This window comes from Taurulus bubalis (genome assembly GCF_910589615.1).
Source record: "Taurulus bubalis genome assembly, chromosome: 15".
NCBI classification, from domain to species: Eukaryota; Metazoa; Chordata; class Actinopteri; order Perciformes; family Cottidae; genus Taurulus; species Taurulus bubalis.
The window spans coordinates 5,787,195-5,859,283 of NC_136603.1; the positions used below are offsets into that span (position 1 = coordinate 5,787,195).

The following is a 72,089-nucleotide window of genomic DNA, read 5'->3' on the forward strand; positions in this document are numbered from 1 at the left end:
TAATTGGTTCGTATAGACAGAAACATTAGTTGGCAACATTTTTGACTCAATTCATCTCAAGTTCCAGCTTCCCCAATGGGAACATTTGCTATTCTTCTTCTATTGTAGTGTATATCTTTGGGTTTAGGGGCATATAGAGACCTCTCCCTGGGAAACTTTACTCTGCATTTTTTTTAAAGACTAATTTAAACCGGAAATGAATGGATAATGACATCAATAATTAGCTGCAGCCCTGATTACATCGTTGAACATGTTTAGTTTGTGTCTCCCAACCAATACAGGATAGTTAAGGTTCTCATTCATACATTGTGTGTTTCTTCCAAACTGTTCCTTTAACTGGGACCATTGTGCGTCACCTTGGAATACCTTCTAAATCATCATTTGGATTCACAATGTCACGATTGCAAGATTGATGAGAATATTTATTTCTCATCTCTTCTAATCTTCCACCCTTCCCCCGAGGGTTTTCTGGCAGAAGAGCTGTTAACATGCTGAGGTCGAGTCTCCTGATTTTTTCTTCTTATTCTCCAAGACGACCTGCTGCTCCCCACAGACGCCACGTTAACTGGTTTAGTCGATACCTCACAGCAACATGCTGGGTTTTCTCCTCTCTTTTAAGGTTGCCACTTACCAGCCCGCTCGAAAAGAAAAGCAGTTGTTTTTCTCTAATGGTGACTCACATCATCGTTTTGACCATCATTTGTACCCGTTATGATAACGTTTCACACAAACTCCACTGTATTGCCGAGATCTGGGGACCCAGACACACAGTCTCAGACATTGCGGTTTGTAAACAGGATCCAATCCGGTCATTTAAAACTAATTCTTTGCCAGAGAAAACAAAGGGCAAAAGTAAATATTAATTATTATCTCAACTCTCTTTTGTAAACACAGACTTCCTGCTTCAACTTTCTCTACTTTTTCCTTGTGCATTGAGGGTTTATTATGCACATTTCAGGTGAGCACAGTTTGGGTTTCACCTTGAAATATAGATGCTTTAGACAACGTGGGTGAACTGGGAGTTCAGATCATCCTGTGTGCCGGCTTGACCCGCTTGAGTTCCTGCTTTGTTGGACTCCTGCTGCCTTCTACCCACGACTCAAGTCATATTTGTAACCACGCTCAGAGCTAGGATCTTGGGATGGGAATCTCAGTCACTCCACCAGGCCGTAAAAAAAACTATTTGATCGATTGCCACGACATTTGGTTCAGACGCGTCCTCCCGAGGAAGAACTCTTATAGCTTTGACGACCCTCCCACTTTTCATTTAACGACTTAATTTATACTTTGGAAAGATGGACAACGCTACAAATTAAAAGGTGCTAAATTTGAAATTGAGAGCATGTGTAGGATTGAGGGATTGCCTCCACACATTCGAGCAGGCGGCTAGAAGCCAACGATGCTCACAGTTCAAACAGTTCAGGTTTGCTTGCTCCTATATTAATGCTCTACATTTCTCATTTAGCACCATCATCTCAAGCAAGTATTAACTGTATGCAAGTTTAATTTTTGTATTTTACTATATGGAAACCAAAAAGTTCATCTGGAAAACACACACATTTATTTCCGTAAAGTTTTGTCCAAGTCAGATGGATATGAAAAGAGGATTTACATATTTTTAAGTAAACAGGCAAATTTCCCAGCGTGATAACCCAATGGTCGACACTTCCTCGTGGATCTGATTCCACTCGTAACCACAGACGGTTGCTGCCTCTTGATATCATTTTCATTTGGAGGGATACACTGTGATACAGTGTCTCGCACGGCTCCGGCAGCAGACAGTGAAATATGTGCACATTTCCAGAGGGCTGTGTGAACGTGACTCACTCGGTCTACATGTTCGCATACAAGAAGCCAATTTTCCTCTGAACACCAAACACTGGACTGTTGAGGAATGCAGAAAATGAGAACCGCTGGATATAATAAGAAAACAGAGATAAACCTTAATGAAGGTGGTAATTCACGGTGGTTATATCTAATGATTCATTTATATTTTCATTAAAAAACAATTACATGAGAAGTGATTACATATGCATGGCTCTCCTGTTTCATAAATAAAATAAATAATGTAGCTTGAAATAATTAATGGCACCGGAGACTAAACAGGCTTTGTGATGGCCTAGATTGATTAAAGGCTGCCGTCTCTTATTATGATGTCGTCTTATACCTGCGGTATACAATAGATGAGGGGTTGTGTATATGAGTCGGCAGGAATAGGACCAGCATGCACTGGGGGAGGGGGGGATTTATTTTGACCAGAGCAGGAGAGGCAGCCACAGGCAGGATTTCTTTTGTTCTTTTGTTTGCTTGCTTTGTTTTTTTAACGCTAAATAAATAATAAGAAACACTTTCCTCACATGGACAATGCACTCTCTTGCCTGCGTAAACCAACGGTGCGTCAGCGACCCTTTGATTTCAGTTTTAATTTTGCGTAGAGTTTAAGACCCTGCCTTTAAGCTTATGTGCCTTTTGGCTCCAGCTTCATATTTAAAGAGCCGACATGAGAGCGGGGTTAATCTTCTCATCGAACTCCCTGCAAGAAAGCAAATATGCATATATCTCAAAATGTTTGACTATATCTTTCAAGAAAGAGGTTCGACTGTTATTATTTCGTTTTCTTGCTATCAACAAATCCTATAGAAAAGACGTGACGCCCAACAATGCGTCGGTCTGACTTCCTGTCTGTGGCTCTCAGCTCCAAGCCCATTGGTTCCTTCTGAAGATGGAGGTCTTTAACACAAATATATAGTTTTTAAAACCGGATTAATACACATGTGTGTGTGTGGCAGCAGGATGCTGTATATGAGAGATTGAGTCAAAATAAACTGCGTGTTCATAGCTATGAAGCAACAAGTCCCCCAGTGTGACAGTGTGGCTCATTTATGTGTTTTTAATCATTTTTGAACAACAATGGAGCTCTGAAGTGCAGAAGAAGAAGATACATCAGGCTTTTATACACACAATGCGTGCTCATTGTTGATTAATACGCTCAAAGACTAAAGGCTGTGTCCTAAAAATCCAATGCCCAAACATCGTTGGCAACCAAAATATGAAAACAGCAACTTTCTCGATTAACAGTGAGTTGCTGTAAAGCTCTTATCTTGCTCATCATTTTTCTGTTGCTTCACTGCGTGATACTCTGAGATCATATTTAGTTTTCCGCTGGCAGAATGTTCTCTTTCACTTCTCTCAGACATTTCTAATAGCTAAATAAATAAATACTCCGACAACCGCATCAAGGTTGATTACAACGATGTGGCCTTGATTATCTCGAGCATTAATGGTGTTAATGTTGGAACTGCAGGTCTGACTTCAGCTTATGAATCTGTTTGTGGAAAAAGGGTTTCTGGAGGGTTTTTATCACTCTCTGAACAAAACCTACTTCATCCCTGCATCGTCGACGGGCCCGATGTTGGGTTACAGTTGGACTTGAATGAACTTCATTGTTGGAATGAATGCATGTGATTCCAGATAAGCGCCCCACACGCCCCACACGCCCCCCCTCCTCTCCAGGGACGAACGTGCTTCTTCTGGTGTCGCTGAAGCTCAGCTCCAGCTGATTACGACAGAGTTGTTATGACAGGGAGGGCACGGCTGTAGTTGGCATCAGACGGGCAGCTGGTGGGTCACCCCCTCCATCTCGACCCTTGTCAGCTTTACTCGCCAGGGGCTGAATGAAGCCAGCCATTATACCAGGCGTGAGTCATCCTGGAGTTCGGTCTTTCCTCGGAAAACCCTCCACCGCCCGCTTGCTTCGTGCCCGGCGTCAGCTCGAGCCCAGAGTGCCTTTGGTTGTGCATCTGTTGTTTAACTGATTGCTTCATCATGAGGAGCGATGATGACGATGTGAATGTTGCTCCCCCTGTGTTACGGTGACATCGACAGCACTGGGTTTCGGTCCAGAGGAGTTTGAGGTTTCTGGCACAACCTAACATATTTGCAAGGTACACGGAGAAATGGAGCTTGTCTTAACAGGTCAGAACGGCAGCGAGGAACTGAAACCTAGCAAGAAGTATTTAAAGGAGGGCCATGACATTCTAGTCCCATGAGGATGACTACTACTCACTTTGGTGATTTTCACACTTTTCCCCAAGCGTGATTTCCACTTTAGTTCAAACTCCAGCTCCTGACCGGATCCCTCTAAAGCTGAATTCCTGTCAGCCTCAGCTATACTGTGAGAATAATGCAAATTGAGTTTGCCTGAGCACCAGCTTTATTTTAAGTCACTGAACAAATCGTGGGTGTGGGTGGTGATTCAGAGGTCTGGAGCCAGGCGACCGCGGAGCCTCCCTTCAGGGCAAACGTCACTTTCCTGGTCGAGAAAAGCACCGTTCTACTCGTCCATCAGTTGTGTTGTGTGACTGCTCGCATGACTGGAGACCAGAAGAAAGCAAAGAGAGTGAAGTGTCTGTGTGTGTCTGTATGTGTGTGTGTGTGTGTGTGTGTGTGATGGGGTGGATAGGGGTGTGAGTGTAATGCCATTGTTCGTGACCAGACTGCCAACAATGAAAGCAGCCCAATGAATTTCCTAATAAAAGCCCAGAATGACAGTTTAACATGATCTCTCTTTGCAGTCAAAAGAACGATACGTTTTTTTGCTTGTTCGCTCCTCCCTTCGCTCGGACGATGCACGACTTCATTTGGAGCTCGGCATTCCTCACATTCCTGCTCACTTCATCCCCGCAGCCCTTCCACCTCGGTATGTTTGTATTATCAAGTAAAAGAGTAAGTGGTGGCTGCAGCACAGAATCACACAAGGCATTTGCACTCCAGAAGAAGACAACAAAACCTTAGAATATTTATAGATATATATATATATATATATATTTAAGCAAATGTTTCCTCTGACTGACAGGGCCAGAGGTGTTTGCGGCCCAAATGTTTTAACATGCAGTTTACTGCCCCCGGACAGGAAGGAGAGTAGTCAACGAAAACAGTGTGTCTTATAAATAATAGAAAGAAGACCGCATTTTAATATTCTGTGTCTGTGGGTTTTCCTCAGATCAAACTGTTGGACCGCAGGCAGTATAGACTTCAGGCCATCAGGAGTTCTGGCTGCAGACTCCTGACAGCTCCGACTGTCAGAAAAGACTGAAATAGTACCAATAAATCAAGCTCAGCTGGGATGTGATGCATCGTCTCACTGACGCTGGCAGATCACACAGGGTTTGTGTTTTTGGTTTGTTGGAATGCTAATGCTAGTTAGTATTTCAGAGCCCATTCTGCACGGCAACCTCTGCGCACTGAAACTACAGTGCTGCAGATAAGTCAACTCATCGATTGGTTGATTGAACACAAAAGACAAACATGATCAGGTCACAGCTTCTCAAAAGTGACCCTATTGACTCATTTCTAACCTAAAATGTTCCAGCAACTATTGAGCTACAGAAACTGAACTAAGGGACTATCAGTCCCGTATCTCAGGGCTGTTTCCATTCCCGTCGCATCTGAAGACCCACAGGCAAATTACACAGATGATGGAATAAAAATTGCAGCTTTCACTGGCGAGGAAACAACGACGCAGTCGTCCCGTTGTTCTTTGTTTTTGCTGTTGCGTGGCTGATGTTTTGAATATGGGTGTCATGTTAAAAGGTAGACAGGAACAGGAGAGTGAAACCTCCAGAGCACCCGTCTGCACAGCTGATTTATTCATACTTCAGATTGCAGCTGCAGTGAAAAGAACATTTTTGATTTGTTTCCCTCACTTTGTTGCCGCTCTCGCTCCGCTGCTTATGCTCTCTCTCCTTTTAAGCTTGTTTTTTAATGTCAATAAACATAAAGGGGCCGCGTCCGTGCCTTGTTTAAATATTTGTTCTAGTAGCACCCATGGCTGCTCACTGTGTGAGTGAAGCTGTACCAGCTTTTATTTTCCAATGTTTCAATAGTGAGCACAGGCGTGCACTCAGCAGCGTCGTTCCCGAACACTTTAAGGCCTCCGCGGTGTTGACTCAGTGTGAGACTCTCGCATCTGGGCTTCTCTCATTTATCTGATGCATTCACAAGCTAATCCAAGGCCTGTGAGCGCGTTGGGGCCGGGCGCCTCGTCGGGCTGATAAATCCTCCCTCGCCGGAGACGGCACCCGCCGACTCTGCGTGTTTCTAAATGAGGCAGTGACATCTGTTCCTGATGTGGTTGGAAAGCTGATAATGAGAGTTTGCTCGTTTGCATTTCTAAATCTTAAATGCTCTAACTGAAAAAAGTAAAAAAAAAATCTCTGACTGTTGCAGCAGGTCACCTTAATTACGTACCTTTTGTATTTTTTTAATCTGCTCCTTTTTTATCATAAAAAAATAAATACCATGCGGTTTAGAAAATAGAGCTTAGCATAGCTGTGGTTTACAAAAGTAACTCGTGCCTCTCTCTCTCTCTCTCTCTCACTCTCCCTCTGCTAGTTGTGTAATATTAGATGTGAAATATTCTGCAGCTGTGCTTTATGTTGTTGTCACAACAGTATGGAAAATGCTGTTTAAAGAAGTCTTCTTGGAAACAAACACGGTTCTATTTATACCGTTTCTCACCTGAATACTTCTGAATTATTTGAACCCACTTTCTTTTAGCGCTCGTCACCATTACTAGCTTCGGCCTCTGGCAAATGAGCCTGCATTTACAACATTGATGAAACAGTAGCAGCTAGTGAGAGCAACACATGAGCAGATCGGCAATTTTTGATTGACAGGTCGCCGCCAGATGGCGTTAACCCGGTGAATCGTACGTGACCAGACTGCATATCGTGGTCAAATTATAGTCCAAATAGCTTATCAGTCTTTTATTGACCTTGTGACTGGAGCGACGGTGGGAAGGTATATTGAGACTGTGCAGTGCAGTGCTTATGTTCTTCTATTCACTGTGATGAAGTCAGTGACCTACTGCACCATGAGCCGCTGGTCATTACAGACCAAGGAAAGCTGCAGCAGCAAAACCCACCATTACATTGCATGAACTGAGCAAGGTTGTTTATGAATAAACCTTTTCATTTGTAAAAGGAGGACTTTGTTATTTCCTCTTTAAAATGTTGCACTGTCTCTCAAACTGATACAATAGTTCATATTATTCTGTCCTCCCCGTGGCAAAGTGCATGCAGAACTAAAGTGAAAGCTCACTTGAGTGCAGTTTGAATACACGTGAATATTTCTGGAGCATTTTATTAATTCTCTCAGGAGAAAATAGGGAGCATGTAAAAAAAAAGAAAAAGACATTCACTGTCCTCCACCTGAACTGCTTCAGAAACATTCAGGATTGAATGTTTTTGTTTTGAATACTGAGGAGGGAGATTGTCCTTTTATTCTTTACGTTTTGTCACTTCCTGTGTGGAGGTAATGTCCTGCCGGTGTCCGTACAACATGAACTGTGATGTCTTTTTCGGCGTCGGGTCTTGAGCATCCTTCTGCACTGTGAGTGAGCGGGTGAGAACAATGCGTTGGAGGCGGTGCTGTGAGGGAAACGGGGCAGGCAGGGAGAGTCTAGAGATCTGGCTGCCTCTCATCACAAAGGCATTTCCTCCTCAGCCACTTCCTGCTCAGGAGCAGCCATCCTTAAACTCACAGCAGAGACTCGGCCTGCACGGAGGGGGTCGTTCGGGCGTCAGGATGCTTTTTATTGCTGCAGTGTAAACGTTGATGTGTCTCTGACCTTGTACAGTGACCAGCTTTATAGCCCGGGCCTCATTAATGGTCCTCCTCGGCACTCGTTTCCCCCGATACAGATACACACAGAATATATGGTCCTTTTAATGTAAGCAACGGCATAAAGTGAACATGATGAGTAAGGAGGACTGCAGCTCCCGTTTGAAGTTACAATCCGTGATCCAAGACGCCATCAAAACAGGAACCTGAGTTCAGATTCTGTTTTTTACTCCTCTTCAGATCTGTAAAGCATACAAACTAAAAGACACATTTAATAACCAAGGCCAGAGGGAGGACACATAACTCCTAAAGGTTCGGCCCGTCGTCTCAGAAGAAAGCGAGCTCTCGCTGTGCCTGATCAGCTGATCAGAGACGCTTTGTGTTTTCCCTGTGAGTCTCTAATAAAAAACACTTGGCAACAGGCTTTTCCATGGGGGACATCCACCCCACAGGAAGTGTACTGCTGAATAAAAGGAGTGGGGATGGTTGACAGCTTCATAGAGCACTTCCTCCATGGGGACCGTGAAGGAAAGGCTGAGACGGGCTGATCTCCCACGGTCGCCGCTGTGAATCGTAGTGTAGAAATCGGCTTGCTGTGCCTCAGCGCCGCCGCCGCTCCCGATGCCCGCCGGCAGTGACCACCTCACTGCCCAGACAGGAAGAAGAGAGCAGAGGGGTTGGAGGAAGGCAGACGGGATTATGGTTTCATATTCATGGCTTTGGCTTGCGTGGGGAGAGTCCCGTCAGTCTGGGGCACAACAGAGCTCCTCCTCCTCTTCCTGCGGAGGACAGTTTGAAGGACAGAGCAGCAGGCGGCCGGAGGCCCTCGAGCTTCAGCGCTACTCTGCAGAGAAGGGCAGCGCACAACAGATAGGACCAAATTATCTCCTCACAGCCTGCACCGCGTTTACTGGACAATCTGGAGCCTGGTGAAAGTTCAGTGTAAATAATTTAGGGTTTTATAGCAGTTTCCTCCAACTGGGTTTCAAGTCAGATCGCAAAGAGTAGCTAAAGAGTTGTCATTGGACTATTCGCTTCTTGGATCGTGGAAATATAAAGAGTTGTTATATTTACTTTGAGCTGAAGAAACTAAATCATTTAAAATCATCGGTAGCACTTTATAATAAGTACACACTATTTAGCATTAGTAAAGCATGAATAAACACTGCATTCATCATTTATAAAGCATTATTCCAACATGAACACTCATTAGTAACTCATTAGTATGCAATTCATAAACTCAGTTATAAATGTTTCATTCTTGGTTTTCATACTTTATAAATGATGGATTCCCTATTTGTAGATGAAGTATTAAGGAAATATAGATGATTTATAAGATCATTTGTGTGAATTTTGTTGTGAATTTTTTAACACAAGTCTCAGTTACCTTCTCAACAGAAAAGGGAAATAGACACAACGCAAAGTGATAAAGAACATTAATATGATGGTGATGGGGGGTGATCCATAGTTTGTTAAAATATGTATGTTGCACATACATATTATTGCTCGCTAGCTTGCTAGCCTGCTAGCTCGCCAGACTTCACATTGTGATGATGTCACACACTTACAAATCCCTTTTCTAGGCTCATATTGGACACATTGCCAGTAGTAGAGTGGTGGCGCATATCTGGCTCTCTTAACACAACAGTGTCCTGTGTGATGTTAACGTTAGCATTTAACGTCAATCAATATGATTGCTACTCCAGATGAAGGCCAGTAAAGAATATATGTTAATTATAGATATATGTGATGGCTAGTTATCTATGTAAATCAATATGGTGGCTAGTTATGACGTCCCTAAAGTAGCTTTGCCTCGAAAGGCCACTAAAGTCCTCCAAGAAGAGTAATTAGGGTAAGACTTGTCGTTCTGAAAGTTAATTTGCACAATTCAAAAGCAATATTTATGTTTTATTATTCCATTCTATGTCTTAGTTTTAGTTTGAATGTACACCTCTTAATTAAAATCAGCCTACTCAATTAATCGATAAAAAACATGTCTGATTGTCACACTAACATCTTCATAAACTAAACTACTGCTGGGCCCCAACATTGATCAGTGAATATCTGCATTTCATCCGTCTGCAGCATTTCTTTTCTGCATGAGTTTAGCGAAGCCAGTGACCTCAGAGAGTCCCATCAAGCTGTGCGGCCTCCATGATCTGCACACACAAACCAATATAACAGATAAGAGAATGCAGATGGAATTCATGCAACGATTCCTAATTACTTTTTCAGCCTCCCAATGTGAGGTTCCACCCAAACATCCTCAAAGGCTCACGCGCGTACATTAGCAATGTCAACAATTAGATCTTGTTTCCACGCTGTTGCGGTTCTGAAGAAAGCACCGGCATAAGAGCCAAGGACTTTCCATCTTAATGCAAACCCCTGATGGGACACTTGAAATAGCGTTAGCTGTTAACACCACGCGTAATGGAAGTCTGTGTGAAAGGCCGAGTAGTTAAACTCTGCAGAAATGTTATTAGAGAAGTCTGGAGGGAGGGTTTTCTGACATGCCGTTAGCAGAGAAGCTGGCTGAGCCGCGATATGGCCTCTCCAAGCGCCTTATTACCAGGCAACATGTGGTGATTTGCATGACAGAGTTCTCTTGTTGTTCTTTCTCAGATTTGCATGCCAACAGCCCCCACCCACCATTGTTCTGTGGTGGGAGTTAAACAGTGCAGTATGTTCAGGGTGAGGTTTGGATAGCTGCTGCTGCTGCAGACCACCCAGTGTTTACCTCTAACCTGACCTCACCCCCCCTTCCTTCTCTCTCTCACACCTCCCCCCGCTTCAAAGCGATGAGATCCAGACGTCATGCCGCTGAGGAGGCAGAGCATGCTAACATTTGGATGGAATTAGTGACTGAATTCCCCCCCTAGGATCTGACCGGCGTGGATTGTTGAATGCAACATTGATATGTTTGGATCAAAGCTGCAGATATCAGATCACACCGCCGGATCAAACTATCAGTTCCTTTTATGGGGGCGTGTGCAGTTCAAAGGGCTTTGCGGGAGACTGGAAACCTTTTTTTTTTAGGACAGTAGAAATATATACAACAGTCCAAATAAAACAATACAAAAAAATATTCAAAAGCCAAGAATAAAACACACAAAAATCAAATATGAGCCATAAAACATTCAAAGCAAAAACCCGGCTAAATGGTAGGTTTTACATTTATTTATAAAGCTGTCAACACTGAGTCGTTCCAACGGCAGAAAAGCTCAAATCTGTAGCATCAAATGTTTTGTGCGTTCTGCACTTTGGAACAACTCAAGGCCTCATGTAGTGGACGGAGAGGCCGGTCTTATTACGTGTATACACAACACGGACAGGCAACCAGTACAAAAGAGTTGCAATCTATAATAGTATATTTAATCCACATCCAAGTGTGACGTTATTGAGGAATAACCTGCCTCCGTGAAGTAATAATTGGTTGATTGATTAATAGGTTCAGGATTTTTTTAAGCAAAGACCAAATTTAGTTTGAAAACCCTATTTAAATTGCACTTCATCTAAATTATGTTGACATTATCCTGTTTGATTATCCTGTTAAATTATCGGCTGATATCATTCTAAATGAACATCTTACATTATTTGACCTCCCTCTCATTGCAGTCATCAATCGCCTTTTGAGACGTTTTCTTCTTTATTTCAGCGACAGCCCGACCCTAAGGGGACACGCCATTAATTCACGCTGTTCAAATTGACAGACTTCCTTTTGTGGATCTCTGAAAACAGGACTTCAATATAGGACACTTAGGTTCCACCCAAACATCGTCCAAGACTGAGACATGCTAATTACCCAAGCTTATGCGTGCATGCTCATTTATGTTCGGGTGGTCTCCATCACGTGTACGCTGGTCATTGTCACCGTTATCTGAAGTAAGAAGCGTTGGCTGAATCTGATGTTTCACACTTATGAGTCCACTGTTCAGAATAAAGATGTCTTCTCGTTGCATCCAGTCTAATGAGGCTGCACATGTGTTGACGCAGCGGGCTGTGATGCAGCTGTAAGGTTTATGTGGAGTCACATAATGCAAAGTAGCTGACACTGCAGGTTTTATGCATCAAAATAATAATCCAGCATACGTGAATGAGCTATTAACGGATTTTAAAGCACAGCAGAATACTTCCTCCGAAGGCCTGCATGTCAGTGGGAAGCTGCGACACGGTTCTTGTTTTGCTGCTGAACACAAATTCTTAAAAGCAGAACACACAAGCAGAGCAGCAGCTTGATGGCTTGTTTGTATCTCAGCCGGCTTCTGTGTAGTTCGAGCTAACTATGCTGTGACTGCAACACAAAACCTTTTATCTTTTAGATGTTGGAACAACATGTTTTTTTGTTCCCCCAATAAAATATATCATGCATCAAGCTGGCCCCTAAAAGGCGAAGTTATACTTTCTGCGTGACGTAAATGTCATCATCAGAGGGTGCACGCGAAAGGCCTTGTACATCATCAATTTGTTGTGTCTAGACTTGTCCACGTGGGAAGCGTCCACAAAGCGATCAATAAACAGAACGCCTCCGCGATGTCTGCAGCTGTCCGTTTGGGAGTGTGACTGATCTTAACTGTCATTGACGAGTCGGTTGAATCAATGACTTTTAAGCTGGAGAACAGCATCTTTCTCAGTGTCACCTAACTACAAAAGTTACTGTAAAGAAGGAGGAATATTCGGCCTGAACTGGCAACGCTGAATCTCTCAATGCAACTCTGTTCTCCTCACACGCGCAGGAGCCAAATGTCACGGCAGGCCATCCCACAGACCAGCATCACCGCCCCTAGAAAGAAGAAGAAGAAGAGATCAAATCACAATACAAAAGGATATTTCCACAGGAAACACACAGGTGGAACTAAACGAATGAATGATGATTGAATTCTAATGATCTGCTTCCTGGTGTTGTTCACGCTGGCTCGCTGTCACCGCACTCATTTAAATACAACAGAGCCATTGTTCTTGTGATTATCACCGTAGCACCTGTGCTTCCCCTAAATATGACGAGTCGACATTTCTGCTTTGATAAAGGCCCATTGGCCTCCCACTCGATACCCGGAGCTTTTTGAGGACGCAGCAAATGATGAACTAGACCAATTACATTAGTGTAACATGAACTGGCAAAAATAAATCCCAACAACCGTGGATTAACCTTCTAAACGTTAACTTTATGTTTCCGGCCGAGTCAAGACAGGAAACGCTCCAGTGAAAGATGCTCATATACGTTGTGATAATAATGTTGTTTTTTACAGATGTTCCAGTGTACAGTCTCGTGCTGTCCATGTGTGTCAGCAGTAAACTCTCATCAGCATCGTCCTCTCTGTCGTCCCCGAGCTGACACTTATGAATTATGGATTGATGTAAAAAGCCTTGTGTCTCTCAAACCACCGTGTGCCACTGACCCACATCTGCGGTTTGCAGCCCTTTATTATTTTTGTATTTCATTTGTCGCATTTACATTGTTAAACAGTTTTTTCTTTTTTACTTTTTTATTCTCTTTATTTAAAAGGGACCATGTACAGTTCAAACATAAATGTCACCATTTGATGCACTGTACCAGATTATAATTTGCATCTGTAGTCCCTTGACAGGTCATAACAAACACAACACAATAGCAAACAGTACAGGATGAAAGACACAACACAACATTGTATGTGGTGAGAAGAATACACAAGATGCATTTGTGTATAATGCCATTTAAAAGTAGAATTTCCACCTTAAACTGGGAGAGAGTAGAAGAGCAGGCACAATGTTAGGGATGACACAAAAACCACTAACATGAAGGATTGAAGTGAGTGTTCATCTTCCCCCTTTTTAATCCTCTTCAGGGTTTAATTTCTCCCTCTGCAATCTCTAGAAAATGCTTCATATCTGTGTGCGCGAACTGAAAAACTAAATTATGCTGATGTTTCTACGAGCAGACTTACTGTGGGACCCATTTCATTACGATAGCATCTCGAGCAGCTAAACATTTTCACATCACTTTGTGAGGCCGAGTTGCAGTATCGACTTTCATTTAATATCTTCTGTACGAGTATAAACTGCTCCGCTAAGGAGGAATGCGCCGCAGACAGTTAAGAGAAGGGAGTCACTATTACAAATATGTCCTTTAAATAAACCGTGACTACTTAGTTTCCTGCTCGTGAGAGATGCTTTTTCTTCTTCAATAACTCATTGAATAAAATGGTGTATAAAAAGGTGAACAAAATGCCCTAAACTGAGAACATATAATGTAGTTTGATTTCTTATTCCAGTTTTTCTCTTGGAGTAATCCAAGTCCTTTTAGTATCAGTATTATATATTATTCCTATAATGGAATTCATTCAAGACGCTGAAATATGAATTTCCCCTCAATATCAGTGTGTTAATGATCATAGAAATCATGTATCAGTCAGAGATAAATTGCTATAAATAAATAATCTGACATATGAACATTTTTCAGACGTCTGCGTTTAGGAGTGAGCCGGCTGAAAGAATCTGTGATTCTCCGTCGATTGATTTTCTAACCCTCCGGTCGGTCTGCTTCTGCACACGGAGAATCAAACCCCCGGGAGGAGGCTGGAGGTTCAAAGTTATTGAGAAGACTTTAATCATGCCCATATTTATGCACATCCACTTTGTGCTGGCGTTTACTGCTTAGTTTATGTTGATTTGTAGCGCCCTGAAAGCTCATAAGCAGAAAACAAAAACAAAACCTCTGAATTATAAGTGGATTGAAAATCTCCGTTACTGCGTGATGAGCATGGTCAACAGGACGAACATCAGAAGACGAGAGTCTGAATGTTTCACACGGAATACTGTGAATCTGAAACGATAAATAAACATGCAAAGAAAGTTTTATTTTCTTCATTTATGTTACGTAATCCAATATGTTCTGTGTCTTTCAGAGATCATGAGAGGCTGTTGACGAAACTTGGCCACTACCAAAGTTATCAATACGTTAGAGTAGCCTGAACACGCCGGTTGGTGCGCAGCTCCAAACATGGCCGCCCATCGAATCAGAGCCACCACCACCAACGTCTCTCTCCCACGCTGCAAGTCCGAGGGGACGCTCATCGACCTCAGTGATGTGGTGTCGGAAGCCAGTCTCAATGATGTCAAAGGTCAGCTGATCAAACTGGAAAGTGCTAACGGGAAGTTGTAGTTTTAGTAGCAATCAAACTGGGGGATGCATCAAATAGAAGTTGATTATTTTAAATGATTGTATGATGTGTTAAATGTCTAAAACAAATGTTTAAAGAATTTCAGTCAAAGTAGTTGCATTGACTGTTTTTACTGTAGCTGGCTGGCAGGGACAAACGGGGAAAATACTCTACCTTCTGTCTTTGTTTGGGTTTGTTGAAGAGACATTGAGCCACGTCGGGTTAGAGAGGTGAAACTGGACAGTAAGTCGATTCTACTTGGTTCTATCTGTCTCTTCAAGAAACAGCAGCAGCGGATGAATTAGTGAGCAGACTTTCAGTTTCTCCCCCCCCTGAAACAGATTAAGCTCATGTCTGTGCTCTACTTAGTTGAAGCATCTGGTAGTGACAGTCCATCGCTGCGTGGGATAGCCTGTGCTTTTAAAAGATGCATAATGTTGACGTCCTTGCAAGCGGGTGCAGTTCTTTTGTTCTTCTTCTTATAACTGTTTTGCACACATAGGCCTTCGAAATATATATTAAACCCTCTTGTCCAGGATTTGAAAAGTAAAAATAGACACGGTGGTAGTATGCCGATACGTCCCTTCATCCCATGGATCAGATCCAGGGACACTAAAATAAACCAACTAAATGCAACCACACCCGCAACTCACACATTGCTACTCATATAAAACTCTTGACATTGTTTTGTTTGTTTCCAGTGCCTTCTCCCAGTGCCTTACGACTGGATGCTACTGCCTCCTTCGGCGCTGCCAGGGAAGTCGTTGCCATTAAGGACTACTGCCCATCCAGCTTTACCACCCTGAAGTTCTCCAAAGGGGACCGCCTCTATGTTCTGGACTCGTCAGGAGGAGAGTGGTGGTACGCCCACAACAACACAGAAATGGGTTACATCCCTGCAGCGTATGTGGAGCCCATCAACTTCAGAGACTCGTCCTTCAGCGACAGCGGGATGATTGACACTGTGGGAGACTCTCACGAAGAGGCAGCCAAAGAAATGGACCTTCTGGGAGAGTGGTCGGGGGTGATTCTGAAACCAACCATCCTCCAAAATGGAAATCCTTTTGCAACAACCCATACCTCTACAAACCCTTTCCTAAACAGGGGTCCTCAGAGCTCACTTGATCAGAACAGTAATGAGAAATCAGTTGACCTCCTTCTGTTTGACACGCTCACGACATCAGTGCCCAACTCCACCAGCAGCACCGCCGTCAATGGTTTTGGCATTGGTGTTTTTAACCCTCTTAGTCCCACAGTAGGGGTGGGGCAAACGTTGCGCAGGGACAACCCGTTTTTTAGGAGCAAACGGTCCTACAGTCTGTCCGAGCTGTCCATTCTGCAGGCTCAGTCTGACGCCCCTCAGGCCTCCTCTGGTTTCTTCGGGGGCCTGAAGGCACCGGCGCCAGAGCAGTTCCAGAGCAGGGAGGACTTCCGGACAGCGTGGCTCACCCACCGCAAGCTGGCCAGGTCCTGCCACGACTTGGACTCGCTGGGGCAGAACCCAGGCTGGGGTCAGACGCAGCCGGTGGAGACCAACATCGTCTGTCGGCTGGACAGCTCAGGAGGGGCCGTCCAGCTTCCGGACACCAACATCAGTATTCACATCCCCGAAGGCCACGTGGCCCCGGGGGACACCCAGCAGATCTCGATCAAAGCTCTGCTCGACCCCCCGCTAGAGCTGAACACCGACCGCTGCACCACCGTCAGCCCTGTGGTGGAGATCAAACTCAGCAACATGGAGACCAAAACCACCATAACCCTGGACATGAAAGTGTCTGTCGTGGTGAAAATGGAGAGCAGGGAGACGACAGAAGTCTTGTGTGTCAGGAGTGATTGTAAAGAGGGGCCGTACACCCCCATTCCTCAGGCGTACATGTATGGGGACACAGTCCAGGTGTGTCTGGATAACCTGGAGCCATGCATGTATGTGTGTGTTGTGGCTCAGTCCCACTCCCTATCTCCAGACTCCACAGTTTGGGAGCACGTGGTTAAAAAGATCACCTTAGGAGTGTATGGCCCTAAACATATTCACCCGTCCTTCAAGACAGTCGTGGCTATGTTTGGCCACGACTGTGCCCCAAAGACATTATTGGTGAGTGAGGTCGGCAAACAGGCACAGTCGGCTCCATCAGTCGTGCTGCAGCTTTGGGGTAAACACCAGTTTGTCCTGTCCAAACCTCAGGACCTCCGCGTTGGAGTTTACTCCAACATGGCCAACTATGAGGTAAAGGTTAGTGAGCAGGCCAAAGTGGTTCGGGGCTTCCAGGTTAAACTAGGCAAAGTCAGTAGGATTGTCTACATCATTGCGTCGCGCAACACGGATGATGTTTCTGATTTCACCTTAAGGATCCAGGTCAAAGACGACCACGATTGTATACTGGCTCAGTTTTGTGTCCAGACGCCAACACCGCCACCGAAAGCAGGCCCAAAGACATCGGTGCAAAGGCGCTTCCTGAAGAAGAAGGAAGTGGGCAAGATTGTCTTGTCTCCGCTCGCCATCGCCACCAAGTACCCTGTTTTTCAGGACCGGAGAATAAATAACCTGAAGTTTGGAAAATTAATCAAAACTGTCATTCGACAGACGAAAAACCAGTACCTGCTCGAGTACAAAAAAGGAGACTTTGTAGCTCTGTTGAGCGAGGAGAGGATCCGGCTGAAGGGTCAGCTGTGGACAAAAGAGTGGTACATTGGATATTATCAGGGCAAAATGGGATTTGTTCATGCAAAGAATGTGCTGGTGGTTGGCAAAGTTAAGCCAATTTACTTCAGCGGGCCCGACCTTTCAACTTCATTGTTACTGGAGCAGATACTGAAGCCCTGCAAATTCCTCACGTACATCTACGCCTCCGTAAGAACTATACTGATGGAGAACATCGGCAGCTGGCGAGCGTTCGCGGATGCCCTCGGATACGGCAACCTGCCCGTGACCCATTTCTGCCGCGCGGAGCTGGACAGCGAACCCGAGCGGGTCGCATCGGTGCTGGAGAAGCTGAAGGAGGACTGCAACAATGCAGAGAGCAAAGAGCGAAAGTCCTTCCAGAAAGAACTCCTGACTGTAAGTTAAAGCCTTGGCATCCTCCTCTGTTGCAGTGACTCAGCATTTTCTCCGAGTCATTGATTTGAAAAAAAAATGCAAATTCTCCTTTTCCTGTTTTACATGTTGGGTCTCAGTTGAGTCTTTTGTTTCTCATGCGTCAAATTAAATGGTCATGTGTTTCTGTCTGTATCCTCCTGGTAGGAGATTTCTCTCTCGGAGAACACCTCTTCCTTCCTCTTGTTATCTGCCCACAGCTGCTTTAGGCTTTTGGCTTTAGGCTGTGGTCCAGTCTGTTAATTCTGCTGGGAGTGCAGTCGATAACTGCTGTGTGGGCATCGGCATCTAATCAGGACCTGAGGAGCTGTGGAGTGCAAAAGAATAGTTTATAACTCAACTTTACATTGGTGTGTGTACAGTTTGCCGATCTTGTAAATCGAATCGATCGTTCAGGCTACTTTAATTTTCTATCTTTATGTGCATATGAATCAAAGCCCTCAGGGATGAAGGAAACAACTTAAAGAAACAGGCCCGTACTCTCCTTTTTAAAGTGTAAAAAATACTTTAGAGATGGGAGCACGGGCACATGTTGAGTACCACCATTATGCTCTGTGACAGAACATCTTTAAAACACAACCAGAGTGCATGTATAGATTGACAGAAGGTTCATAGTATAACATTTATTTATTTACTCTAGTGTTTTACTTTAACTCGGGATTCACCGATCAAACTTTTTCCCGTTACCCGGGCTTTAGGTATCGGTCGATATGAAGTACGGGGGCCATAGTATTACATTAATAAAGTGCATGCCTCACTGCGGGGAAGTGAACACTCCTTGGTGTGTAAAGCAACATCAAGCTTGACTTAAACCTTGTCTTTCTGACTTATTTTGTATTTTTTAATAATTAAATGATCAATCCTACAACCAGCAACTTGGTAAAAAAAGCCGTCAAAATGAACAGGAATTACAATTCAAGTGTATAAATGTTTTGTGTATATAGTATATAAACTTAGAAGTGAATTGAATAGATTGGCTCCATTGGCACAATGCCAGTATCGGCTCCATATCGGTCTCAGTGCATCCCAAGGTTTAATTAGAATATTAGACGGTTATTTTTAAAACAGTAGTTGGGGTTTTCCTCGTGGCTTTCTAACAAAAGAACAGATGTGTCTGCAGCAGATGAAGAGGCCTGTTCATGCCTTTTTTTTTCAGTATATTCAGCTTTTATTCAAAGTGGACAAAGTGCTGAGCTGTGTTAGCTGCAAGTGAACAAACCAACTCTCTCAGGCACTTTGTTGTGCATCTGCTGCCGTGGAAATGTGGGTTTTCATTGTCGCTTCACTCAGTACGGGTAGCGATTTTCATCCTGAGATGTCTGAACACACTGAACTCACTAATCAAATCCAGTCTGATTTATGTGTATGGCTTCATGCTACATAAACCTTTTCATTTTTGTATTTTATGTGTCTGTGCCAGTTTTGTTCAGCTTCCCTGCTGCCTTCATACCGGCATATTATCCTACTGAGAGTCTCTGTCAGAGGTCATGGACGAACTACTGCTGAAGTAACACAGAGCAGACACACTGCAATTTACGCAAGGTTGTAAACACTAGTTAGGAACCATTTATAGACAGAGAAGCTGCAGTATGGAAAAGAACATAATAAAAGGTGGTGACTGAAAATATGGCCTTTGAGGGAGTTCTGTACAATTCGCTTCTGAATATAGGTTTGTTTTTCTGTTTCTTCTGTCAGGATTACACCTAAACTACTGGTTACTGCGGGGACAAAGCACGCAGCGATCCAGCAAATTTGAGATTGCGAGGACTCTTTGTTTAACCGACACAAATATGCTGTTTGTTCCACGCGCAAACATCAGATGTTTGTTTTTGCGTCCTCTGAAAAGTGGATTTCGTTGCTTGTGTGGGCCTGCGAGTAAAGCGGAGCGAATCGAAAGACTGTCAGATGAAATCCTCATCCTCCTCTCCTCTCGCACATTCTCTATGACACAGAAGAACATCTCCTATGATTTGCCTGTGTGTCGGTTGACACGGACGGAAGTCTATTTTTAGAATAAAAGAAAGCCAAATCAAAAGCACTGCGGCCGCTTTCCTTTGTGCTCAAATGTCTGAATCCATTGTGGTCGGCTTTGATTGTCGGTAGAGAAAAGGGGTCATCAGCAGTAGATGTACTCACAGACAGTGTATTTGTTAACATAGATTTTTTATTTCCATCGGTTCTGCATTCTCCTTCTCCGGCTGGTCAGTGTCGCCCATATATTAGTGTGGAACGATAGACATTAGCTTGTTAAATACATCAAAAGATGTGTCCGATAAGCCAGAGAGAGACATGTGAGGTGAGCTGTTGGGGCTCTGCAGCTTTTGGAGGTTGCTTTTTGATGAAACCCAGACTTTGTACTTTTAGCTTCAGGCGATTATTAATTCTGTTTGCAAATGATGATTACTGGTTCACATGAATAACATGCACAGACAGATAAGTAACGAGCAGCCGGCAGTAACAAGCCCGAGGTCTCAGGGGGAATTTCAGCAGTACAGCTTGAGATGTGTCATCATGTGTCTCTGAGCCGACTGCCTGATGGCTGTAAGAAATAAGTTACTCTAACACAGTATATCAACAACAGTTACATCTATTGATGTCATGCAAATTCACACATTTTTAGGATTTTGGAAGGTTGGACTAATATTTTGTCCATATGTGTATATCAAGTGTGTGTATCGAATCTGATCGGTCCAGTCTTGTCTGATCAAATTGAATATAGCGCTCAGATTGCGCAACGTTCTTACGCGAGTGCTTTGATTGACAAGCAGATTCATCGATTCTTGAAACAGCAGCCTTTACTTGTTGCTATTTAACTTTTCTGAGGCCACCGTCTGGATCTTTGTGTTTTCTAGAGGATCTTCTCCATGATTTTCTTTGAATCTTGTTGGAGACGGAACTTGAGTTGTAATAAGCGTGTGCAGAAGAATTCAGAACAGTGACACATGGACTGAAGCAGGCTGATTGTCTTCATTCATTCAGGATGCTGACAGGTGATAACGTCTCTGTGAAAGAAGCCACCGCAACACATGAATCAGCGTGGACTCGAATCCGACGCGAGTCTCGCTGTGTGGTTGTTGTCAGCGGGCGATGGAACGGGTCCAGGTCGTGTCTGTTGGATCTCAGCCCTGCAGATGTTTCCTGCCTCATTGTTTGGAAACTAAACAGAAGCTCCAGTTGTGGACCGGCGGGCGCCTGCAGTCAGTACGACTTCCCGTAATCCTCCTTGACCCAGACCCCCTCTGCACAAATGTCCACGTTGCAGCTAACTGTCCCGCTGACAGTTGTCCTCTGTTGGATCACGATAAGGATTTCCGTGTCAGCCTACGGCCGCACTACGCGTGGGCATTTTACCCGATTCATTTGATTGATTAACACTCTAATTAATTCAGGTGCATTTCACTAAAGCAGTAGTTTTGTCGCGTCACTTTCCACTTTTAAACATCCGAGCTGAACACAGAACTGAGTTTGTTGAGATGCTTCTGCAGCGAGATCTACAAATGCCACATTTGGCCTCTCTTTGTGAATTCAAATCACTGCTGCAAGAAGCCTCTGCTATGCTTCTCCAGGCTGCACTTAAGTGAGTGTATATGGGTGTTTGAAAAAATATATATACTCATCCGGATTGGGAGCGTAATGTACATGTCGTGTTGAGCAAACCACAATGTCAAGGAAACAGCAGTGCAAACAAACACTCCATCTGTGAATGTTGGTGTGAAAGAATTGTGTGAGCATTATGAATAGAAAGCCGTGTTTCCGTTCACATATTTGTATGCACATATTGAAGTTTTGCATCAGAGAAGCTGCATGAAATGATCTTCCCCAATTGCCCACTTGAGTTTCTCTTTTTCTTTTCTTTCAAGAGTTAATGCGATAAACGGATTACTGACGTCGTAGCAAACACATAACTCACTGACTGATTTTGAATTCGTTGTAAGGATAGTCCCTCGAGATGCAGCGCCTCATTTTTGTGGGCGTCCCGCAGACACAAATGCTAAATTACAGAGAAAAAACAGCATTACATAACATAACTCACACTACAAAGACACAGATACAGACATCTCTCTCCCTCCCACACCCTCAGACCTCCGTTCCCACTGAAGTCGTCCTGGACCACAACCACAACACCAGGAATAACTACGTAGAAATAACCAAACATTCTCACTGGTGGTTTCGTCTTTTTACGAGGGTCGTAAAGAGGCATCAGTATTATTTTGAGACTGTTTCATAGCCAGTTAGAAGTTTATTCTAGTGACGGTTCTTGAGGTATTCGAAGGACAGGCAGACAGAGATCCTTGCTCATAGCTTGATTTGGGTGACCTCTGGTGACCTTAAAGACGCTACCTTGCATAATTGCAGCTTAAGTCTCATTACGTTATTGATTTTGATTGGTTTGATTATTCATTTTTATGGATTTAGACCGCTTTGGTTGTTTTTGGACGAAATCTTAAACATAATTGTGTTAGAAATTCAATACGTAGTTTCATTCTGGCATTTGCGCTCGGTTCAGATTTTGCAGCACACAAAGGGAGTAAGTTGTTTTATGTTGTAGGTCGCCCATTATTCTTCGCTGCCTTTCACGCCGCGGACACCTTTGAAGAAGAGATGCTTAATTCATCTTCCCAGATTAATGACTGCAGCTGTGAGAAATATTTCTAACGGATCAAATGCCTCTTTGTAATGTGAAAGCTGTCGAACTCAACTTATCGCCCATCTCTGCAGTCCCCCGCAACTCCAGGGAGCCTCGCAGTGTCTTAACTCATGGTTTGGGTTTTACAGCCTCCAGCTTCACGGTTCTGATTCACTCTCCGTGTCTCTGCAGCACGCGGGTCATCGTGAGTTGTTTTCAAATGTGCTGTATGGACATAAATTACATTTTGACTTTTTGACATTGACTTTGTCTCATCAGAGAAAAAGCTGTAAAAAAAAATCTCCACTGTACAATACCAGCAGCAAACAGCACACAGACAGTTAGAGACCAGCTGGTGAACATATCGGAGCATCTAGCAGCTGAAGGTGTTGATAGAAACCAAAACAGAGACCGGAGGGTGAAAATTGGACACAAACACCACACCTTATGATTCATGGTGCTCTGTGACTGCTGGATGTGGGATTAAGCAACAAGTTCAACACATCAACTGAAGAGCTGATGATATGCATGATGTGCTATTGCAGGTTTAAATAAAGATTTAATACAATAGACACAAGATGGCTGTTATATTAAGGCAACAAAAAGTGACGCGATCAACATAACGGTTAAACGTCTCTCGATCGCTTTAAAGATTTCTTAGAAAACTAGGAGTGTAATGACTTGGAGAGGTCAGAGATAAGAATTCAGAGCAGTTGACACATAGCGCCGGTGCTCCTCAGTGTTTCCTCATTTCTTTACAGAATACATTTCATTTTGTCCCTTTTTTTATTTGTTCAATTTTTATTAGTGTTATCTTTATTGTATTCTCTTTTTCTGGCGATGTTTGTTTGTGTGTATTATTGGACCTGCATAATATATATATATATATATATATATATATATATATATATATATATATATATATACTGTATATATATTGTGATACAGCCTTGTGAAATGAGGGTTCACTGGACAGACTGCTTAGGTCCTCAGTCCCTCTTTCTGTCAGCGGATATCTTTCTGGATTTACACCAAAAGTCATCCACCCCACATCTCTCTTCCTCCGCCTGCGCTCGTCCTGCTGAAAGACTTTTCCTCTCGACTTTTCCTGAGTGACATTTCCCGACAGCTACTTGATGAGAGAACATGAATGTCGAACCTCATTTCATGGCAGTCCCTCCAAGTTGTGGATCGGCGAACCGACTCACTACTGAGGCTGAAAACTGACAGCGACAGGAATACATCAGATATCTTTCTCTTCCTCCTGCCCTTCATTGTGTATTTTCCTTGTGTTCTCACTGTTGTTAATAGACCAAAATGTGCACAGTTTTCACTTATTGAATTCTTTCTGTCTCACATGACGAGCATATAACTGACTGTGAGCTTCTCTCTTGCTACTCTCACTTCCTCCAGAGCTTCTGCTAGTGAAGAAGGAGCGTTACCAGGGAAAACCCCCCTCCTCCTTCATCCTGCTCTTCCTCCTCTGGTTGCCGACAGACAGCGAACCGGCATGCCGATTTAATAAGAACCTGCAGCATAGAGACCACAGAGGTGGATCCTTTGTTGTGGCTTGGTGCTAAAAGAGGATTTTCATTTCAAAGCTCTGCAGCCGAGCGTCTGACCCTCCTGAATTATTTGCAGTGAGATCAGTGTGGCAGGTATAGAGCCTGGGAATGATAATAACATCCTATCCCTGGAGGAGGACTCTGGAAACTGGAGCAGCAACCAGGCCCACCGTGTGCGATTGGCTCTCTGCCTTGCCATTCTCGTACACACATCTAGATTTAGTTTTTTCCACCATCTCCAGCCTCCTTCCTCTGTTCCTCCCTGTCCTCTCCTTCCCTGACTGGGTGTGGCAGGCGGCTGCTTTTGGAGTAATTAACTGAACAACAGATCACTCGTTCTCTGGAGGTTAAGGCCTTATTTGAGCTGCTTCGGAGCAAGTTTATGAAGAATAAAAATAGTTTACTTGTGAGTGAAATGCCCAAACCAGCACTCACAGTCTTTAATATCTCCCAGCATCCCCAGGTTTGGGATCTGAGGTTGAGGTTGTGTTCGCCAAAAAAGGTAAAATGACGAGAACACAGGTTTGAGATTGCAAAAAAAATGGAATTGCAAAGCCACAGTGCGGCTAAGATGGAGTGGAGAGGCTGTAAATGGGAAACGTGGAGGAAGTCAGATGGAAAATGAAGATGGGATAGAAAAATAATAAAGAGGAGATTGAAGTGGAGAGATTTGAGTGTCAGTTTTGTAGCTGAGAGGAAAATCTGAAGCAGGAGGACAGAAGAAACAAATCATTTATCAGAAAAGCTCACTGTGGGTGACACCAAGGGTTTAGTTTAGCTGTTTACTTCTGTTGTGAAAGCAGGGAGGGACTGTGTGTGTGTGTGTGTGTGTGTGTGTGTGTGTGTGTGTGTGTTTGTTTTGGTATGCAGCTACAGACATGATTGAAGCGCCCGCTTGGTTTCTACCGTCAACGTTATCTCTGAAAATATGTCTGCAGGAATTTCCTTCTCATTTTGACAAGCAGATGATTTATGCAGCGTGGGGGAGGGCTCATCCAATCAGAGGTCTGCAGGGCTTCAGACCTCTGATTGGATGAGCTTGTGAAACAAACTCAGTGCCATAACTTGTCCACATAGAGGAGCTGACATTTAAAAACGCAGCTCAGCATTTAATTCCTCCGGTGTCTCGGTGTATTGTTTGAGTCGCTGTAGCGCTGGTGCACCCGACTCCGTCTACTGCAGTGCAATTATTAGTTTAAAATCAGGCTGGAGACTCCCAGGGCACGACGCTCAGTGATAAATACTTAACAACACGCCATCAAAGATTTACAGCAGCCAGAATGTTTCCAACCAGTAAGACGTGCCAGAGAAAGACCAAAGTGCAGCTTCACAGAACTTCTTCTCAATGCTCTGAGCAGTGAACTGGACTCCATTATATATATATATATATATATATATATATATATATATATATATATATATATATATATATATATATATATATATATATATATATATATATATAAATGAAGTTCAACCCACACTGTGCTTTCATAAGAAGGCGTGTTAATCACAATCTCTTGCCCAAAGTGGGATCGTTCTTTCTCGACCTTGAGAATATTAGTTTCACATACTAATCTCGAGGTCCAGAGAAAACCCCCATCTGCTAATGAAGACCATGCGATGCAGTTGAGAGCCCTGCAAACCCAGCAAGAGGTCAAGTACGGACGCTGAGTTAAGATTTCATCAATGGTCCACCTTTGTTTTTAACCCTTTGAACACCTCGAGGGGATTTTGCTCAGGTTAGTGTCTCCAGAAGGAGACACATGACAGGGCATTCACATTGATTTATAGTGGATCCTGCAGCGCTGGATTGTTATTGCGTTCCTATTGTCGCTCCACCGCTTGCTTTTCTTGTCATGTGGCGTCTGACCCTTTTGGCTTCTGGCCGTCGGTTTAGGCAGCATTTGTTTAGAAATGCATCCCAAGAAAAGCCACGCTGCATTATATGCTCGCAGTTCCTGTTCGCTTGTAACCATGGAAACACACATCTGGAATACTTTTGACACTGGAGAAAAAGTCCATATTCGTAGTTTTTTATGCAAGATCTGCAATAATGAAAGACATCTTCCTCATGTGATTTCTAAGTGGATTTATGAACCATGGATACTCTGGATCCCCGAGGGTTGATTAACTTGTGTTATTGTCACTTAAATAGTTACAACAAAGGAACATTTTGGAGGTAACGGCCATAAACTCATTAAAAATGTGCAGGACCATGTTTCTGTGATGGGGAGGGAACAGGTTTCCTAAAGATTAGCAATTCCATTGGATCTGTAGGGAAATAACAGGCTGCTAAGACTTTATGGAAGACAGGGAGTTATTGATCAAGTCCCTCTTTAATTCACAGTAGGTCTTTTTATTATGGAGAGGCTTGATACTTAAATACCTTAACGAAGTAAAAGAGGCCGACACTGGGACTTTGTCAAAACGATGGATGACTACAGACACAATCTTATTGTGTATCAAAATGTTTGATTGGCTTGTAGTGAATGAACAAAGCAGAACCGTGTTACCAAGCAGCGCTCCTGTGCAGAGACACACTTGAACCTGCAGCGAGACAGGAAGTGAGACCCTTTTATTTTGGCGGGGATTTCCTGTCGTTGTTGTCCAGCGAGGAAACAGGTGCTTGTCAAAGTGTTTATCTCCCCGACGGCGTCTTCCCCTCGACTTCCACAAACAGAAACAAACAAATGTTGTGTGATTCCAGCACAGTCGGCCACTCGGAGTTACACAAACAACACAAGTGTCTCAACTGGATTTGAGTATAATGTGATTTTGGTCGCTAAGTGATCCTGGAGAGAACAGAGGCCGGCGTCTGATTGGCCCACAGACGCTTTCTATCTCCTCTGGTCTGGTCTCAGAGTGAGAGGGGCTGCTGGAGCATGGCATCTGCATTCCTCACTCCTCACCCCCTCACTCCCTCCCTCCCTCCCTCCTCCTCCTCCCCCCTTCATATCCTGTCGTTCCACACATTCCTGCACATGGAGCTGAAGCCCAAACTGGAGCTTTAAATTCACCTTCGCTCCGTTGGGTCTGCAAGTCAAAAGCTGCGTCCCATCTGTGTGTGTGTGTGTGTGTGTGTGTGTGTGTGTGTGTGTGTGTGTGTGTGTGTACTTCTGTCTTTGTGAGGACCAGTGACTTTTAGACCTGGATAATGAGAACATATGGAAAGTTTGGTCATTATAGAAACTTTTTTTCTTTAGGAAAGTGAGGTCCTTTTTAGAAAGTGGTCCAGTTAAATATCTTTAATCTGCATTTTTTTCTTGCAGCTCATATCATCATTGTTAGTTTTGACCTTTTCCACCCTTCTAACTTCTTAGACTTATTATCATGAGTATTACTTTTAAGGGCTATGGGATGTATTATAATTGTACAGACATACATGTGTGTGCGCGTGCAAATGTGGTGCATGAATAAATACACGTGTATCCGTCGGTGCAAACTCACTTTGTATTTGCATCGGTGACATTTGTATTTGCAAATCCCCGGTGACGCGCTGCAGGTTGTGTGTGCTATCGGAGCAGACTTGAGTCTCACAAGTGTTTTCTCACACCGGCGGGCCGGGGCATAACTGATGGAGACAGGCAGGTTACCGAGGCTGATGGGAGGAGCCGGGCTCCTGTCCAGACCAGTTAGAGCCGAACAAACAGGAGCCACGTCGGCACATTGCTTCTCGCTCTGCGGGACCTGGAGATGGAGATGTTGCTGAGCTGTCTAAACTTTTGGTGCAGAGCAAGAAAGCGAGACGATTAGTGTTCATTACCGACCCCGGTGTTTCCCGAACTCCACGTTGCCTCGAGGAGATGCAGGAAAGGGCTTTCGGCTTTAATCCTGCGGTGTCCTGCTGTGCATCATTGTGTGTATCCGTATTGGTCACTAGGCGGTTTTTCCCCTCCCCTCAGTTCAGATGTGACATAAATCCTGAGTGTTGTTGTGGAAACAACATGGGGCTCTTATTTCTATTTCCACCAGAAAGCATTTGAAAAATGCACAAAGCTGAGATTTGCAGGGGGATTGGGGAGGCAGGCTGTGGAAAGTAACAGAGGATCAAGTCCGTGGAAGGAACCTGTAGATGTACATTTATTAGTCTCTATGTAGTGGTGGGTTTTAGTGAACCTTCACTGACTTCTGCTCAGTTCCCATCTTCACTAGACACCTTGTTACCAATCCAATGTCATCCTCTCTTTTACCCCGACGTCCTCTGATCCCCAGTCAGAGCTCATAACATTCCTCCAGATTCCACTTCCATCCTTTCAGGCTGTGCTTTTCTCTCTTATTTATTCAGTCTGACGTCCCCTTGTGTTTTTGTTCCCCCCTGCAGGCTCTGTTGAAGATGGACTGTCAGGGTCTCGTTGCCAGACTGGTCATGGACTTCGTCCTCCTGACCACGGCCGTGGAGGTAGCCGGGCGCTGGAGGGAGCTCGCCGAGAGGCTCGTCAAGGTCTCGCGCCAGCAGATGGACGCTTACGAGGCGCCGCACCGCGACAAGAACGGGGTGGTGGACAGTGAGGTACGTCCGCCTTTCAGGAGGTGTGATTACGCTACTTACAAAGTCGATGCAAAGACAGGAACAGATGTGAATTAAGGCCAGGTGATGCGAGAAAAACGTTGAATTTTTCAGTTTACTGCAACAAAAGCACTGCGAAATATTTGGCGAGCCGCCCCCTTTCTCGCCGGTGAATCTAGTGCGAGTAACGCAGATAAAAAGAATGATAGATACTGCTGTCAAACGTGCATGAGTAGTAAGGCAAGGGGAAAATTCAGTTTGACAGTCCAAGATCCACACGACAACATGACCATCAAGTTCATGTCAATGCATTTTTTCTTCTCAAAGCTTTTTAACAATTTGAACCGCATAGCGGGCCACGAAGAGGACAGCAGACATCAGTCTGCAGTCGGACACAATCACGTCTGTGTACCAGCAGATCACGGGATGCTTGTTCTCTCTCTCTCTCGCCTGCAGGCCATGTGGAAGCCGGCGTATGACTTCCTGGTCACGTGGGCCGCTCAGATCGGCGACAGCTACAGAGACGTGATCCAGGAGCTGCACATGGGCTTAGACAAGATGAAGAACCCCATCACCAAGCGCTGGAAGCACCTGACCGGCACGCTCATCCTCGTCAACTGCCTGGACGCCCTGCGGAGCTCCGCCTTCAGCCCCGCCGCTCAGGACGACTACGCCATCTGAACCCTCTCCTCCGTTACTCACGATGATAAACCCACCGGTGTCCTTCCCCCCTTACACCAGTTCACCTCGAAGAGTGACACAGTTAGAAATGTTGCATATCAGCTGTCCCGCTCCCTCTGAATGCCACTACTGCTGTCTGTTGTTTCGTCCCCGCGGCGCTGCCTTCAGCCCCTCGTGCCCGAGGGAACGCCGTCGGGCCGCCCCCGCGTCTCCGCCGCCGGCCAAACAACACAGCGCTGTACGGGGCTCGCAGTGTTCACACAGACTCTTTTAATAGTTCCTGTCTTGCATAGTTATGTATTTTTGTACTCTTGTTATGGCACAGCATTTTTTTTTAAAGAAAACACTATGAACCCTTTGGTTAAGAACTGTGGATTGAACGCCAAGAAAGTCACCTTTTTTCAAGAAGAGACACTTTTAGATATCGTATCCTTGTTACCGTAGCCTTGTCACGTGTCAAATCTGTTCTATTTATTTTGCCACTTTTTCTTCTCTACTTCAGGTTCTCTCTCTCTCTCTCCTGCTCAGTTCAGGGATCCAAATATGCGTCTGTCAGTCGGTATTTGACCCGGTGCCAAAAAAACTGAATAATTTATTAGTTTGAATCAAGCTCTCCAGTAACGGCAACACATATGTCGACTAATTGAATACTTTAACGGTCTAAACTGATCTGTCTCTCTGGTTCCAACTTTTTAGATGTGAGAATGTGCTGTTAATTAAATATTGAACAGTCCGTCGTACAAAACAAGTCACTAGAAAATGACGACGGGCATTCTTATCTGTTTTCTGACTAAACTGTTATTGTATCAAGCTGGGCAGTTCACCCTCAACGCCGACAACATCCAAAACAAACTCAACTCAAGGTCCACTTACTCACTTCTTCAGGTGCTTTTGGCCTCATCTCATGGTCTTCATCAGCAGATTCAGTTGTCAGTCACGCTCCGTTACATCAACATGGAGGAGAACCCAGAGACGATCTCAACCTGCCGACGAGACCAAAAGCTCCAGAACCAGTGAGAAAGTAGACGTGAGTTGAGTTTTCTTTTGCGATTAACGAATAAACTATTGATTTCTTAAAGTCAGCCTTACCTGCCATGTAACAATCAAACTGTAGCCGCTCATTTGTCAACTCTTTGTCTCCTGCCTGTGTTTCTTTTGTCCCATGAAAGTAATCGTTACCAAAGCTTGCCAAAAATGAATACAGCTCTCCACAGATGACCTTGTACAATGTTCAGACCACTGTTGTGATGACGCTGTCTGTCAAAGCGTCTGCTTTCAGTGCTGCATACTGTATAATGTGGTGAGTTGGAAAACCTTTTTGTGACTGCATACTTTTGTGGAAAAGACTAAATAAAAAAAATGTAAATATTTGTTAAATCGTACCTAATCTCTCTGAGCTGAATTTAGAATCACAAGATGTCACTCGGAACCCATCGGCTATCGGCTGATGATTTAGCTTCTCATTGATCTCTTTCAACAGATATTTGCATATGCATGTCTCTCAGCTCCAACTCCATTCTTGTGTTTCATGTTGCTAATTGAACTGCAAACAATGACCGGCACGCTGAAGAGGAAGTCTCTGTTATCCGGATATCCGCTGTCTAAACCAGAGCCCCTGAAATAGGGCTAAAATCGGCATCGTGGGCCGATAACCAATGAGTCCTGAGGATGGATGGTACCCGTTTCTGGCTGCGGTCTGTTGTGATAGTTTCCCTGTAAAAGCCCTCAGCAACCACAACGTCACTGTTAGGAGGTTTTCTTATCTGAAACGGGAGCGACAGGCTGCCATGTTGTGTGTGTGTGTGTGTGTGTGTGTTATCAGCGTTCTGTTTGTGGAAAACACCCTGACGATACACCTTCTAAAGGAAATGTGCAGTGGAGGGTAAAACGGGACGGCGCAGGAGGGAAGACGAGGCCGGCCTCGGGACGCAGACGGAGCCAGGTCAAAACAGGGAGGCGAGAAAAAACCGAAGGAGGAAGATAATGGAAAAAGAGGCTTCTGCATCAGAGAAGTCCTGATGACCTCCAGCAGCACGCCCGCTTATCTCCTTGCCGCCCTCATCATTTCTTATGTTTGAAAACTGCTGCAGCTTCAAAAATAATCTTAACATTTCAAATTGAAGCTCGGTTTACGGGTTCTATTAACCAGCGGCGGGGCTTTCCTGCTGGTAGAAATAATCCGGTTCTTGACGGCAAAAAAAAACAACAAAAGCAGACGAGCACGCCAGCGTCCTCGTGATACTTTCATGCAGAAAGTGTTGGAGGGATGAAAAAGATGTTTCAAGCTCTGTGAGTGGTTGTCTCTTACTGAAATGCACTTTGGTTGTCGCACTTAACTAGTCAGCACAGTGGTTCATCCTTTGCGATGATGTTTCACGCCGATCCAAGAAGAGACGTAACTTTGTCGATGGGAAGAAATGAACACAACCGGAGGTTTTCCTGTGTTAAAGCAGCTTTAATGTTTACATACCAGGATTCTGCATGTTAGTTCTGAGGCTGATGTAGGAATACAGCTGGATGCTGGAGGAAAAGCAACGGTCAAAGTCAAAAGTCAAAGTCAGCTTTATTATCAATTTTGTGCAATGTGCAAACATGCAGAAGATCGAAAGCATGTTTCTCTTCTGTCCAACATATAGTGAATTGTGCAATAGTAATAATAATAATAATAATAAAGTGCAAAAAAAATTTTAAAAGTAAAAAAAAACATATAACATATAGACAACATAAATTAGGAACTATTAAGACTATGAAGGACTAAACTATAAATAAATGACTGTAACTCCTTAGCAGCATTCAGACATGTGAGTCTAAAAGAGGAGAGTTAGCAGTACGCTATAGCAACAGCTCTGAGAGGCCACACCTCTACTTATTGAATCTGGAGTTACAATATGGAGACATTTTTTTGTCTTCCTCCTCTGGGGATGAATGTTTGTACAAAATGTCGTGGCAATCCGTCCAACAGTCCCCGAGAAAATGTCACGTATATCTTTGGAGAAATGAACCGTTTCCTTAGGAATATCCAACAATTGCGTGTTAGTTTCTGCTCGACGGGTTATGAATCAGAAGAATAAACCATGACTTTCTGATTGTTTTGCAGCGGTTGTGTTCTGAGGCTCATGTAAAAACATCCACACCTCACAGATCTCAGGTCAGAGGTCAGACACAGACACCGCCACACACTCCTCGTGGGTCATAAGTGATGATTGAGACACAAACAGCGGTCTCCTGGGTGAAAGTCTGGTGTTTTTATCATCGTGCATTAGTTACATGACCACACAGAGAGCTTGGCTAAAAAGGTTTTGGTGGCACTACATGCTGGACATCTTATCCGTGTCTCGACGGGATGAAGAAGAAGATATTGGGTCACCGACCATGTGACAGACACGGCGTCTCAATCAGACTCGCTCACTTCTACATAAAACAGTCTATAACCGCGAGGCCCGTCTTCTCCTCCCATTCCTCTCTGTCCTTTTCCTGCCTCTCGCTCTCGGTGCCGTCAAAGCAAGCAGACTTTAATTAAATACACAGATTAATGGAGAAGGAAAAAAGAACCAGAAGGAATGGAATTAAATACAGCAGAGTATGGGCCGACATGCTTCAAATCCCAGCCAGGAGTGCTGGTAATGAGCTCCCCCCGGGCGACGGGGCTCACAGAACAGCACACGGCTCCGTACTCGGCTCCTAAAATCCAGGGATAATCTGTACAAAGAGGGGACTCGGGGAGGATCATTCAATAATTTGACTTTTCATTGTCATGTCCAACATGTCCGGGGTGTTGCCTCCCTCAGATGTATCCTTCTGCTCATTTGGCTCAAGGCTTTAGTTTAAATATATATATTTTTAACATTTTACTTGCGAATGTCGTCAGAAACCGGGAGTGGATTATCGTTTAATCCTTATGCATACCCACAGGTTTCACTTTGTAGTCAGAATGGAAAATTGGAAATTAATAATCTCCCCTGTTTCTTTGTCCTAAAATTGCATCGGTCGCCCAACGTTCTTATGAAAGGATGAAGTGTCGATGTTTCTGGCTACAGCTCACTGAATGATAGATTTACCATTTCCGTAATGTTATTTCTAATTTTGGCCCTTTTGTGGTGACCGAGCATGAAGCAGGAAATCAAAGTTCCCCAGAAATGCCGGGAGGCCACGCAGAAGTTGCTTTTCATCTTCCTCAAACCAGAGACCCATGATGTTTATCTTCCTTCTTGTTTTTACATCAGAGGCAATAAATAAACGTTTTGCTGGAATGTAGTATTTCCCAGTCCAGGTCCTAGCAGCTTCAAGGTTGATTCAAGAGTCTTAATGGGGCCGTTTGACATTCTTCACACTGTTGGCATGCTGCGGTTCAAACTGAGAGAGAACTGTGAGCTAGCTTTGAAATGAGACAATGTACATTTGCCCAAATTTGGCAGTGTTTGCTGAAATCATGACGACAATCCTGAGCCGAGGACCGAGAGAATATACCGAGATCCCCTCATATACAGTATGTCTCTTGGAATAATTTGACGCAGCTCATTTTTTTACACATATAGTCTTTGTCACGTGAAAAAAAAAAAAAAAAAAAGCAAGAGAGCTAATTTAGAAACATATATAAGATGTGTATGAAACATATTGGCATGTTCAAAGAGTTATATCATAATATATAGTGAATATTATATATGTAATATATGTATTATCTACTATTATATGTTTAACAAGTATTAAATATATCTGCATGTTCAAAGAGTTTTAGATTTGTTGGATTATGGTATAATCCAACAAATCTATAACTCTTTGAACATATCGCAAATATGTTTAATGCACGTCTTATATATATTTCTAAATGAGTTCTCTTGCTTTTTCTCTCTCACTATTATAGATTTAGAAATGAAAATAGTAATGAATTTAAAGCCTTTTCACGGACCCTACTTTGAGGATCACTGAAATAGTTTGCACAATGTCACATGCTATAACTATGCACGTAGTTATAGCACATTTGTGCATAAAATTATAGGAAATTCTGGGGGTATTGATTCTTTATGCAGCTGGCTTTGAGCACTGGAACGTTGTCATGTTGGAAACACAAAATGTTGACAATATGCCTGAAACATCACAGCATTGTGCAGCATTATAAGAGTTTGGACTAAGGAGCACAAAGTCCACATACTTTTCACCACATATTGTACATTCAAATAAACAACAAACCCATGTTCTAATACGACAACGACAGCTTAGTAAAAACTAATTCATAAATAGCAGATTTGACAGTCCAATGTCCAGAGAGCCTTTTTATCTGAACCTTTCTACCATTTTCTCCCCAGTTGACCGTACACAAAGCGGTGAAAGAGTGAACCCCGGCCGTCTCCTGACGCGATGATTGTGGCGTTTTGTCTTTTCCATGAAGAGCGACGGCTCCTTCTGTCAACAACAGCGGCCACACGTCACTTTAACTACATCGGAGGCTGGCAAAAGCTTTTAAATCGCTGCCAGCCGAAGGGGAGCTCAGTGTAATTTAAGTCATTTTTTATCATTGTGCTGTCATTTCACGGCGGCGGCCGTCAGCAGCTCCAGCAAAAGGTCAGCGTCCAGATGAACCACTCAGGCCGAGAGCCGCGGAGACGCTTAATGGAGCCATTTTATTCTGTCTCTACAAATCTAGTCCCCTGCTCTCTTCCCGTCATCTTTTGGTGGTTGAGTTGAAGAGGTTTTGGGCGAATATCCTCATCTCAACACTCATCTCAAACTCGTTCAGGCTGTTGGGGACTGAGGAACCGATACAGTGTGGAGGCAAAGACAGAACAAACACATTTTACACTCCAAAAGGATCAATCCAGCTAATAACATTCAGACAATCCTTCACGCTGCAACACAGATGCCTCCATTCACTTCATCTGAGAGTCGACTTGTGCATGTTCATCCATCTGGCTCAAATGGCTTGTTAATGACAATGAGGGTGAGACAGCGATGCTGCAGTTCATGCTGTGAATGCTTTTCAGTGAACTCTGCTGAAGGTTTTAGCTTTTAGCACATTTACTGTTTGCACCACCCGCTTCAATTCAGTCCATTTTCTATAGCCCAAAATCACAAGTTTGCCTCGGAGGGCTTTACAATCTGTACACATGTAACATCCCTGTCCCGGGACCTCACATCAGATCAGGAAAAACTCCCCCAAAAAATTGTAAAAAACCTTTCCCAGGGGAAAAAAAAGGGAAGAAGCCTTCAGGAGAGCAACAGAGGAGGATCCCTCTCCCCGGGTGGACAGAAGCAATAGATGTCATGTGACCAGAATGAGCAACATAACAGAGTTACAGCACATTACATGAATATGACAGAAATTATTCATATAGGGAGACAACAGACACTGTTAGTGTCTAATGGTGAACATGGTGGAGTATTTGGAAGCTTAAGAGACAGACATTTCTCTCAGGAATTGGTGGAGACCAAAAACAGAGCGAAAAGATGGGTGACTACTGGACTGAGTGTGTAAGCAACTTTTTCATGTAGTGACATCCTGCTTCTCCATCCTCTGAACCCATTTGAAGTCATTCTCTCTCCACCAGACGCCCTCAGACTTTTCTCCTTTCATTCCAGATCCTGCAACTCCCATCCGCCCCACAACCCCCTCATGCCCTCGTCGACCGCTCTCCATATACCGGCCCCCAGAGCGCTGTTTCCATCAGAGATCGTCAGAGTGCATGTGCCTCATGCCTGAGCTTTCTCACAGCTGTAATCTGTATGTGACCTGTAGCTTGAAATCCTGGAATCTGAAACATGTAACCTGCCTGTTTTGGACCTCCGCCTAATCTTTTGGACTTTGCATCCTGCCTGCTCCATGGATTTGTTTGTCTGGTTTGGACTGCCTCCTGGTTTTGACCCTTGTGACTCAAGTTTAAATCATGGAACTGACTGGCTGCTTTTGTCTGCTGCTGAGTACCTCCTTTGTTCCCCGTATTCAGGGAATACCAGTGTGAATACCAGTATTCTTTGTTTACCATGAGCTGGTCAACAACCACTGATCACATTCAAGCATGCTCCCCAGAGGATGAACACTTCGTACTTTGGTTACCACCTGACTTTTGTATCAAGCGTCATCTTCACGACATCATTTCCATTTTTATAGAAGAAAATGTAATATCCAAACGGCAGATTGCTGTTTATATTTACTACTCTTCGTAATGTAAACCTTAAATGAATCCAGGATGTTTTCTCTTACAAACAAACCGTACATTTTTAGCTTCTGGAAGAAGTTATTTTCACCTTTTAAAACTGTAATCTGGGAATTGGCGATGAGAGAGATAAAATGAGACAATTTTGCTTAATTCAAATGGTGGAAGTGAGACGGGAGAAACAATCAGTACTGCAAATCTCAGGCGGAAATACCATTTTCTAATCAAGACATTTCCTCTCTGCATTTCTCCTCACTTTTTATAAATCTGTATAACCGTCTTCTATTAGCAGCAAACAAGCTAAAACTCTCTCTCTGATTGGGAGCATTAAATGCAGCTGTCGACCTCTCTGCTGGGTGATTTTAGGGAAATGCACATGAATTACCAGCAGGTGAATGAGAGCGGATCCGGCACCCTGCAGCAGGAGCTTGCATGTCTGCTGACATGAGCCGAACAAACGTCTGCTTGTTCTCCGGAGCGGCTCTCTGATGAAAAGGTGAGTGAGATCGAAACCTGGCAGGGAGGCCGACTCTCTCTGTGTGCTCAGCACCGCCAGCCCCCTCCCCAAACCGCCCGCCTGTGTGTGTGTGTGTGTGTGTGTGTGTGTGTGTGCATTGAACACACTCATGTGTGAGGGTCCGTGGGGCGATAAGCAGCACTAGCAAACAGGAGCCCGAGCAAAAGGAGAGACGTTGATGGATGGAGGTAGAGGCCACAGGCCGCTCCGTGTTTACATGACACCCAGGTGCAGCTGAAGGCCAACACGCTCAGGTGATATTATACATGTATCTGAACTCATAACAATTTTTTTGTTTTTGTTTTTTGGTTGCAGTGCTTTTATTAAATCCTTTCCGATTTGGGGAAATGTGTTAAAGTAGCGCCGTTTAAATAACTACAAGAAGACCAAACGCGCTTATGCGTGTACAAATAGTGTGTGTGTGTGTGTGTGTGTGTGTGTATACATGCACATGGACACATTCAGCCTGTCTGTCCTTCCCTCCAGTTCTCCACATTCTCTCTTGCTCAAACACGTTCGTTTCCAATCTCTACTTGCCCAACAGATGCCTTCTGACTTCCTCTCCTGTCGCCTCACTCCCCCGCCCCGCCCCGCCCCGCCCCGCCCCAGTCACCTGACCCTCCCCGCCCCAACACGCTCACCCGTTACCACTTTACTCCTCATCCCTGCGTATATTCTGTTTCCCAGAAGGAAAAGCTATTGGCCTGAACAGTCCTGAAACGTGGCATAAGGGTGAGCCCATCACATTTTGGAGAGGATTGGCCTTCTGGTTGCTCATGTTTGTTTTTGCTTGCGACCCTCACCCCCTTCTATCTATGGCTCCATGCCTTCCTCTCCGTTCTATCCTCGACCTCCTCCTCCTCCTCCTCCTTCTGTGGACTTTGTGCTTTAGTAACAAACCAAATCACTTCCACCTTTTGCCCCCGACGGACGCGAGTCATAATTACGGCTGCTTCAATTAATGCGGCGGGCATAAATTATATCCCTCTGACTGGATTTATGCTTTCTGAATGTTAAACGGCATCGCTAGTATTTAAGTCACTGACGAACAAGGCTTGACGGAGGAGCGCTGGAGGAAATACACAGAGCATTGATTAGCTGCATGTTCTGCAGACAGAGTCTGAGACCAGGGGTTTTGATCAGGATTGGTTGTTGAGCGCTCTTTGGAGGTGAAACTGTACATTTCCTGCCTTCAGAGCGCCAGGATGATGCAAAGAATACATCACATTTTACTGGCGACTGGGGTCCAACAGATGCCGCCCCGTCCTCCCCTCCTATTTCTCTCTTCAACAAAAAGGTTGTTTGTCTCCTAGGAAACCTCGGCGGTTTGAAACCCACTTGATTTCAGGGAGGATAGGTTTGCCAGAGATAAGGACGTTTCATCAGTGTTACACTGGAGACCAGCTTAAGAAAACTCTGCCTTTTATCAACAGAGAGCAACAGAACTGAACGTTTCACCATCAATCTTGATTTCTTGCATCAAACTTACTCCCACGATCTCAGCGTGGCATTAGAGTTTAGAGATTCCACAAACAGTTGATTTAAGTCTTGAGTCTATTACATTTTTTTGTATTTTCCTTCAGTCCGAGTAGCAGCCGGGCTCATTCTGCGCTAAAGTAACAAGCATAATCTAATATTACAGAATCTCAGACTCAGAGAGAGAGTTTCTTCATGGTGTTTTCTTAAAAACATGAACTAATGTCTTGCTGGGTGCGAACTTTCATGGGATTCAGACGATTAATCTGTTGATGCGTCTCCTCTGCAGGCTCTTTTTAATGTACACCAACACACAGAGGGAGGTTTTCCATTTGTAATGCTTGCCAGCTTTAACACGGAGACCCATAGCAAAGGTTTTATGGTAAAAACAGCACGACTGAACATCAATAAGCAGTATTTTTCTTTCCATTTGCAGCTGAAGCGAAGCTCTAACTCAGCACATCGCTGCTTCTCTTCCTTCAGTTGGTCCTGAGCGTTGTTCTGGGCGCTCCCATCCACTTCAGGGTTGTTTTTCCAATCATCAGATAATAGATCACCTTTGGATCACACCCCCTCGCTCACTCTCTGTCTCGCCCACATCCTCCTCTTCCTCCATCTCAGTCATCACGGTCCATTTCAGGAGTCGGTAAACATGCAGCGCCGCGTTCAACAGGCACAAACAAAACTGTTTTTATTAATTTGAGCTGCTGGAGGAGGAGGCGGAGCGACCGCCGCGCCAACAAAACACTCTGCGCCGAGTGAAAAAAAAAAAAACCCGGTGTCATGGCAACCTCGGGAGCACAGCATGCAAATCTCCACGGCAACCTTTGTGTGTTTGTGTGTATGTGTGTGTGTGAGTGAGAGAGAGAGAGAAAAGAGAGCGGTAATGACTGAGAGACATCAAGACAAATGACTGTCAGAAGTGCAACAAACAGAGAATATGTTTTGAAATCAGTCGTCTCACTCTTCATCTCTCTGACTGCAGCTTGCAGGAGATGAATAATGTGAGAGCTGAGGGGCAACAAAGGAAAACAACAACAACAACAACAACAACAGCAGTTTCCTCTCTCAAAGGCGTCGTGCCACTTCGTTGTTTTCCTCATCTGCTCCAGTTTTATAAGATGCTTCTTAAAGGATCAGTTCAGCCAAATTATAAATCTGCAACGAGAACGATTTGCATCTCAGTTAAATGTCAGCGTGGTTTCTGGGAGTCAGGTGGTTGATGCTTCCTTCTCCATACTGAAATATCTCAGCAACTATTGAAGGAATTGTCATGACATTTTGTCCAGACACTAGTGGTCTCGAGACCAGAAACACAAAAGAGAAATGAGAAAACAAATAATTATACATTCTGGGTGAATTGCCCCATGAATTAGTAGCAAAGCCTGATATATCTTCTTCCTCTTTGTCATAGAAATCCATTGTTGTCCATTAAAAACACATCAAAGAGTTGCACCGGGTGATATATTACATCATTACCATGAATACACTCACTGGAGTCGTTTAATCACCAAAAGGGGATTAATCCACCACTAATAATAGTCCTTAAAAAATGCACTTTTTCTTCCTCTTTGATTAAAAACTGTGAAACAGCTGTTTCAGGAGTCAAAGTATTGAGAGACAGACAAACACATTGCTGGTTTTGGTCTTTATCGACAATAAGAATTTGTCCTTTTTTAAAGTATTTTCGTGCTCATAACACGCATCTTACTTGTTCTTCTTTGTGTTTAAAGGCTAAGATGAATGCTTTACCAAATAAATGTAAATTCACAAGTTCTCCTAGTTAGCAGACTGTTCCTCCAGACTCCCGGAGACACTGCTGTGACCTGCAGCTATTAATTCTTCAATCAGTTTCTCATTTGCATCCGACAGACGGTGTTAATGAACGGAGCTCCCTGCTGAGCGCACGCGGCTGCCCACCGAGTCTCCATCTCTGCAAACAATCACCGACGACTTTGACCTGGTTCTGCAGAGACACGACTCCCTGCCGTTGGGGCTGTGTTTCTAAACGGGACGTTTCTCCTCACAGAGGCGATGCATTCCTGTTCAGAGGTCAACAGGCCAAACAGCAGCGCGTAGCCTTCGCCTTCGCCTTCGCCTTCGCCTTCCCCAGCTGAACATTCTTTCCCAATACATTTGTGAATTGGGTTTGGCGATCAAAAGCATGTAGCTCACATTAAATTAAAGATAATATCAGTGCTTTTACCACCTGGGTTTTTATCTCCCTTATTGTTTGAAAAAACATTTTGATTGCCAACTTAATTGCTGAGATCTGGGACATTACTGCAGACAACAGGCGCACTGACTTCCCCTCTACTGCCACCATGAGGTCGACCTCTGTGGTTCTTGTGAAATAGCAGGCCGCTCTCAGACAGCGCAAACAGACAGCAATTTTGTTGATGACATGAATTGGGATCTTTTTCACAAATTCATGAATGAGTAAGTCTAAATATTGCAAATACCCCACATAGTCTGTGTTGTGGTATAAAGGAGCTGCATGAGGGGAGGTGGATGGGTGGAAGAAAAGAAGAAGGTATTGACAAGATGGTTTGTGCCACTTGTGAAACAGGAAGTCAATATTGATTTATTTGTCATGTGACTATCGTACTGAAGTAACAGCCCTTCTATAGTTGTTTTAACTCAAATTGAACCGAAGTGAGTTGTTTCCTGTAAAGACAAAAGTAGACTGTGTACATGTAACAAGCGGAAATTGACACGTGTTTCTAGACTTTTGGAGGAAAACGTAGCAAAAGAAAAGAACCGTTGTATGATGACACATTGGGAATAGTAGATTGTTTTTCCTCCTCAGAGATCAGATTCGTCTCCAGCATTGCATCCACATTCAATATGACGTGCCTGGTAGCTGCTTCTTTGCAAACATACAGAAAAACAACACTCCCCCTTCATCAAAAGCACTTCAGTTGAGATGTGAACCATGAAAGAAGAATTCCGGCCATCTTTCCATCCCTTTGATACTGTCACACCACTCTCTCTTTTTATCTGAAGGGCTTCTAGTCCGGATGCTTTCATTAGCGAACCAGTCCTGCCAGCTATCCATTACACCCCAACACAGGCTGTTGGAGGCGCATGTGATATGCAGAGCGATGCTTTTATCTCGCTAAAGCCGGCTGAAGGAGCCATTAAGACGACGCTCAGTGGTCTATTAGGTAACACAGGACCTGCAGCACACCTGCAGCAGCCATCATCCTGCTCCATCAGAAACCTCCTGCAGGCGGTTCAGAGACACGTCATTCAGCTGAGGATGGAAGTAATGTGATGATTCTCATATGCAGGCAAAGACTTTTGCCAAGAATATATCATTTTCTCTGCAGCCATGTTTTATGTTAAAGCCACAATCTGAATTAAAACAATTTAAAAAATGCAATGCAGCATCTGTAGTGGCCATTTGTCCAATGATTAAACATAAAGAAAGAAAATAAACATAAATCAAAAAGCCACTGTATGTAGACTCCGCAGATAAAAGAATGCAGTGGGATTCTGTTTTTTCTGATATTTATTGTAACTTAACAAAACAAGCAAGCAAACAAAAGAACAAAGAAACTCCCCATGCTGCCTCTCCCGTGCTGAGCTGGTAAAAGATCATAGGCCTACCCAGGTGCATCATGGTCCTGTACCCGCCTACTCCTACATATATAAAGTCCAGGTGCCCACAGCATTACCCAATTAATAAACCAATAAATAATCTAAAGACTAAGTAAACAACTACAAATAATTAGACTACACTAAAAACAATCAAAAGAAAAAGCTATCCAAATATATCAAAAAAACGAATCTACTTAGGCAAACTAGAATAATTAAAGAATATGAGTAAAATAACGTAATACTAGCATCAAACAAATAACTCCTACAGCATCTTTCATCGACCTCTGAGGGTTCCTGGTCCTTTCTCTGTGGAGTTTGCATTTTCTTCACTTTGTTTCTAGCTGTCAGACGCTACACCAGTTGTATGCAGAATATCAAGAGGAACGAAACTGAAAGTGCCCATTGTGTTTTTGACTTGTGACCCTGTGACCTTGCTCAGAAAGCCTCCCGTCCCCCCGACTGTTGGTGGAGGTTAAGGCCGTTAACGTCTCCCGATATTTGTCATCGGCAGAGTTTTTAGGGAGATCTGGCTTCCTGATTGAAGCGCGAGCGCCACGGGCCCTCGAGTCATTTGACGTGATTTCACAGGCAAAGACCTCAGTTTCATCACTCATCTTTCATGGCTGCTGCAGTCCAATTTTCTATGGCCTTTCTGTCGGGATTAGAGGAAAAAATAATATTCCAGAAAACACTTGAGGGATGTCTGGATGCGATAACCTGCAGATCAGACTTCAGTCTTCATTAGCAAACAGCTCAGTTCTGACATGAACTCCGTTCTCCTCTTTGTCCTTGAGAACAACAGCAACATTTATTTCATCCTCTTCCATTATTCGCTCATAAATAATACAACATTAAGGATTCAGCGTCCCGGCAACACTTTTATTACGAAATGACATTTCACAGCGGCAATTATTCCCCTGAATAATGGTCAGCGCTGGTTGTTGTGTGTATGTGTGTGTGTGTGTGTGTGTGTGTGTGTGTCGTGCTCTTCAACTTATTAGCCTGAGAGATTTAGCGCCCTGCTAGAGCTACGTTCTGATTTAAAAAATATACCCTTTCTTTTTGAAATAGTAGCCTCGTGTTGTTGCCTTTTTGAAGCTTGTGCATAATTGAATAAATTATTATTTTATGAATATAAAAGTGCCCCCCTGGTAATTCGGGTCTGGGTGTCGGACCAAAATACTGTTCTGCAACATGACTCAATACTCATACACCTGTAATAAAGGCCCATGTCTGTTTCCATGCAAAACATCATTCATTTGAAAACTTCATGTGTGAATGTTTAATACCTCCAGACACTGAGCGTAAACTAGAGCGTAGAGGTTACATCACTTTTTCAGAGGAGAGGGATGTTGACACATCCAGGCGTCTGAAGCTGAGGGATCACCAGATGAATGCCCACACAGATGCAAACCACCTCCAACAGATTAGAAAACTCCCGCGTGAAGGTGCTTCTGGGAAACCTGCCTGGGAATGTGAATAAATCATGATTTTGAACATTTTGAACAAAACCAATGCTTTCAGATCTACAAATGTTCCTCAGCAGTGGAGCCATCCTGATGATAGAAACACTCTCTTTGTCTTTTTCATGCTGTTTGATCTATCAACTCACCATTTTTTTAGCATATGATTTAATAATTTGGATATTTTACAATTGACTATTTTTTGTTGTTGAATATTTTGATAATTGTATTTCGATGTTTTTAACAGGCCTACAGTAAATACAAAACATGTTTTTTTTCTTCTTTCTGAACGCTTTCAATGAAGTCCTCCCCCTTTTGCAAGCTAGCTGCTATTCCAACAAAAACATAATGACAGGCCTCATGAATGATCCAGAATGTGTCCAACAGATGACAGGCTGAACGGCACAATATGCATTCTGACTTGGTTTTGATTAGAGACTTAAAAAACTGAGAGGGAAAAAGAGGGGTGGTTCCCAGCTAAACCAGTATCATGGTCTAAGTACAGTTTGGGCTCATGGGGGGATATCACCAGACACACAATTAGCCTCAGCTTCGCCTTCATAGGCATTTACCTGCATGCATTTCAAATAAAATAATATTATTTGATATAGATGTTGACTGTTTGGCCTTGACAATAGACGCCAGTCGCAGGAGGCTCAATTTGTTTCTACCTGTTGGTGAATGGCTCCTCTGTGCTCTCGTAAAGATGGCAATATCCAACAATAACAATATGAGAACATCGAATAATCTTGAATAATATTTCAAGGTAAATGGAGTTTATTTATGTTTATCCTCCAGTAGAGCCCCGGTAATGACATCCCTGGAAATGAATCTGGCTTCAGGGAAGGGATGCAGTCAGAGGAGGGCTCCTACGTCTACCGCGATGTGTGTGTGTGTGTGTGTGTGTGTGTGTGTGTGTGTGTGTGTGTGTGTGCGTGTGTGTGTGTGTATGTGTGTCTTTGTGTGTGTGGAAGAGAGAGCTGTATGTGTGTGTGCAAGCTCACGTTCACTCTCCTCTCACCTGTATCCGCTCTGGTTGTTTTTTTCCGGGGTGGCACTCGAATGTGATCTATTCTCAGAAAGAGTTTTATTTATACTGTTACATGATGATGCGTTCAGGTTCACTTCAGTTACATGATGATGCGTTCAGGTTCACTTCAGTTACATGATGATGCGTTCAGGTTCACTTCAGTTACATGATGATGCGTTCAGGTTCACTTTAGTTACATGATGATGCGTTCAGGTTCACTTTAGTTACATGATGATGCATTCAGGTTCACTTCAGTTACATGATGATGCGTTCAGGTTCACTTCAGTTACATGATGATGCGTTCAGGTTCACTTCAGTTCCATGATGATGCATTCAGGTTCACTTCAGTTACATGATGATGCATTCAGGTTCATTTCAGTTACATGATGATGCGTTCAGGTTCATTTCAGTTACATAATGATGCGTTCAGGTTCACTTCAGTTACATGATGATGCGTTCAGGTTCACTTCAGTTACATGATGATGCGTTAAGGTTCACTTCAGTTACATGATGATGCGTTCAGGTTCATTTCAGTTACATAATGATGCGTTCAGGTTCACTTCAGTTACATGATGATGCGTTCAGGTTCACTTCAGTTACATGATGATGCGATCAGGTTAATTTCAGTTACATGATGATGCGTTCAGGTTCACTTCAGTTACATGATGATGCGTTCAGGTTAATTTCAGTTACATGATGATGCGTTCAGGTTCACTTCAGTTACATGATGATGCGTTCAGGTTCACTTCAGTTACATGATGATATTGTATACAATAATAATAATAATAATAATAATAATAATAATAATAATAATAATAATAAAACAACAGCACAATGCTTTAATTGTTGTCACACACACACTACTAGAATATTTCCCCTCTTCCTCTTTTTCCGCTTTTCCCTTCACAATAAAAGCCCCAGTCACATACACCCTGAACACTACTTCCTAGAGAACTGCTTAAGTACTCAAATTAATAAAAAAATGCATATAGTACCTTTCGGTACAAGTATGGTGCGTCAACTATACAATCACAATTAAATATATGTAGAGCTCCTCTAAAAAATACTACAGACAGCCTAACGAGATCCTGCATGTGATCCATCAGTATGCAAATAAGAGTTTATATAGTTTGGAATGAAGAGTTTGCTTTTGCAAGATATGTAAGATATTTTTTATTTCATTGATATGTTTTTATTGTTTTGGTTGTTTTGACAAAGAGGGCCCTAGTTTCAGAAATTGTCGTTAGTGCATCCTTCGTGTTCTTGCACATGTCTACCACAAGAGGGCGCCGTTGCCCGTCAAATTTCCCAGACTATCACCGTGAACACACAATAACACACCAGTGTATTTACGACGTGGAAAAGAGGGTGTAACTCCTTCATGTTTTATTGGAATCATACACGTTTCATCTTTGTATTATTTTGTGACCGAAACAATAAAAAAAACACACTCAAATGAGCCTGAAGCGTGAACTATTTCTGACGCAGTGTATTTCATTCAAGACGCAGATCTCACAACAATATGTGACGTTATGAACCCCCCCAAAAAACCCGCTGCACGTGAAGTTCGTACCAACAGTGCGCGTGCGTGTGCACCGAGGAGCCTGGATCGCAGCTCGTGAGGACGCGCGCCGCCTCATTGGCACATGTCCCGGCGGGGTGGAGCGTAGCGGGGCCGCCTCTTGTTTTGCGGTCTTGTTTTGTCAGCCTCTCAGCACACACACACACAGACACACACACACACAGCAGCTGCAGCGGTCGTCAGGACAGGAGCTCCCGACACGAACCGGTGGACGTTAAATCCCCACCAGCACCCGCTGCCCGGCTCCACCTCAGGAGCAGGGCGCAGTCAGAAGGAGCTGCATCTATTCGTGCGCAGCTTCCAGAGGGTGTGTGTGATCCTGCGGAGGACGCGATCAGAGGACACAGAGGGTGGGAAAGGTGTGTGCGTGTGTTTGTGCGTGTGTGTGTGTGTGTGTGTGTGTGTGTGTGTGTGTGTGTGTGTGTGTGTGTGTGTGTGTGTGTGTGTGTGTGTGTGTGTGTGTGTGTGTGTGATCACCGGTGTCCTTCCACGCTGTCCTGGAGGAGCCGCTTTGGCTGTGGAACCGAATGGATGCGAGCGCGTGAGGAGAATACTAATGAGCGCGCTGCGTCCTGCCGAGGCGCACCGCGTCCCCCGCTGCTGCTGCTGCTGCTGAGGGCCACAGCAGAGCCGACCAGTCATCCGGAGCGCACCGGGGCCTGCGCACCTCCTCAGTCTCCCCACGGGATTTACGCGAGCGTGATCTGAGCACCGGAGCTGTTTTTTTTTTTTATCTCCCTCCCCAAAAACAACAACAACAACAACATCCAGACAACAACAAAAACGCCAAAATGGGCAACAGCTTTTCCAACATCTCTGCCTTCCAGTCGCTGCACATCGTCATGCTGGGCTTGGACTCCGCCGGGAAGACCACGGTCCTGTACAGACTCAAATTCAACGAGTTCGTCAACACGGTGCCCACCATCGGCTTCAACACGGAGAAGATCAGGCTGAGCAACGGCACCGCGAAGGGCATCAGCTGTCACTTCTGGGACGTCGGGGGCCAGGAGAAGCTGAGGCCCCTGTGGAAGTCCTACAGCCGCTGCACCGACGGGATCATCTACGTGGTGGACTCCGTGGACGTGGACCGGCTGGAGGAGGCCAAGACGGAGCTGCACAAAGTCACCAAGTTCGCGGAGAACCAGGGCACGCCGCTGCTGGTCATCGCCAACAAGCAGGACCTGCCCAAGTCTCTCCCGGTGGCGGACATCGAGAAGCAGCTGGCTCTGCACGAGCTCAGCCCCTCCACCGCCTACCACATCCAGCCTGCGTGTGCCATCATAGGAGAGGGCCTTCACGAGGGCATGGACAAGCTGTACGAGATGATCCTGAAGAGGAGGAAATCCCTCAAACAGAAGAAGAAGCGGTAACAGCTGCTGATGCTGTGCGGACTGTGTTGTAGTCTAGTTAACTGTAAGGAATCCGGGTTCTGCCAGTGTTGCCCTAAACACGTTTACTTTGCAGTGTTTTTTTTTCTTTCTCCTTTCTTTTTCTTCACATCCTCAGTTTGGATTAAAGCTGTTCGACGCTGTGAAGCCCTGCTGAGTGCATCACTCTGCACACACTGCAGGATATATAGAATACATAATAACCAAAAAGACAAACATAGAGGAGAAACTTGAAATGACTCTTCAGATCTGCAGCATTGGAGGACGAGACGCGGGCGGGCCCCGCTTATCTGCTGCTTGGTGGTGGACTTTGAACACAGTTGGACTCTGAAGAAGAGGCTCCTCTCTGCTGTAGCTCAACCAGAGGACTGTTATGGGACAGTAGCTTTCATTTCCACCCACAGGAGGTCTGCTGTGGGAACACACGTTTGATTTTGCACGTGGCTCGGGTCACTTGTGGCCCCTGCTCTTTTATTTTTAATTTTTATTCGGAGGACAGACATCTGTAGTTCCAGTCTGGATGTCATGCTGACTGTTTCTTTGCGAGCATTGAAGTAGCCTTTCCTCTGCGCGGTGGACTAGAGGACAGAGTGTTCACTACTTTGCACTTTTCATTTCCTAACAAACAGTAGAGAACTACACTGTATTAATAGAGGAGCCGATCCAGGTGGTTTATGTACTAAGAAGCCAAAATTGAAGTATTTTTTGAATATTAAAAGATTTAAAATCCATGATTTGGGGTGACTGTTTTTCATTCACGTGCTACAGGTTACACTGGTGCTTTACCCAGATGCTCACAGGTGGGGATCAAAGGGGAAAAGGTCAAAGGTCACAGAGTTCAGAGAGCCTTGCAGAAGGGTTAAATGAGAGAAAAGCCGTCTGAAGCTCAGGGTGTTAATGAAAGGCCCCAAAGCAGACGTTTCTGTTCCAATCTACTGCACGTAAAGTGAACATTTAGAGCAAAGCCGGAGCTCGTTTGTGAAATTTATGGATCTGCATTGCGGTGCTGGATTTTCTGCTTCACAACAGTGTTTACAGCAGCAACCAGTATGTTCCATCATTTATGGACATGTTTCTTTGTGTGACGTACAATATGTGCTCTATACTTCAGTCTTATTTAGTCTCAGCAACAATCCAAAAACAAATATATTTAGTTCAAATGAAGGAAAGCAGGAAATATGTACATTTGAAGAAGCCTTTTTTTCTTTTAAACCCACAGCTTTAGATTTAGATTCAGCTTCAGCTTTAGATATGTATAATATATGTTCTGTGTTACTAGTTAACAAGATTGAAAGTCTGTTTTTATTGTGTGGAGTAGACTGGTCCTCTCAGGGGGCGGGACATAGTTAAGTATTTTAATACTGTACTAAAGTAAATGTTTAGGTACACATTTCCAGTCTGTTTGACTTTATACTCATACTCACCTGCATGTTGCAGCTGTACTTACTTTTTCAGATTAAGATATCACATAAAAACACATAAATTAGAGTTATTGAAGAAATAGTTTTGGCTACTGATCTCTTCCAGCGTCACAGCTTCTCGTCCTGTTTCAGGTGTCTCAGGTTCAACCAGAGACGTTTCTCCTCTCGTGTAATATTTCCCCAAAAAGTAACGGTTAAAGAAAACTCAAAAATGGTTATAAATTGTTTTTTAATTCCCCGTTAATCACAGAAACCTTCCTCGCCCTCACGTTGAGGAACGTTGTGAGTTTGAGGCCTTCTTCTCTTTTCTGACAACGGGCTCAGAGGAACCGAGAGGTTTCCCCACGAAAAACAAGAACAGAGAGAGAGCCCTGCAATCTCGGGACTACCCGTTGCTATGGCAACAGCATAGCAGAACCAACCCACCGATTTAAGAAACAGGTTTCCCTTCTTGCAGCCGTCAGCTGTGTTGTATGACAGTCCCGTGATTTACCCCTCCATGTTCTTACAGTTAATATTCTGTATTATCTTGATGCAGAGCTACTTTGAAGCAATGTGTTATTTCTTTTTTGCCGTTATTTTCCTAAAAATCCCGCCTCGTCTGTGTGACATCTTTGGAAGTTATCGGGCTCAGTTTAGGATGAAATAGTGTGAGTGGTTCTCTGGTGGTTATGTATGAAATGTACTCACTTGTTTCTTTAAATGAGCCACATTTCCATCTCGCTTTGTTAATCATTATTCGCTCATTATTTATCTTCAGTCTCAGTTTGTGTTTCGCCAGCGGGGGTTTAACTGAAGTTCAATCGTTGGAAGTGTGTGTGTGAAGTAAAGGCCACCACATACCGGATGGGTTGCATGCTCAATTTAACAAATCTCCCCCTCAATTTGTCCTGCAAAAGTCAACAATAATTGTTTCCATAATGCTTCTTCTCTTGTATCTTCGTACAAAGTTTGGTCAGAAGTGATGCCGGGTCGCCTCCTTTCATGTGATGCCAGTAAAGTAGCAGCAGAGCGTCTCTGCATTTGACCCATTTGTCAGTTTGAAGCATGCTGGAAACGTGGAGGAAGGCCACATGTGAGCAGCAGCGTCAGCGACAGCAGTGTCCTTTAAAACCTCCAAATACACGCCGCCTCCAGAGAAGCTCGTCCTTGTTTATGTTGAAGGAACCGTTTCACCCGGCCTGACGTTTGTCAAGTCAACACAATAGCTGTGCTTTTACAACCTGCAGCACAAAAAACGTTGCTTCATGCACATAAATTACTCGGTGACGGTTGTCTGGATCAGACTACACAACATTTGAACCTTCTCAGAAGGCCTGAAGACGACACGCTGCACTCAAAGCACTCACAACGTTGCCGTCTTTTTAGTCGCATAGACGACCGGTGAAACTCTTCACTGCTATAGGACTGGGTGGAGTTAAAAAAAGGAACATACCGATACCAGTAGAGTACCTCATTCGATACCCAGCATGTGAATGGAGGCTGTGTGTGTCCCACTAAGCATCGCCCCATTGTTGTAGAAGCACTACAACCTCCCTCCCCCCAAGGTTGACCCTGTTAGCAACTAGCTGCTGGATCAGACCTCTGTGCTCAGAGCGATGAACTAAAGAACGCTGGCGCTAATTAGCGAGCAAAACTATAAAAAAAAGTTCAAAAATTGCCGCAAAAGGATCGATTACAGGTATCGTTTAACTGGAGAAGCTACCTCCTTGGTGCCGGGTTGCTTTCCTTCCTTTTAAAACGTATATGAGTACTGATACAATACCCAGCCCTGTTCACTGCTCCACCTGACACAAACAGCATTGTTCCTCTCTCCTCTAACATTGTCAAGGTGTCAGATTTGACGAGTAAATGAACCGACTACGTATATGTTTTATTTGAATATTAGTGTTTAGGTCAGGTTATTCTTCCCAGCAGCCAATGATAAGAGCCGCAGAGTAAACACTTTGATTGAAGACGAGTCAAAAGACAAACCAAACAAAGTGGTTCTGGTAGCGCTCAAGATTTCACGTTGTAGACTGCATTTCTGAAATCCCCAGCAGCTCCCTTATATCCTCCTCCTGCTCCTCCTGTGGTCTTTGTTGGTGTCTTCCTCAGCTCTCCAATTATGTACTTAGAGCAGGAACATAGCCGTCTCCGCCGGAGCAAAACAAACTGCTGATTACTAGGCAGTGTGTTTTTGTGCTGCTACAATCACAGCAGAAATTAAAAGATAATAAGCTGACACTGTAAATGCTTTCAAGCCAAACAGCCAGCTCTGTTTTTTGAGTGTTTTTATTGTCTCCCGGGGGCTCCTGTGTTTGTGGAAACATAATGCCAGACTGGTGTACTTTGTTTTAGTCTGAGCCTCGTACGCCCTGGTTAACCCACAGAGGAGCACGTGAGGGATGAGATCTTTTACCCCGGTACAGATGACTTTATATCTCAGGAGGGAAATATTGCGATAGAGTGAATTTTCTGGAAATTAAACTGGGAACATCTTTTTTTAGATAAAACACAGACAGAAAGTTTGTTCAATCCAACCCCTGCCTACAAAAAGTACACTTGCATACAAGTGAATTGCTCCCTTAATGAAGTTTCAAGGGAAATGAGATGACGCTCGCAGTTTTAAAAAAGGTGGTTAATGTTGTAAATTGAGAGAAAATAAAAAAGCTACAAGAACTTCATTAAGTTTAGATGCCAATGCAGTTTCGTGGTATGGGAACGTCCTTTTTAGAGGCTGCTGGTTAAATGAAATAGCACCTTTTACTACCTCAGTTCTTTCATCGCATTGGTGTAAAAACCCTCTTCATCCATCTTAATGGCAAATTAAACTTTTCATGCTTTTAGACTGAATTTTGTAAGAAACAGAAAGAAAAGAAAGAATGGAAGGGAGAAAAAAATAAAAATAAAGGCAAAAAAGATCAGGTGTAATGATGATATTAGCCATATTTGATCATCTTGTATCAGGATGATTGGGCTGGGTGGATGTCTTCTCCTGATTCGACCGGACCAGATTTTGTGACTCGGCCTAGAAGATGAACGTAAACGATGGATACACTAAAGGAACCAGTGACTCCAGCTGTCAGATAAATGTTGTGGAGTAAAAAAACAGAACTGTCCTTCTATGACGAGTAAAAGACCGTCTCCAACACGGATTAAAAGCAAACCAAAGCCTCTAAAGTGGGTTTGAACAGAGTACATGCACTCAATTACTCCACATTCTGGCTTCACCAAACATGCTGAGAAATAAACTGAGGAGGACATTTATCTCGCCGAGCTGCTGTCCCTGGTGGATCAGCTCTTTCTTGCTCCTGCAGCTGTTATTCTGTGTTCAGAGGGTTGATAAGCTGCGCATTGTTCGGGTGTCCCTGGCATATATAGGTCAGGCTCTTGTTGTTCTGCCTCGTCCCCGTTGCATGTACTGCATGTACGTCTCACTGTTCTCTCAACAATGTACAGCGGCGGCAGTGCCAGATCTCCTCCGTCATCCTCCAACAGCGGGAGAGCAAGACAGTGTGGACAAAAGTCAACTTGATCGGACCAGAGAGACAAATCTGCGTCAAAGGGTCCATCTTAAATAGATGGTCTCTATGGTTACATCTTGCTGTTTTATTTTGCTCACCATATATTCAGCCTGACTTTAGCGCAGAGGATGGAGGTGATGCACCTGGAGATGTTTATCTGCCACAGCCAGGCGAAGAATTAGCTCGCTAGCAACCAGCCACCGATTAACACAAACAAATGGAACCGCTCACGCAGGGGGAAAACAGCTAAAAAACTAAGTGTTGCTTTCCACCACGGGCCGTCATTAGCCGTGTTTGCCATTCAATTGTCAAGCTAATTTTAAGTAAACTTTCGAATCAACACAAAAAAAGGAATGCTAATTAGGTGCATTACCATCAGATGATTTGGAGCGAATAAACTAGGCGGTGGAGTTTCGTCAGAAGTTGCCGGTGAAGGCTAACGCTTTATAAACAGCTGTAATCCGGCAGCAAAGAGAGTTTAAATTGTACTTTCGTGTCAGCTGACATTGGTCATGTTTCATGCTGTTCAGAGACGAAGACAATATATATATATATATATATATATATATATATATATATATATATATATATATATATATATATATATATATACCTGGGAGACGGTGACAATGGGAACAGTCATGTGGGTTAAATGTTCAGTAATTCTGCAAAGGCTTTTCCAGTTCCCATTTAGTGCATCAACTCTTTTTCGATAAAGGAAAAGGAAGAAAAAAAACTCAAAGCAAGCATAAAAACTAGTTTGAGCAATAGAGGAAGTTTTATGACATGTTTGTCGTTTCCACACTTCAAAATACACGTAAAAATACATGAATGAAAACCAGCTATTGCCATCGCTCTCTCACTCATACCAACTCTGTTACTGAAAAATACATTAACAAACAGCAAAACGTTCTAAATGGACGTTTTTTGTCATCAACATAATGAGGAAACTGCACTGTTAAATACCGTGGCGTCTGCTAAATTGCTAAATGTTCACTGACAACTAATTATATTTGTCTTCCTACAATAACCACACTTGCAAATCAATATCATCTCAGAGTCACAAATACTATAAACTAAATACTACATGCATTTCCACTTGGATTATTTTAAATATCAGATATTGACACATATAGTGGCTAACTAAAGGTATTCTTGGGTACTTGGGTCCATCTGAAGGTTGTTGAATGTACTACTTAAGACAGTAAGGTCTTTTACACATTGTTCTGTGTTGGTTTATTCCCCCTGTGCTCGGCTGCAGACTGAAGAATGTGTCGCCCCGCTGCTGCAGTTTAGTCTGAGCGTAGAAACATGCCTCTATAAGGAGAACGAGGCCTTCAGGGACACACAGGTTCCTCCAGCCACCGACGATAAAAGTCCAGACCATTCATCTTGGCACCGGGACTTGTCTTCCTCTAGACACACACACACACACACACACACACACACACACACACACACACACACACACACACACACACACACACACACACACACACACACGCGCACTGAGGAAAGGACAATCCTTTCTTCTTGCTTCCTGCTTAGTAAAATGTAGCTGAATTATGCATTTCATGGGATGACAAAAGAGGCCTGTCAGATTCTGCATAATCAAGCAGCAGCTCAGTGCGGCTGCCAGCGGACATCCATCATCTGCAGGACCAAAGAACACATGCATGGTCACGTTTTAATGACCACAATACACTTTTTTATGTATTATTTAAAGCAAATGTATTCATGCAATATAGTTGCCTATCTATATTTGAAGGCCCTTTTAATTTATTTGAAAATACGTGCATTTTGACCCAGTGGAGACAGTTTTGTTCCTGACCCAAATTTGAAGCTCAACAGTGATTTAATCAAAGAGACTGCAGGCAATCAGGTACACGGACAAGAATGCAGCGACACCCAGACAACACATGCCACAGGTAAGAGTCAAACCGACCACGGCTGAGAGCGGCGGTCTAAACACACGGAGCAGCCGGATGAACACAATCAGGTGTTCAACTGAAGCAGAAGCAACTTGGACTAAACTCTAGAATGAAATCAGGGAATAAAAATCCCTTTTAGCACTTCTTCAAAGCACACCAAAATATAATTTAAGTAAAAAAACATGTACCCCCATGAGAAAACCCACTAATTATGTATGTATTAAAATCTTGCTATTTTAGATTTTGTGTCCTTTCCATTGGTATTATTTTTTTTGCATCTATTGTATTTATTTTATGCTGTTTTTCTCTCTGATCTTTTTCTCTCCCATCTCAATGTCACTTCCTGATCTATTTAAGTATATATTCTGTGGCGATTTCATTGAAACACTTTGAATGCTGATGCAACTGAACCTTTTAACTTTCCTCCAGAAAGAAGGAGGGGTTGTTGTAGCACATGTTGTTTGTCTTGACCACTCACTGTCTTATTGACCTATTGGGAGCTCCTGTCAGTCTGAATGAAAGATGTTTTTTTGGGCCATCGGGAAACGTCCCCCAACAGCAAGCAGGTTTCTGTGGTGGAAACACAGGAAACATTTCAGAGTTCCTAAAAGGTTCCTTATAGTCGACCTTCAGACTGAAGCAGAGGAGGAGGAAGTGCAGATGCCACTTTGGATTAAGATGTAAAGCCTTTCCCAGTAGAGGCCTCATGTCCGTCTGTATCATGATGCTGATGATGGACAAAGTGCCACATACTGGTGAATCGTGCTTAGTTTGAATTTGGGGTAAAATCTCTTTTCTTTAATGTTTAATTCTGGTGAATTGCACCAAAATATTGTCTCGTATGTAACAGATGTTTGTTGATGCGAGGTCTCTGGCTCAGTCATTATTAATCCTTTCCTCTGCTCCTCCAGAGACCAAAGAGGATGACTGGGAGATTCATTTTGTGTTGGTATATGAATAAGTTACCTCGGCTTTGAGGTGGGGAGTTTGATGCTGGAGTGTGCCGAGGAGAGTCGGGGTTATCTGGAAGTCAGAGTGGAGCAGATGAAGGCAAAGTGGAGCAGCAGGGAGGGACCTCCCAGCTTCCCTGCCCAGCAGACGGACCGAAAAGGCTTCCTTCATGCAGGGGTAACGTCTTTCAGATGGAAATGCAGCAGACTTTTTGTTGCCCCAGTTTTTGTTCGCTCTCTGAGCCTCCTCCCACTCACCGTCTCGGTGTGTCTCTCTTCTTATTTCTGTCCTCCTACGGCTGCATTATCTTTTGTTATCTGTGTTTGTTCTGTGTTTTTTTTTCATTTTTGTTTAAGCCGGGAACTAACTCACTTCTGCTTTGATTTACAAAAAGAATGCCAAACTAGTTGTTGCTTCACAGATTAGAGTTTTTCCTTCTTATTTCCCATTCACCGGCACACGTCTATACTAGGAATGTCAAGAAAGGGATCTGCTCTGTGCATCTCTGTGCATCTTCAGAGCCAAACACATAGGGTGGTTTGTTGAATTTATCCATCAATAATTCTGTAGTCATACAGGGTTCATCAATGGAGGAACACTACTGCAAGAGTGCAATTCTAATTTGGATTAATAAAGTACTCTGCCTATCAAAACCCCCAAATAACAGGCTATGTGCAAGAAACACTTTTATTTGAGGTTTTCCCAGTTTGCAGTTGAAATTCAAAGGATGTGACGATTGTGTACGCTTAAGAGTGCCTTCTCTTCAGCTTCTAACCGTGTGTAGCTCACGTAGCAAAAATATTGTCTCTAGTAACTCCAAAAAAATGTTCTCCCATGACTGATCTGGCAGGTAAATTGGCTAGCTTGCTTTTTTCAAAGTTACAAAGCAACTTGCTCACTTTATCGTGAGCTAAATATTATCTAAGCGGATTGTTGGCTAGCCAGCTAAACTTTACCAGCTAACGTGGTCCGTATACTAAACTGCTAGCCTAGTATACGCTAGCAGCCTACAGCCTAGCTAGCAGCCTACAGCCTAGCTAGCAGCCTACAGCCTAGCTTGCAGCCTACAGCCTAGCTAGCAGCCTACTGAGTGCACTCACAAAGCCTCGAACATTATCTGCAAAACAAGGCTGTAGAATGAAAAAGAACAACGAGAATCACTGTATACGGACAGCCGAATTAAAGAACGGTGTAGCTAAAGGACTGTATTGTAGTGTATCGTGTTCAGAGTGAGGAGAGACGTCTCTGACTGTGACTGCAGTTAATCATATTGGTTTTATGACGGTGGCTGCTGAGCAATCTGCTGCTCTGACTTCCATTCTCCTAAAAACAAAACACTGAGCTCAGATCTCCTCTAAGGCTCCATAATCCTCTAAATCTGCTATAATAATAGAAAAAGACATTTTGAATCTGTATCTGTTTTAGACATTGATTCAGTCTTTTTGGACATTAACTTGGACTTTCAGAGCTTTGGACCAGGATTAATCAGACAAATGTCGGTCTCACCGCTGTACTGCCGCGGCTTCAATTCATCACGTTGAGGAAGAACAAACAACCTATTTGTGAAATACAAATCACATTTAGCCGGATCTGTTGACATGCACATCAAATCTCTGTTTGCAGCGCCACAATGTGGTCAGACAGGCTGTTATCACACAGCGTTCGTAGCTAAACCTTCGAAAAGGTATATGCACTGTGATTAGCAGACGATCAAAAATTGGTAGAAACCAATGTTGATGTATCTGTCATGAAACCTCCGCACTAAAGTGACACCATTTCCGTTGTTATTTTTAACCCAAACCACGACCTTTTCCTAAACCTAAGTAGTTTTGATGCCTAAACTTAACTGAGAAGACGGAAGTTTATTTTGAAAAGACTGTGTGCGGAAACTGACACGCGTTGCTGGACTTTCGTAAGAGAAAGTGCACAAATACAAAATGTTGTCAAATGAGCCAAACTACAACTTCAAAAATTTGCCGAACCACTGGATTGAAACCTGGCCTCTTAAACATGAAATGGTTTTAGGAATAAAGAGACAGCCGACATCAACCAGGTCACTGACATGCATGAAAACACACACAACCTCCCAGTGTGTTTACGGGGGCCTCTCTCAGCCTAATGGGTTTACTGCCTGTTTTTGGCACACCTGGTCCTGTACCCCAGTTATTAAAACACTTTGATCCGTTACCTTTGCAGGTGTGGGCTTTACAACAGGAGGTCCGTTCTGCTAATGACCTTCCTCTCCTTGACAAAGCCTGCAGATTGCTTTGCTTTTAGGAACTTCAGAGACCCCAATTCTACCCTCAAATCTTAAACCAACACCCTTCTTGGCGGTGAAATGCGACTTTTAGAGCACTGTCAAAAACATGTGTTTTCACCTGCTTTTTAAAAGCTCTTAAGTTTAAGTGTCTTTGGCTCGCTTTCCTGTTCAGATCTCTGGTTTGCTTGAACTCTCTTGACTTCTCACAAGAGTTCACAGTTGGAGTAAACTGTGTAATTTCACATCAGCATGTAGCTGTCGTCTTTCTCACGAGGATCTTCTTCTCCCCCCCCCCCCCCCCTGTAATTCCACTCGACTATTTCTTCATCTGTTACTCAAAATATAGTCTAAAATACACCGTGTTCCTGTTTCTGAGGCTCTTCTGTTTGCTGTAGTGACATGTGATGGTGAGTGGACCTGACAGCGACGTTTCACATTCTGTAACTGCCTGACATGTGGAAAATCACTCAACAAAGACGTTCCTGTCACAATCCTCTCATTGACTCAGCGGTCAGATCCTCAAATTAAACTCTGGTAAACCTGCGATAATCGCTGAAACCAACAGGCGTCTTTTAGTCTTGTTTTATCCACTGTGGGGCTTTTGGGGTTTTGGGTTTTGCTGAATTTAAATAAAATGAGAATTATGGCGCTGGTCAAGTTACGGAGAGTGTTTCACTTTTGTACGTTTTGGTGTGCTGTTCGCTTCCATTCGACATTGAGATATTCGTATTTTAAAAATAAAAAGTCTAAAATAAAAAAAATATCATGAAGCCTTTATTAGAGATGTCCACATATATGATCGAATGGTTGGTGTATTTGTCACAGTACTGAGAGGGTTTGGCCATGTGACCTAAAGCCAATAGAATAATTATATACATTTCCTTGTGAAAAGACATCAAAAATATTTGTCCCCAACCATCAGAGCTCTCTGACTACCAGTCAAAGTTCACTGTGTGGAATAAAAACATGGCAGGAGTTCACTGTTGTGCTGAAGAGTGCAGCCTATTAGCTGATGGGGGGGATGGAGGTCAAAGGTCAGAGAACACTGGCAGAGTAAACACAAACCCGACTTTTACTGCTCACCAACAGCCCCTCGCGTTTGCGTTTCGGTCTCTACGAAGGAGCGCTGAACATTAACCGTTAAATGTTTCTCCAGATTGTGAGTTCAGCGTTGAGGACCGGAGAGCAAACAAGATCTCCCGTGTTCCTGCGGGGCGTTTGAACATTAACTACAGAGTGTTTGGACTAATTAATGATTTGCACTAATAAGCCCCAGAACGCTTTTCATGTTTTTAAAAAAAAAAAAAAAAAAGATCGTCTCGTGAAATCCCTGAAATGTCAGCGGCTCGTAATTGACTTAATGAAACGCGGCAAGAAGAGCCGGTGCGGTTGCAGTTTCATCTGATCAGCAGCCCTCTGGTGTTTTCATGCAACGAGCGGAGCTGGAATCTATTATAAGTCAAATGAACGGGGCTGTTTTGAACTTAATTTCATTAAACAACATGAAGGCTTAAACACCAGAAGAAAGGCTTGTTAACAACATCTCATCTGGTGATGAAACTAAATCAAAACCTTCAACACCATGTCGGGTTCCAAAGAGTTGAACAAATTAAACACGTGTTTCAACATGCGATGGCTCTTTTATTAGTACAGACCGCTCTTCTTTCATGCTGAAAGGAGACTTCATGCCGCAAGTCTTCTGCCTGCAAGAGGAAATACATAAAGAAATGTATACATTGAATTTGAGAAGATGAAAGCCGTGAAGAGGTTGTACTAACAGGCTCAGCTGTCACACTTCTTCTGTGTGAATAAGGCCATCCTCCTTCATCACACTATTGTATATACTGTATATATATATATATATACATATATATATATATATATATGTATATATATATATAACACGGCCCTGTGTTTCAATCAACGTATACGTTATGCACATTTTGTAGAACATCATTAAAAAAGCTGGATGGAAACTTCAAATTTCAATAAAACCTCTTCAATTTTTTTGCGTTGTTGGTGCCCTAAATGGGATTTGGTTTCGCTTTTGACAAAAAAAAGATCTGACTGAGCAAAGATGTAACTCACATGACCTACCAGCTGTTTCTGCTGTCGGAGTCTTTATATTGTCATCGACGCCGTTGACAGCTATTTATTTGATGTAAGTATTTAGTTATTTTATTCATTGAAGTAGTATTGTTTAATTATTCAAGATGTTTGCTTATTTAGGATAGCTTTTTCTTTTGATAGTTTTTTGTTTAGTTTAATTATTTATTGTTGTCTAGGTGTACTTCGTTTTTTGGTTTGTTCCTTTGTTTATGAATTGGGTTAAACGCTGTGGGCGCCTGGAGCTATATATAAGAGTAGGCAAGTACAGGACCAGCATGCACCTGGGTAAATTCAACACCTATTAGTTGGACTGCCGTGAGATTCGGAGCAGACTGTCATGGCTCCGAGACCATGCGTTGTAAATAGAAAGGACAGATTACAAATATAGAATGACATCAAACTTTTGGCTCATTTAAGAATAAATCGTACTCATGAAATGTTTTTCTGACCTTGTGACCTTTCTTAGAAAGCCTTTACGTCTTTTTCCCTTCAGGACCCAAGAACTTCAAAAGCAGTTACGCAAGCAGACACCAGAGTGACAAACTGTGGAGGCGAAGCTTTCATAAGAGCTGTGTTTCTGATCCAGACCCACGGGTCAGCTGCTGAGACGAGGAGACAACTCAAGCTTTGTTTGGTCTCACGGCGAGTCAGTTGTCCGGTCAGTCTGTCTGTGGATGGAAAATCTTGATATTGGCCTCGCTGGAGGAAGCTGGAGACTTGGCTGCAGACTTGGCTGGTTATAGCAACGATGACTCGTCCAAAAAGTGACTCATGAATGTTCTGCCCAGGCACATCTCTGGTTAAAGCTCTGGTTGATTTGAGGAGATTAAAGTCTGACAGAGTGTGTGTGCAGGTCCAGCTGTTCAGTAATCATGTTTGTTTGACTTCATGATCAATATCCGGTGCTTTATGTACACATCAGAACACACACGATAGCTGCAAGACTTTATTGGTTCTTATTGTTGTTAATGAATACAAAACACATAGTCATGCTGAACCCTGAAACTTCCACAGTGACGGTGCCTTCTGTGATTTGTTCATTTCAAAGATATCGGTGATAAAAGATGAAGTGAAAGTTCACTTGTAACCTTTCTTTTACTGAATCCTTTGACCCGCTTCCACAGACAAGTAAGTTCCATTTGCTGCAGCGCTCCGTCGGATACGATTAAATGACATGAAGCTTCACACTAACACCAACGCAGACGCTAGTGTTTTCTTAGCGTAGTGCTATTTTCAGTGTGAACGCCAGCTGTACGAGTACTATATGTGAGCCCCTCGGGCATCATGCAGCTATGGGAACGCTGTCTTCGTGGTTAAAATGCAAAAACAACCTTGACTTTTGGTTGAGGATCATTCGTTTAAAGACTCCTCAGCGGTTCCTCACTTTATATACAAAGCCATCCACCCCAACCTGCTTCCTTTTGCACTATATCAAAGTCACGCTACTTCCCAATATGTCTTTGTACTCAAAGGCTTCTGCCTCAAAGGTGTGCTGTAACGGCTTGCATACCATTGTATGAAGCAAGAAAATATTAATATACTGGGCAGCAGGTGGTCAAGGTAGACATATTTCCACCCCGCTGAGGTGCAAATGGGGAGTCTTTACTAAACAAGAAGGATCAGAAAACTCTCTTTCCATGCAGCAAAATATTCATATTTCATCTTCATATCTGCCCCCCCCCCCCCCTCCCACCTAATCTCATTTGAGTCTTTGTCTTTATGCTGACAGTTTAGGCCGTTGCCACGGCAACGTGCAGCATGTGGAAAGAGGAAGCCGGCACGAGAAAGAGGAGAAGAAAAAAAAAAAAAAACATTAAACCACCGAAACGTGTGATTTCCAAGCTTCACACCTCGCCGATGATATCAAGAAGTCATTATCACCTCCCGGTGGAGAGATGGGGGAGGGTCACAGGGAGGGCGGGGTACTTCCTCGCTGCATAACCACGACGGGTTTTCGGTTCTGCGTGTGGTCACTTGGCGTATTGCCATGATCATAAACCGAGTGTTAGCCTGAGGAAGAGGACTGAGAAGGGAGGGCGGCATCTTTTTTTGGGCTGTAACGCTGGAGGAAAGGGTCTCTCTCTCTCTCTCTCTCTCTCACACACAATTAATGGTTTGCATGTTTTTCCATATTAAAAGGCACTGCTTCCTGCACCCTGCCGGCCCCGTGGCGTCCATGAATGGAAGCTCCTTTTCAAGAGAAAAAGAAACCAAACACAAGAAAAGAATTGTAAGGAATTTCAGCAAAAAGAAAAGTATCCTGGCTCAACTTTGTCTGCAGCATCATCCCGCTACACACAGTCCCATCAGATATCAAGAGCACACACTACACATGCTAACTACACACATTAGCTTGTAGCATTGTGCTAATTAAAGCGTTTACTTACTGAATCATAGCTGCCTTATAGTTTTGTTAACTCTGTGTCAACTCAAATGTGTACACAACTACCATGTGGTGTCCAGGTGGAGCAACAGGCTGTGCAGGGATGCTAGTGCCGTGGCGACAGTCAATACAGGAAATGACTCTTTCAAGTACAACAACTTGAGCCATTACGTCCAAATTGAATCAAAAGGTCTTGAAGAACCACATCAGTAAATTATTTACATGTCATGTGTGAGACCAGAGAATACTTTGACCAGAGAAGCCAAACCATGAGAGATGTTTTAGTGCATTTGAGCACCGAAAGGCCTTTTTATTTAACGGAATATGTTGCTTGTGGATGTAATTTATCAAACACACGATCCAAAGCCGCAGTATTCTCTAATCAGTGAGAAATACTGTCTGGTGGCAGTAAAGAGCAGCTAACGGGACTCTGCAGCCTGAACAAAGATCTGAGGTCACGTTGTGAAAGGAGAGGTGGATTAAAGGGCCACCGAGTCGGTCACCATCAATTGTTTTGGGATGAAAGCAAAGAAAGGCGTTCACATAGCAACCGGTCAGCTGGTTCCCGTCCAGCTGCCTGTGGCTGTTGGGCTGTTTCAGGGATATAGGAATGTCATGACTGCCCTCCCCGATCCATAGGGATCCATTCACACGACACACAAAGACAGACGGCAAGAAGGCAAAAATGTGTGTGGAGGTTTTGAGTTTGTAGCCGGATTCATTTTTGTTTCATGAAAACCATACCTGGTTTGTTTCCTGTCGTTTGAAATCTTGCATAATTGCATAATTGTAAGTTATCGCCAAACCCGTTCCCTCTCTGAACTCGTCAAATACAACACTCGGTCATTGGTCCTTTGTGGCTGATCCCAAAGCTCAGAGGCCCTCGCTCCAGTCTGTACACTCCAGTGTGAACCCGTCCGCATCAACTGACTTATAAAGAGTGACAGAGTCCACACGAGGCAGACAAAGAAAGATACATTCATGCTTTTCAAAAGTTACGTGACAAAAGTAAGATCTCCTTGGGTGAAAGTCTATTTCTATGTTTCTTTTTATTTACCTTTCTATTATCCTCTCTTGGACTTCTATTCAACTGAATAGCTCTGCATTACATGAAGAATAAAAAGTCGCCTGCATCCAAGCTGTTCCAAAAAATGAAATAACAAACCATCTCTCATGTTTTTGAACTTGTCACTGTCATGAGGGAATTTCTCTCTTCCTTTTTAAATAAATGCTTTTAGCGACATCCCGAGAACATTTGCAATACTTTTTTAAGTTTAGGCTAAAAAAAAAGCTTTGTTTAGTTTAAGGGGAAAAAACTACTTTGTTAAGTTTAAGGAAAATATTGTGGTTTCAGGTTAAAAAAACAACATAAGTTAGGTGGAAAATAAGGCATTGTTGTCTTCTGGTATCACCATTTCCACTGGTTGGGACTTTTTAAACGATGGTACCCTTCTGACTCATGAATATGTTGATTACTTGTTTTATACACAAATTATAGTGCATTACCTTCCGACGGTAAAGCTAAAAGGTCGAGCAGATTTACATGACGGCGTTAAATTCTTTGATGTGTTGGACTTGATGTTCAAGTCATTCGTGGAAGTGTCCTTGTCGCGTCTCAGGGTCTCTTCTGTGAACTCTCATTAGGAATTTAATAACATGAGCAGCTAATCTGTCTCTGAACCCGCTGACATCGATATCACACGCTAAGCTGTGCGGGCTAATTAACGAGAAGAGAATTAAAAAGAGAATAAAAGCAAGGTTAAAAAGTGACGGAAATCAACTCTGCGCTTTTAAGCACAAATGCATGAAGGAGGTCATGAAAAGGTCGCCGCCATCCAGAGTCCGACTCCCTGTAACGGCGTGTTTTAGTGTTGTTATAACCTTTTGCTTTTGTCCAGCTGAGTGAGTCCATGTGTCTTGGTCATCCGGCTGTTTCAAACAGCAGCGATGCCACTTTCCCTTGGAGGTAAAATGTCCCTTTGCTCTCTCAGGATTACACAAGAGAATATCGTGTGGCTCCGGTCCAAGTTAAAGTGGTCTGAAGAGTGAGGCCAGACTTAGGTTTGCTCTTTCAAAAGACCAAATGAGAGATAGAAAGTTGCACAAAAGAGACAACATTAGCCATAACACATTTTATATGTCAAAATATGGAACATTTAGCTCAAAATCTGTTTATTTACCATCACTTTGGAAGCCAGGTTACTGTTGGTGTCTGCAGGAATCTGCATTGAGTTGTGGCTGCGACTACTTCCTGGAAACATTGCTGCAGAAAGTGTGAACTTGAATGTGTGCAGAGAGCAGCAGCGAGCTGGAGCTGCATTACATTCCAGGCAGTAAAACGGTCACAGCCCTTTGGGCAGCAGAACATATGGATTAGTTTAAATGGTGATTTTTTGATGTGCCTGTTAAAAGCGTTTAGGATGAAGAAATGAGAATGTCAGCTGTTGTGTTCAGTGTGAAGTGTCTGCTCGCTTTCAAGCTGCTGGTAATTCAATTCACGCAGAACGATTAAATTACCCAACCAGATTTTTTTTCGAACGCTGCTTTGCATTGTTTGACGGACAAGTAGCTTTTAGAGCTTTCCTCTACACGTTGCCGAGTCTTATTTTGCCATAAAACCTGAATTTAACTAAAGATTTCTTCTTCTTTTTTTGCGATACTTGCTTTCCAAGTATTTTTCTCAATGTGTGGTCCTTGAATGGGACAAATCTTTGTTTTTACAGCTCTTTAAATCAGTGGATTTATACACTTATTCTCCGCATTAGACAACTAAACAAACCCTCTGCAGTCCAGTGTTTGATATGACTGACCGTGAGCTGGTGACATCAGCAGGTCTGTAGAGGAGGAAATCTGAAACCCTCCACATCCTCCAGGGTGAGGCCGCTAAGAGGTGTGATCTCATTCAGTCGGTGCATTATTGATGACGACTAAATGCTTGTAGAGTATTTAATACGAGAAGCAAATTACGTCATTACAATGTGGGAAACCCATTATGACACTGGGGCTACAATAAAGTATTGTTTTCCTTAATAGTTATAGTAATCTTTATTAATATTACTATTTTATTAATTGTTAGTATGTGAAATGTTAGAACATTTTAGAAATTATAGAAATGCCATCCATTTCCCAAAATCACATCTTCAAATGTCTTGTTTTGTCCAGACCAACAATCCAAAATTCCGATATTCAGTGTATTATAATATAACAGAGCACATCCTCACATTTGAGAAGCTGGAACCAGAATCCTAATAAAAGGAACGATGCTTCGGTGACACTAGATTCACGACGCGAGCCACAATGTGACTCTGTGGAAGAGCTTTAAATAAAGTGAAGTAACGTGACAGCAACACATCGCGTGACTCTTTGTCCTCGGCGTGCTGCATAAAGCCTCATGGGCAGGGCAGTCGTGGTGAGGCCAACCACCAAGGGACCCAAATGTGGGGGAGGGCCCTGAACGAGCCTGGAGAAAGTATGATGTCATCTAAATGTTTTCGTTATCAGCTTACATCTTTATCGGTGGTGTTTGGACAGTTGATTTGGAGCGTTGTGGGAACCCTCCTCCATCTCCATCTCTGAGAGCTGGAGGTCGGACATCAATAGTTTGTCAGACGACTTTCAGGCAATCACTTTTTTTTTTTTTTTTTACTGAATTCAAGCTACAATAGAGAAAAGCAAGAGAGGAATGAGAGACAGTAATTTGAGGGGGAAAATCCTTCAACAAAACCCTTTCAAAAAGTAAATGACTGCATCAATTAGCTGTCTGTTTTGGAACAGTTTAACATTGTAAAGCTGTCTGACATTACAGTTGTGAGCTTGCTGGTGAATCAAGCCGCACTTCCCTCCGTCTATCTTCTCATGGGTGTTAGACACTGAGCTCTTTGAAGCAATTTACACTGAAGAGAGATTTGCGACATTACGCGTTAGCTCTTTAACACATGACTAATACCGCACTGTTGAGATGTCTGTCAGAAGAGATGCCTTTTGTCCTGAAGGGACACATTGCTCTGTAATAATCTCCCTCTGGGTAAACCCAAATTCAAGAATTTGTTGTGTGATTTTTTCCTTAAATGTGATATTAAAACAAGTAAATGCATGTTTTTAGTTGTGTGCTACGAGGTTGAAGGAGCCCACTGAGACTGGATAACACGGCTGCACCTCTGCTCATGGGATCTGTTGTTGTTTAATTGTGAATACAAAATAATACCTGTTGATGAGGTCTTCAATTTCCCTAAATACAACCCTGAAGAGCATGTTTCAGGCTGAAAGAAACCATCAGGGAGGACATGGATGCTGGAGGATCCGGCTGTTAGCAGAGGGGGCGTGGCTTAAGCTCCATAATATATTATTATTATTATTATGCAGAGCTGTCTCATGGCTGACGTTCTCCATCCCTTCTGTTTATAAGGTTTGGTCAAAGCAGACATATGTTGTCCAGGAGCCTTTCTGCATCTTTCACCCCAAATTCCTCAGTGAAGCATCATAGATATTTAGGATTTAGCAATAAGAATCCACAGCCCCCATTTTATCTCTCTGGCTTGCGGTTCACATTCTTTCTCAAATGCTCAATGCCATTTTCAATGTATATTTTTTAATCACAGCTGCTCTGGGTAGAAATAAGTCTCCTCTTGTTTCACAGCAGGCGTTTCACATTCACAACCTCAAACCCCTTAAATTATAGAATGGGCTGCTCTCCATGAATCATTGAGAAATTTCACAAGAATCTTCTCCAAGCCGTGAATGTATCCTGTCAAAAGCCCCATTACGCTCCCGACGGAGCTCGTGTTAGAATGCAGGGAGGGACGAGTGCGTAAAAGATTAAAATGGAGACTCATGTGGTCTTTGGAAGCCTGTTTCTGCCTATTTGTTGCTTTAATCCGTCCCCGATATGATTATTGTGACTGATCTTCTCCACTCACACTCTCACGCGTTAGGATTTCATCTTCCCATTACACAGATCAACACGTGCTTCCTCTTCAGCGAGCGTGCAATCACTTTATTGACACACTTGGGATAATAGTTTGAATAACAATGCTTTGTGTGTGTGTGTGTGTGTGTGTGTGTGTGTGTGTGTGATATTGTCAGTCACTGCAGATGAAGGTCTCTCTTCTCAAATCATTGGATCAATTATTTAATCCGAAATCACGAAAACAAATCTGTCGGTTTGAGATTACAGAGAGTTTGTGTCATTTTTTATTAATTTAACGTTAGATTAAAAAGTGCAACAGTATGTCTGTGATAGAAACTAAAAGAAAGACTTGTTCCCTCTTATACATGACCAAGAGAGACGCACTCAGAGGCTTCCACAAATAAGTAAAAAAAAAGTAACTACAGACATTATGATGAGGCAACTAAAACACTCTATTTTTTATAAAAGGTCCACGTAAAGTTCAGCTCGAGCTCCAGCTCAAAGTCAACACTACTTGGCACTCTTTGGCAATGGATGTAAATGATGTCTTAATCTGATATGACTGTAATTCTCGGCTATGATGTCAGAAGAGGGAGTTTGTTGCTAAACCACAGTCTACAGATCAGAGGGAAACTCTCAGTATCAGATGATCAGTAAAGCTTCCGCTCAAACAGGATATCATATCAGTTGTTTGTTTGAGACTTTACCAAAGGATTAAAGGATCTCTGTGACATTGTGCGGCAAACCAACACAAATATTTGCAGTGGGGAAGTGTAGTTTCTGTGATACAGAATCAGTGGTCAGAAAGGTATGAAGTCAATGTGGCCTTGAAATACCTGATACTTCGATTATTTGCACTCATAGCCTGCGACAAAAGACCCATTTATAAAATGACCTACACACACTTTCCTTTGGATTTGGCCTGAAAACCTGCTCTGTGTATATTAAATTGAATATGCACCTTTACACAATTAAACTCATGAAACAAAGTCACTCAGGTAGAAACAAATTCAAACAAGTGCCATCGAGTGCATCAAGCTGTATTTTTAACATCTATATAGTCAAATGTTACAATAAAACCAGAAATAGTTCCAGAGCCGTTTTCACGACTGCGGCATGACAGAATAATGCAAAAAGTGTGTTCCTGTCACGCTCTGTCAGGGGAGGAGAGGACCCACTAACCTTCACATGATACCTGCAGTGTGAGAGTAAAAAGCCTTCCAGAAAGTAGTCCAGCGTCGGAGACAGCAGTGACCCAAATGGGCAAAATCTGTATGAGCTAAATATAACCTGAAGTGATGGAGGAGGCAGATGGTAATACAATACAAGAGGCTTTACTTTATTGACTCTTTGCTTCCTAAGTGTGATACAATACTTACTTACTTGTTTTGACTTCATCCAGGCAGGTTTAAACCCAGTAATCCTTCAATTTATTTGAAAGCATGGAAATCAAACTGTAACCATTGTACCAGTGTAAATACGAGATGTTCACCAAACAGAGTCTTAAGAAAAAAAATGGTTCCAATCATCTTTTTAAAAGCCAAAAGCATGAAATCATCAGAATTTCTACACAAACTGTGTTCAGTAATATCTAACAGTACAGTACGGGCCCATGGAGGGCCTTGAAGACAAAATAAGGCCGGAGAAGACATATTTATGTTTGAATGAGGATTGTTTCTAACTAAACTACTTTGATTTACAACACTGAGAGTTTTCAGTCATGCTAGCAGCTTTGAGTAACAATGCTAACATGCTAACCCTGTTCATTTCTAAGTTTAGTATTATAGTAGTAACATTGCTAATTAGCATTTAGCACAAATTCCATTGCATCTATCCAGGAGCTGCTGAGATGTTTCCCTCAACCGCAGATCACCAAAGTTGAAGGCCATACATTTCTGTACAGAATTTCGTGGCAATCCATGCATCAGTTATTGAGATATGTCCATCTGGACGAGAGTGGCCGACAGACTGACTGATGTTATTTAATAAATAAATAAAGTTATTTGTGGCAATTCATTTTAGTTTATGTTTGAGTTGAGGCTGTGAGGAAGTAGTTCTTTGGGGCTGAAGCCAAACCAGTTCTAATGGAGTCCAGCGAGAGTGATTTAGGGTTTGGTTAAATCTGGGGCGGCTATAGAGTTACAGCAAACCTGCTGAACAAACATCCCCACCTAGGAGGTCACCTCATTCAGCCATTGTGTGAAGTGGGACAGGTGGAACCGCCTTTTGTTCCCCCAACAAGAAGAGAGGGGAGGGAAGAACCGCAGAGGCCGGCTCACTGTGGGCTGAACGCTGTTCACCGTGTGGCACAGCAGAGCCGGTTGGATGTGTGCCAACTACAGGTGGGACAGAGGAATCTTAAGACAACAGGGAGGGTGGTCAACCAATGGCCGTAGTCCTTGCAGGCCTGACATGACGGGGGTCCGGGTTGTGGGGTCGGAGGAGGAGGGGGTCGAACAACAACACAAAGGATCTGTTGTCCTTTCCCACTGGAGTGGAGGTTTCCCAGGAAAACATTACTATTCAAGCCCAGGTCCGAGATAAGAGAGCCCCCCTCCCCCCTCCCTTTGTGCTGTAGTTGTGGAGGGGTCAGGGGAGGAGGAGGAGGAGGAGGAGGAGGAGGAGGAGGAGGTTTCTCCAGCTGGAGGATGTAAATCCACGGCCTGTCCAAAGCAACAATAAATGGCTGCTCCCTTTAGTGGGATCGGCTGTTGAATTATCGGAGGAAGCAGGTGTGTCCTCATTTAATTAAGGAAGTAATATCATTGAAAATGTTCGCCATACATTTTTGTATTCAAATTTGGCTGAAAACAAGCTGTTTGTCCAGTTTTGACAACTTTTATGGTTTCCTATAAAACCCAGTGACCCGTTGCTAATGTTGTTTTGTCTTCTTGCCGTGGTCATGGACAATAACTACTGATTATTACCAGAAATTTATTTTGACAGTGATATTAACATTTCTATATTTGAGATGTGCGTCTGCAGTCGAGGACATTTGTCCCTCCCAGGTAGCCGTCAGGCAGGTTTTGTTGGCTGACTTTCAGCTTGTGGTTGAGAAAAAATGAAGAAGCTGTTGCTTTTACGCCTGTGTGTCCCGAATATGTTTATTTATTTTTAAAATGTGTCCAGTTAGACCCATTATTACAATATGTAGTAACAATGAAAATCACATTATTAAAAAAGAAAACTGATGTTGGATTGTTTTCTGTACTTCTATAAAATCCCGTATCACAAGGAGAGATGACGAGCTAACTTATATTATTAAATTATTAGGCACTATTTACTCGTAATGGTTTTGTTGCTCAAGCGTTTATAATTTGTCAAGGGAAGCATATTGTAAATACTGGATTGGTCTGCAATATTATGAGCAACTTGGGGTGTAAAGTTCAGTTAAGAATAATGTTCTAAGCGGTTGAATATGAATCAAATATCCCTCTAAAGCTTAATTATATGAATATAATCATTCTCTCATCCTCAGTGACCAACAGATCTCTGGGTCAGCTGCCTGAGATATCAAGTGAAGATGTGATATATCATTCTGCCAAATATTGTGATAACAGTACCGCTTCGTCATGTGTTTTTAGCTATAAAGAACTATAACTATTTATAAGAACTATATCCATGTGCTCACATATGTCTCACTACACACCCTAAAGCGTTTGGTTTTGCATCATACTTTCACACTTCCACAAATGCTGTTTGTGTCTCTCTTTCCAGTTATTCTGAGGTTGCTGATGACGTTGCAGAAAACTAATTGTTGCACCATGTGCAGCTGCTGGTGGAAAGTGATGATGCAGACGTGTGCAATGCGAGGCTGCGGCCACGTCACCGAGGGGCTGAGCACACACATGTGTTTGATCACACACACACACACACACACACACACACCGGTCCGGACTTGTTGGGCGGCCGAGGAGCACACACAGTCCTGAGCTCTGCTGTTTCTGAACTGGCACCGATGTGACTTTTCTCAAATAATGTTATTATCCCCAGAACATTTTTGAAAGAGAGGGTGTTACTTCAGATCCAGGGAGCGCATCACAGACCTGTGATGGAGATGAGTAAGTCTTGAAGGGAAATGACATCTATTCTTGAGAAATCGCTCCTGCAGCCCACACGTTCACAGCTCATCGCTTCCTGCTTTACACATCTGAAGCTTTTACTGGAAGAACACACCGCAAGCAGAGAAAAGCACTACTTCATCCAATAAACGTGTCCCTGTTATTTATTTAGCAACAAATTATGAAGACGATTAGTTTCACCGTGTCCTGATTCTTTTAGTGTGTCAAAAAAATGTGAATAGCGGCAAAGCATTATTTTGATGGTGAGTGGTTTTGCCCTGCAGCTCTGCTGGATGACTCCACTTACAGCACATCTGCGTTAAGACTGCATCTTAAAAGATAAAAGACAAGTGAAGCCGATAAATAGAAAGAGGAAATGGTTTACCAGGTTTCAGAATAAACAAATGCAAAGGAAGTTGGTGAACAAGTCTTTCATTTGGGCTTTCTGTTGAAACATAAGCAGGAAATGTGGTTTCTACTTCTACAACAGTGGGTTCATGATAATTATGATTAATGAATCATTCTACTTCATTCTATCCTATTTCAAATGTATAGAAAGGAACTGATTTTTTTAAGCAAAGCTCATGTTTTATTGATGATAATACGGTTTTATTTCTGGTCTGGAGGATTTGGATATTAGTGAGCTGAGTGAAGCATTACCTGTCAGAGGCATTTCATCATCTCCCCATTATTCAGACATAGTGAGACATGTTCAGACATGACAGAGACAAACTCCTCCACCTCCTGAGCAATGTGGACTGGACCGAGAGGTTTTACAGCCCAAACTGGTGATATTTTCTGGGGGATTAAATCTGTTGATGTTTAGCTGTCTCAGACAAGGGGTGTAATAGACAATATACACATGATATATCCATGCTTTGACTGGATTTAAGTTGTATTCATTAAAAATAATTATGTAGGTCAATTTAATTTGACTTCATACTTGGCTTCATACTTTTTCCATCATTAATTTGCACCAAAATACTGACGAGCTATTATTGTTGATCAAAAAAGACACCAGGGGCCGAATTCACATCCTCAAAATAAAAGTCAGTAATGTCTCATAAGGTCAGTGTTGCGTCAGAATTGTGTGATAACAAACTTTTAAAACCACATTCTGA

At 43.2% G+C, this 72,089-nt stretch overlaps 2 protein-coding genes across 2 annotated transcripts; both read left to right on the forward strand.

The window, feature by feature from the left end:
* Positions 1-14,599: 14,599 nt before the first annotated feature.
* LOC306748285 (SH3 domain-binding protein 4) lies at positions 14,600-29,233 on the forward strand (the record flags this gene model as incomplete). Its single annotated transcript, XM_079231440.1, has 4 exons — positions 14,600-14,720; positions 15,461-17,814; positions 28,367-28,555; positions 29,009-29,233. 4 exons carry the CDS (start codon positions 14,600-14,602, stop codon positions 29,231-29,233), a joined length of 2,889 nt encoding a protein of 962 aa, XP_079087566.1.
* Positions 29,234-46,827: 17,594 nt separating this feature from the next.
* Positions 46,828-48,161, forward strand: LOC306747560 (ADP-ribosylation factor-like protein 4C). Its single transcript, XM_079230617.1, has one exon. The coding sequence runs from the start codon at positions 46,844-46,846 to the stop codon at positions 47,420-47,422; it is 579 nt and encodes a 192-aa protein (XP_079086743.1). The 5' UTR covers positions 46,828-46,843; the 3' UTR covers positions 47,423-48,161.
* The last annotated feature ends 23,928 nt before the right edge of the window (positions 48,162-72,089 follow it).

Bases quoted from the DNA above. Each gene is read 5' to 3' on its own strand.
- LOC306747560 (XM_079230617.1), top strand. From the start codon at position 46,844: ATGGGCAACAGCTTTTCCAACATCTCTGCCTTCCAGTCGCTGCACATC.